Genomic DNA, 61,369 nt, shown 5'->3' with positions numbered 1-61,369 from the left:
TTAATTCATTAAAACAAAACGGCACTAGTTTCTCTGCTGATGAGTAACCCCAATGAAATTGACATCCAAAAATCAACCCACATTTTTTTCTACTCACTGGTTTTCTATGAAGATAAATGCTTTTCACAAAGTGCATTGTTACTCCAGTTATTAACCAACAATGTAGCTCAAAGTTGCAATCTGTGATTGCTACATCAATTTTTGTACTTTTAAATTAATTATATTGTACACCCATTGATAAAATTGACAAGGTATAATTGACTCGACAACCAATATAAAAATCATTGACCTCGATTAACTTAAAACAGGAAATCATTCAAAATGTCAGACCATTTGTGTTGCTATACCACTTGTGGCAATATTTTGTTTTATTCATATTGTATAAGCCAGGTATTTTCTCCTCTCTGCTCATTTTGGACCAACTCGAGTTCAGGAAAAATTGGAAATAAACTCCGTCTTCTTTTTCCCCAGACCCCAACTTCTCCTCTGTTCTCCCCTTTTCCCAGACCAAGAGAATGGAAACCACCCAAAATAAAGGTGGCGTTCCTGCCTGTCAACATCGCAGACCCCTGCTGGAACTCACAATGCTTGGGTAGGTGTTTAACTTATCAGCTACCACTTCATATGACATAGCAATTTGATGCCCGACTACAGTAGTCGGGAAGGAACTTGACTCGACCAATAGATCATAGAGGATGCTGGGAAAACCACAGATGTTAGAATGACCCAGAAATGGCAGAGAGAAAGGGACAGGTGTTAAACAGATAGTTGTTTAGAGGAGTTGGAGGTAAAAGACTTTGCCCCAAGGTAGACCAAGCTAACTGTCCCAGAGGAAAATATTAACCCCAAACTGCCTTGAATAGTGGTGTGTTATGTTCGCCTCAAAGTTTGCTATGTTCCTTGACAGATTGTACTGAACGACATGTTTCCCCATGACGGTGTGCACCATCATTCAACAGCCTTTGACGTGTTTGCACCTGTTCAGGAGTGAAAGTAGATTTAATTTGCCGGTACAGAACATACCAATTTTTGGGGGGAGGGGACCTCAACATGGAGTTTCTACATGTAATTCTAATAATTGAATAGGATATCAGGGCCTAATAGTAAAGATGTGTCGTTTAACTTTTAAAATGGACTGGCATTAACATAACCAGTCATGTTATCATCTGATTGACAATAACTTCAAAAGGCTTGCTCACATTCGTCCACTAAAATAATTCCAGCATCCATACTGTGCTGCTTTCAAGGAGCAGGACTCTAACCCGGAAGCTTATAAGAAATCCCGCTATGCCCTCCGACGAATCATCAAACAGGCAAAGTGTCAATACAGGACTAAGATCGAAAGACCACACCGGCTCCGACGCTCGTTGGATGTGGCAGGGCTTGCCAAACTATTACAGACTACAAAAGGGAAGCACAGCTGCAAGCTGCCCAGGGACACAAGCCTACCAAACAAGCTAAATTACTTCTGTTTGCTTCAAGGCAAGTAACACTGAAACATGCATGAGAGCATCAGCTGTTCCGGGCGACTGATCACTCTCCATAGTCGATGTAAGACCTTTAAAACAGGTCAACATTCACAAGGCCGCAGGGCCAGACGGATTACCAGAACGTATTCTCCGAGCATGAGCTGACCAACTGGCAAGACTCTTCACCGACATTTTCAACCTCTCCTTGTCTGAATCTGTAATACCAACATGTTTCAAGCAGACCACCATAATCCCTGTGGTGCGTAAATGACGACCGACCCGTAGCACTCACGTCTGTAGCCATGAAGTGCTTTGAAAGGCTCGTCATGACCCACAGCACCATTAACCCTAGGCCCACTCCAATTTGCATACCACCCCAACAGATGATGCACTCTCTATTCGAGTTCCAGAGGATGTTGGGGCAAACCTTGCCTAGTCTAAAGTCATTGAATACCTTATTCAGAGGATTGTTTTTTATTAATACATGCCACATTTCAGAAAACGTGGTAACATGTTGAAAACCAACTAAACAGACAAATAGAATGGGGAAATTAATGTGTGCAGAAAAGATTAAAGCAGATCAAGCAGCAATCACTGAAAATGTGTGTACATACACTAGATGCTGTAGTCGTTACCATTTCTAGACAATGTTTTTGATGTTACAATGGTCATAAAGAATCAGTCAAAGCATGTATTCATTCAATAATGTTTATTTCGCAGGTTACCACTGACAAAAACGTCACTTGACACATCTGCCCCGACTACACTGCCAAAAGAAAACCTGTCACACTGCAAATGCAGTAATCTTGTCAATACACAATTATTAAAAACTCAATTAGTCGAAAAACCAGTCACACTCGACAAAAAGAGTAGTCAATAGTGATATAACACTACAAAGTATTCATAGATACGGAAGCTGACAGTTTTCAAGCAGGGAAAGCTGATTAATGTGGTACAAAGGGAGAATAGGGTAGTAGAGGAGCAATGTCAAGTGATGTAACCCAAGATGATGTTTGGAATGAAGACTGGCTGGCTCTGTTACACCAGGTTCCTTTGGCTCAGTAGTCTCTCCTATCCTGGTTCTGGTAGCCCCCTTTGTAGCCCCCCCTGTAGCCTCCCTGGTAGCCCCCACCTCCCTGGTAACCCCCGCCTCCCTGGTAGCCCCCGCCTCCCTGGTAGCCCCCGCCTCCCTGGTAGCCCCCGCCTCCCTGGTAGCCCCCGCCTCCCTGGTAGCCTCCCCTGTTCTGGCCCTGGTAGCCACCACCACCTCCTCTGTTTCCGTCTGTGGAGAGGACCAGAGATGGAGACAAAAAAACAAAACAATTCAGAGATTAAATTAGAAAAATGTGAACAGAACAGTGACACTACAATGTCCAGACAAAATGAGCTGACTAGACATATCACAATATACGTGGGCTAATACTAACAAGTTGTGCGAAGAACAGAAGTGAAAGACTGCGAGAGAGAATGGTGTGTGTGCGCGTGTGTGGGGGGGATAGAGTAGCCAAAAGGCTCAGGCATGGAGGGAGGATGAGAGGGGACTGCAGGTCACAGACTGTGGCTTTAACAAACAAACTAAAGTAAAATTCTGATATTTATAGGATAAAGGTGGCATAAATCCATAAGCACCTCGGTTGTAACCGCCCCTCTGTTGGTAACCGCCTCCATCTGAAACCAACCAGAAATGGTAAACATCAGCCAGGCATGTCCAGTATAACCCACAAATGACTTTTTTTGCATTGGTGCTTATGCAGTGGTTACTTGTTTTTATTTCCATGCAGATTTAAAGGTACTTTTTTACTGGATTCAAATACATGTTCATTCTGTTTCAGAGTTTTAGCTCAAGCGATCCACAAAGAAAATTATTTTTTCCCAAAAGAAAAATAAAGTTAATAGGTTTGAAATACCGGTTTCTTTAGACCTACCTAAACATACCCAATGCATTTTTATATATATCTATTTTACAATGGTATATATTAAATGGAGTTAGTACCTAAAAAAGTAGATTTTTACATTTTTATTCTATAGGCATGAAATCCCATTGGTTCTAGACTACTGTTAATAGTGCCCAAGGCTCGGACATTGCGGAACGGGAGAAAAAGGGGAGAGCAGCTTACTGAAGGTGGCTTTTAGAATAAACAGAAGAAAAATTGATAAGAGAAAATAAAGGTGGTATAAAATGGTTGATAAGCACCTCGGTTGTAACCGCCCCTCTGTTGGTAACCGCCGCCATCTGAAACCAACCAGAAACTGTAAGCACGAGCAAATCCACAATTCAATGTGGCCAATATAATTCACAACTTACTTATGCACTTCTATAACTACAGTTATAATGTCTATACATTTGTGTTCTTTAGGTGTTTGTCACTAGACATTGCATGCGGGCTTAGGTAAAAAATATAATATAATCTCATCATAGCAAGAAGCCGTTATTTGGTTCAAATACATGTTCTTTCGGTTTCATAGTTTTAGCTAGAGCAATCCAAAGCTGAAATGTATTAAACACAAAAAACAATGACACAGTGTGTACATAGTACAATAATGAATACATTGTGTCCTTAGAAATTCTAACTTATAGTATCCCAATGTTTCTGAAGAACTGCCTAAAGACAACCAACGCATATTACTGTGATGGTATACATTACATGGAATTATTACACTTTAAAATGTAGACGTTAAAAAGATAGTTGTTGCTGCCACCTGGGGTCAAATCCAGATGTCTTATCATTCATAGACAGAGGGGACAGCTGCTCACTGATAGTGACTTTAAAAATAGCAGGACACCCCCCCCAAAAAAAGACTTCCATTAGAAAATAGAGGTATAAATTGAGTCATAAGCACCTCTGTTGTAACCTCCCTGCTTCTGTTGGTAGCCGCCTCTCTGACCATCTGAAAACACACAACAGTTTAGACACACAGCTGTGACACGTCTTGGGCATACACACACACAAAGGGGATAAAAAAAACATTTGACTACATACATATACTATTTGTTTCTCACTCACATAAACACTGAAATATGACAAATACAGTCGCTCATAATATTCCGACAATCATGCATTTCAATCAGTTATTTCAAACACCTCGGTTGTAACCGCCTTGCTTCTGTTGGTAACTGCCTCTCTGGTCTGAAACCGTACAGTGAAAACAGTTTAGAAAACACAGCTGTGGCATGCAATGAGCGTGGGAGTAGACAAACACATTTTTAAAAAATCATACAAAATATAAAGTGCCGTCAAAGTATTCAGACCCCTTGACTTTTCCCAGATTGTTACATTACAGCCTTATTTTAAAATAGTTTTAAAAAATCTACACAATATCATAATGACAATGCAAAAACTGAAATATCATATTTAGATAAGTATTCAGACCCTTTACTCAGTACTTTGATGAAGCATCTTTGGCAGTGATTACAACCTCGAGTCTTCTTGGGTATAACGCTACAAGCTTGGCACACCTGTATTTTGGGAGTTTCTCCCATTCTTCTCTGCAGATCTTCTCAAGCTCTTTCAGGTACGATGGGGTTGCTGCTAAGCTATTTTCGGGTCTCTCCAGAGATGGTCGATCAGGTTCAGGTCCAGGCTCAGTGCACTCAAGGACATAGACTTGTCCCGAAGCCACTCCTGCGTTTTCTTGGCTGTGTGCTTCGCCACAGTCTGAGGCCCTGAGCACCCTGGAGCTGGTTTCCATCAAGGATCTCCCAGTCGCTCCCGCTGAAAAACATCCCCACAGCATGATGCTTCCACCACCATGCTTCACCGTAGGGATGGGGCTAGGTTTCCTCTAGACGGGATGCTTGGCATTAAGGCCAAAGAGTTCAATCTTGGTTTCATCAGACCAGAGAATCTCGTTTCTAATGGTCTGAGAGTCTTTAGGTGCCTTTTGGCAAACTCCAAGCGGGCTGTCATGTGCCTTTTACAGAGGAGTGGCTTCCGTCTGTCCACTGTACCATAAAATGCCCAATTGGTTGAGTGCTGCAGAGATGGTTGTCCTTCTGGAAGGTTCTCCCATCTCCACAGAGGAACTCTGGAGCTCTATCAGTGACCATCGGGTTCTTGGTCACCTCCCTGACCAAGGCCCTTCTCCCCTGATTGCTCAGTTTGGCCGGGCAGCCGGCTCTAGGAAGAGTCTTGGTGGTTCCAAACGTCTTCCATTTACGAATGATGGAGGCCACTGTGTTCTTCAATGCTGCAGAAATGTTTTAGTACCCTTCTCCAGATCTGTGACTTGACACAATCCTGTCTTGGAGCTCTATGGACAATTCCTTCGACCTCAACCATGGGACCTTAGACAGGTGTGTGCCTTTCCAAATTTTTATCGTTGTTTATTGAACCTATATTTAACTAGGCAAGTCATTTAAGAACAAATTCTTATTTACAATGACGGCCTACCCCGGCCAAACCTGGACGACGCCGGACCAATTGTGCACCGCCCTATGGGACTCCCAATCACGGCTGGATGTGATACAGCCTGGATCATGTCCAATCTATTGAATTTCGAATAGGATGACTCCAATCAAGATGTAGAAACATCTCAAGGATGATCAATGGAAACAGGACACTGAATTTCACGTCCCATAGCAAAGGGTCTGAATACTTACATAAATATGGTATCGGTTTATTTTTTATACATATGCAAACATTTCTAAAAAAAAATGTTTTTCGCTTGCTCATTATGGGGTAGTGTGTAGATTGACGAGGGAAAAAAATATTGAATCCATTTTAGAATAAGGCTGTAATGTAACAAAATGTGGGAAAAGGGAAGGGGTCTGAATACTTTCCGAATGCGCCGTACATATGTATCGTGTGAGAAATAAAATATGTCTATTGCCTCCAGGCGCACATGCACACCAATATCTTTTTCACACTATCGTGCCAGCCATACTTGTATTGTGCTAGCTTAACATTTTATTTTCACATTCTCTCCAGCACGGTTCCAGGATTTATAGTGGATGTGTATCCAGGCCATCGCAATACAGCTTGGCTGGGCCCAGTACTGTGAAATAGGCAATACACTCAAACGTCTTAACACATTCAATAAATCATGCATCATAATTAACTTCCAATATTGGGGGGGGGGATAACTTAAACATTCAGGACAGCGGCTTCCTGCGATGCATCTACTGTAAGAAACATGCAGGTTGGCTAAGGATAATATTGTGGTCAGTGGTACGAAGAAACACTTACCTCTGTTGTAACCACCCTGCTTCTGCTGGTAGCCACCTTTCTGATCTGTAAGACACACACACATACAGGGCCCAACAAATCACTTACAGTCGGTGTTACTTGTGGTATGAGGTGCCTTATGTGTCGTGTCCCAAGGCACCAAGAGGATTCAGTAAGTGGTATAGTGGCAATTTTCATCTCACTTAACTGGGCATATTTAAACAAAATACTGATACATAATCAGTTTGCTAGTATTTGTGATCGTTGGGACTATGTAGGAGTAAGGCATATCAGTCTACTCCATGCGTCCAAATTAACAAAATCAGGGCTCTCCCTAGGATTTTGTGACAAGGCTGTGCTGATGTAGGCCTGTTGGGTAGAGGGGAGGTCCGAAGTTGGAGCACTTAGCATTTTTGAAAAACCTGTAACTGCCATTTCCTGAAACAGTCCAAAATTATATAAAAACATGAAGCCAACACAGAAGTCCTGTTTGATCCTAAATGAAATTGAGCTCGTCGCAATTATTTTAGGTACAATTTAGGGGTAACGATCATTCTTATTAAATATGTGGATAGTCGTAAACCGTCTTAATTTTGTTTGGGAACAAAACTCAGAAAAATGCATTTGCTGGATACTTACTGTAGGCTCATTGTAATATGAAACAACTAGGCCTATAGTAGCTTTTTTCAGATCTCCATCCCTGACAATCAGTCAAGTTTGGTCTGACTACCAGGCTACCATTCATTCAACATGCCTTGTCGTCATTGGTGAACTGACCAGTTCTAGTTGAGGTAGTTTTTCATACCAGTGTACTTTGGCCTCAAAATGTGTGTATGATAGGCAAAATGCGTGCAGGTTGGCAGGTCTGCATGCATTCTATGGGGCAGCCCCACTAACCTCTGTTGAAGTAGCCACCATACACGCCCTGCTTGAGGTCAAAGATGCGCTCATTGTTCTCCACCAGGCCGCCCAGCTTCTCGGCCAGCTGCAGGGCCATGTTCTGCAGGGAGGTGGGCTCTGTACGGTGCATCACCACAGTCTGGGTGGGCTGGTCCAGGGACGCCTGTGTGAGGGGAGACATGACACACACGGACAGACAGATACACAGGAGAAAGCCATTCAGACACAGACATGAACATATTACACCTTCATATTTATACATCATATCATCTAGCTTAATTAAATCTATGGGGCTGTACGTCTACACACGGCAACGCACAGCCCTTTGAGATCACCGACGCCGTGGGTTTTACCATGAGCTCCTCGTTGATGATCATCTTGCTGATGATGCTGTGCACTGTGGGCAGCTCCAGCTCAAACATCTCATTCAGCGTCTCCATACTGACGCACAAAGAGGGGGGGGGAGAAGAAATGTCTGAATTGTATTTATCCATTCTTTAACCAGGTTAGACAATTATATGAGGAGGCACAGTAGATGTAGCCTGGTCCCAGACCATTTTGTGCTGTATAACCAATGGTCACCTTGGAAACCCAGGCTTCTCACATTAGTTTGAAAGCCTGGGGAAGTAACCTAAGCAAGACTACTCCGCTTGTTTGTTAGACGGTGATGTCAACCATCGTCCTATTGTGATCATGTACCCATAAAACATTGTGATGCACAATGTTAAATCGACCCCATTGCTGCCCCCCCTCAAATTAAAAATGTTTTATACAAAAACTCATCTAAAAACGACAGCTGGGCTATAGCACGAAATCGAACGCAGCGAGACAAATCACGAGGAAAGAATGTTGAAAGCCCGGGCAGAGGCTACATGCAGGCAATGGAAAAAAATATTCTCTGATATTCCTTTCTGGTGGAGGTGCAGAACAGGCGTGTGTGTGGGGCGCGCACACGGAGCAGTGACTGTCTGATGAGGAACGGGCTGTCGTGTGTTAACTCGAAATGACACAACGACAAGGTTCCAGTTTAATAAAGTTTACTATACCGTATGAACACACTACAAGGTAGCCATTACACTCCAGGCTAGGTCCATCGACGACTAGACTCCCAGCGCATGCACACTCTTGACTGAGTGATAGCCCCGTAATAACAGAAATATAGGGATACTTAAAACATGAACTTAACAATCTCCCCCTTTTCTTTAAAGACAAAAAAAACATCAACAACATAATTAAATGTCCAAGTATTATTCAAGATCCCCATTACAAATGGGTTGTGTGACAGTTTTTATTTGTATTACTCAAGCTGCCACTTTCCATTACTGAGAGCCTGTAGGAGCGAGAGCCTGTAGGAGCACAAGGACCGGATGCTCCCTTTTTAGTCAGACAGTCAGCAAGCTGTTCCTTTGTGGTCGACCACAGAATCCGCTGGATTCTCTGTGCTTGAATAAGTTCCTTGATGCTGCTAATCTCAAAGTCTTTTCTCTGTAACAGACTTGGTTGACTTCACAGCATCAACTAATGAGTAGTTGTCAGTGACACAAACTACAGGTAGGAAGTGCTGTTTTGTCCCACCAGTGATAACCTAGCGAAGCATCACTGAAGACAACTAGTTTCAAAGAGTCATCTTTTCCAACATGCTGAAACTTTAAAGTCACTTGTTGTGATTTCAGTTTACGAACAACTTTGTTTGCCTCATGAATGGTTTGTACAGTGGCGTGTTGTGTTAGATGCCAAGTTGCAACCATCAAACCAGGTCTACTCTGTCTCGCAGCCCATAAAAGTTGTCCTATCTTTGACCTCAATTGACCAGCTTCAATTCCACAGAGGGGAATTCCTTTGTACGGCTCTTGAAGAATCCATGTGGATGGGTTGAAGATTCTTGATATAGCTCTCCTGTTGCATCAGTATTTTTCCATCAACTGTAATAAACTCTATGCCAACATAACAAAAATGATCATGCTCCTCACGGTCAACCTAGAAAACAGCTTTGAGGTGTGGAATCACAGTTGAAGCAAAGGTCTGTGAGCCACCCCAGATAAAGTCATCAACATGACAGGCAAGTACTCCAGTCACATTGCAGTCTTGATCAAGCCAATAGAAGACTGCAGGATCCACTTGTGACATTTTTCCACCTGTATTCAGCATTGTTGCCTTGACTTTGTTGTACCAGTAGAGTGATCCATCTGCCAGTCCATACACACACTTTTTTTAGTTTCCACAGTGTTCCTTCACTTTTAGCTTCGGGCGGAGGTCGGATGTGAATGTCCCTTGACAGCTCTGTTCCCTGCAAAAATGCAGATTTGATGTCTATGGAATTAAGTTTCCATTTTTTCTGGCAGATCACTGACATCAGCAATCTGAGTGACTCTGAGGCGCATGTCGGTGAGTCTTTTGGGAGTTCTTTAGCAGCCAGCTCCTCAAAACCTCTAGCCACTAGACGTGCTTTGGGCACTATTCCAGTTAAGGATTCTTTAAGGGTACACACCCACCTTGTTGAGACGCACTTTTGGCCAATGTCTTTGACTTCCTCAAACACTCCATTTTTCCTCCAATTACTGAGCTCATCTAGCTTAGCTGAGTCAAATGGCACGTCCTTTGTTTCAAGTACATCATCATTTTGAATGTCATTCTGTTTTTCTCGATTTTCCATTGATTCAATTCTGATATTATCTACAAGTGGCAGGTCAGCTGACCCTGTTGTACCAGAAAGTGTAGCTGGTTCAGAGTACTGCAAGTTGTACCAGTTCTTGTGTTTTGCTTTTCCTGCTCGTCCAATGACGGTTGCTGTATGTGGAATACCACTTTCTCTGTCCGTGTATTTAACAGGTTGTCCAGTTTTCAGATTGGAACAACCATGTTCTCTTAACACATGTGGCTGTTGTTGAATGTTTTCCTCATTTGAACGCTCAACAGTATTACCTGTGGCATGGTTGAAGGTCTCTGCTCCATTTCCTGTGTCAGTTTCGGTGTCCATATCATTGGATGCGACATCTGGTAGGTTTGTGTCTGTTACTGTGTCCTTTTTGTCATTTTCATTAGGAGACTGATTCTCAGCAACAGCCCCTCTATCTTGTTGATCATTTACTTTCCGCAATCTTGAGTGATGCACCCTGACAATCATGCCTCCGTGCCTCACAAATATCACCACACCATCTTGACCAATGACTACTCCCGGTCCTTCCCACTCTTGACAGTCAACTCGTTTGTAGTACACTTTGTTTCCAGTTTCGTACTTCTCATCATCATCATTCCCTGAACTGCTGAGTAACTTCTGAAGTCTGTCAACTGTATCATGTCCAAACTGATTGTAAAGCTTTAACAATACTTTGTGTTTTTCTTTAGTGCTCATGTTCTCTGTGACTGTCAGAATCTCCATGTGCTCTGTGTCAGTCAGAATCTCATTTTTGCATGGACTCTGTGTGATGTCTTTGTCTAAAATGTTTACACAATAGTGGCCTGAGGTAGTAAGTTCAAGAGTCACTGGTTGTTTAAACATCACTGCCTTGTCATTTTTTATGTCTAGTACAGCCTCTGCCTTCTTGAGGGAAGCTTTGCTTAATAGTAAGGGGATATCTGTAGGGACCACCTCTGTTTCAATGTGACACTTAGTCTGACCAATTTTTGCTGGTATCTTAACTCTTGGTAGAATGGACAATTCTCCCGTCTCCAAATTTGAAAGCTCTGTTGCTTGGTGTGTCAATCATATTTTGTACTTCTTTCATATTTAGTTCACTGACATAGCTATCAAGCCATTTTGCACCACACACTGTCCGTGTACATGCAGTATCAATCACAGCAGATCCTAAGGATTCAACTATAAAAATCTCAGTATCAGAAGCAGATTCATTTGAAAACAGTGTAATGTTACACTGCTCTATCTCTGTGTTTACATTTTCCTCTGTTAGTTTAACTTGTTCATTTTTATGAGGACAGTCTTTAACCCAATGGTAAGTGCTTTGACAAATTGCACATTTCGATCTCCTTCCATATTTGTCCAGTGGATTTGTGCCGGGAAATGGCGCCCTCTTCTGGTTGACTTGAGAACGTGACTTGTTGGCGCCTTTTCTGTGCTGCTCGGTGTAATACGCTGCGTCACTCACTTGCATTCCATCTGTTATTGGCGCGACAGACGTCTTTTCACCAAATATTCTTTTTAGTGCCGACTTCATAGATGCAAAAGTCAGCACAGTACAAGCAGTCAAAGCCAACTGTTTCTCCCTACCATCTAGACAAGCAGTGTCTAGCAACTTGAACCCTAACACTGCATCTGGGAGAACCATGTCTCTACCATCTAGACAGGCAGTGTCTAGCAACTTGAACCCTAACACTGCATCTGGGAGAACCATGTCTCTACCATCTAGACAAGCAGTGTCTAGCAACTTGAACCCTAACACTGCATCTGGGAGAACCATGTCTCTACCATCTAGACAGGCAGTGTCTAGCAACTTGAACCCTAACACTGCATCTGGGAGAACCATGTCTCTACCATCTAGACAGGCAGTGTCTAGCAACTTGAACCCTAACACTGCATCTGGGAGAACCATGTCTCTACCATCTAGACAGGCAGTGTCTAGCAACTTGAACCCTAACACTGCATCTGGGAGAACCATGTCTCTACCATCTAGACAAGCAGTATCTAGCAACTTGAACCCTAACACTGCATCTGGGAGAACCATGTCTCTACCATCTAGACAAGCAGTATCTAGCAACTTGAACCCTAACACTGCATCTGGGAGAACCATGTCTCTACCATCTAGACAAGCAGTATCTAGCAACTTGAACCCTAACACTGCATCTGGGAGAACCATGTCGTACTTGCGCATTCTATTGTACCTCTGTTCGAAATCAATGATGTAGTCCGTCATTGCAACCGACATATCTCTCGTAACACTGTCAAAGTTTGAATATGCCTCGTAGACACGGTCTTTCTCTTCTTTAAGAAATACAGAATCCAGTGCTGTGATCAAAGTTCCCATACCGTCATCCTTGTTCAAATCCTCAACGGATATTTCCAGTGCTGTATCTCTCGCTCTTCTCTCGAGCGATAATACCACCGCAAGTGCTTGCTTTTTCGCGTCCAGATTAGTAACGCGTGTCCAGATTCCCAGTTCATTTTTCCAACTTTCGTACGACCTCTTCTCGTCGAAGCGAGGTGGCACATTGTAGTTAGAAACCATCCTCTGCTACCAATGTTAACTCGAAATGTCACAACGACAAGGTTCCAGTTTAACAAAGTTTACTCTACTATATGAACACACTACAAGGTAGCCATTACACTCAAGGCTAGGTCCATCAACGACAAGACTTCCTGCGCATGCGCACTCTTGACTGAGTGATAGCCCCGTAATAACAGAAATATAGGGATACTTAAAACATGAACTTAACATCGTGGTGAGCTAGATTATAGACCTAAATCACTGTCTGCATAGAAGCAGTCTACCATTTTCAGAATTGTATAATTGCTTTACTTCTCTCTCATAGGGCTGTGATTAAGAGATTTTCTCTCTTGTTCTTTTTGAAAGCCACAACACCCGTGCAGGCTAGATTATTTGGGAACAGTAGCTTATCTGTTCATAACTAAGTTGTCTTAAACCTTTTATGATAGGCCTAGTAAGAGGATAGGCTATTGGCCACTTGGTTTTCAACCTCGCATGGAGGGATTTCCCCGGGAGCATTAATAATTTATTTCTTAATAAGCGTAAACTTGATTAAATTACCCTTCATCGTTTTATGCATGGCGTTCTCCCGATCAAACAATAAAATGTAACAGTTCTATTTCAAAGTTGTGAATAACCTAAAAATAACTTTAAAAAAACGTAAGGTAACCAGAGGACTAATAATGAGGACGGCAGGTAGCCTAGTGGTTAGAGCGTTGGACTAGTAAAGGTTGCTAGATCGAATCCCCGAGCAGACGAGGTAAAAAATCTGTCGTTCTGCCCCTGAACAAGGCAGTTAACCCACTGTTCCTAGGCTGTCATTGAAAATAAGAATTTGTTCTTAACTGACTTGCCTAGTTAAATAAAGGTAAAATAAAATAGCCTATATTGTATATTGTTTGTTCTCTCTCATTATTAGTCCTCTGGTTACCTTAAGTTTTTAGGTTATTCACATAACTGTGAAATAGAACTCAGTTACATTTCCTTGTTTGATCGGGAGAAAGCCATGCATAAAATTATGAAGGGTAGCCTTCAGCCATATTCATTGCCTATCGAATGGAGAGAGAAGGGAATATTGGCTACGCTTCAATTTTTTTTTAGACAAGATGGAGTGTCCGTTATAAAAAATTATGTTTAGGCTATAGGCTAGTGTCATTGCGTCCGACAGACAAGACAAACACAGAGTGAAAGTATTTTCTGACTGGACATTTTGCACTGTTTTGGTGGAATTCTCTGCTCCACCCAGCCCACATTCATCTCCTGCTTTCTGTTCTTTACTGCTCTGTGCCAGTCAAGTTCAAATAGGCTAAACCGGTGGTATTTAACCTTTTTCCAGCAGGGACAATTTTTTCGCCAGAATTTCTGGGGACCCAACCCCAAATCTAATGACGCAACCTTCAAATGAAAATACGGTACATTTCGCATTGGGTGGAGTTCCAAAAAAAGATGTCCGACTTGCAACAAACTAGCACGCATTAGATACAAACGAATGTCACACAGGCTACTAAAACAGAGACACGGACAAAACCAAAGACAACCAAATGCCTTTCCTGAAAGGAAACGTGATTTCTACCTAACGCCAATCAAATGTGAATGCCGAAATTTGGCAAAAACCAAAATGTGAAGTTCGCCTGACTTAAATAGTGAACAAGATGGGATTTTGGAAGGCTGGCTACTTTCGAAACAAGTCTATAGTAATCTCCATGGTCATTGGTGTTGGCTATACAACACAAACAGTCGGGGACCAGGCTACAGTAGTTAAGAATCTCCACTAAATGTGCTTTTTAGTCCAAGACAAGGTGTCTGTAGCTGGGAAACCACCTCTAACAGTCTTAAAAGTCATTACCTGATGGAGTCATAAACGCTGCTGTAGGTGAACAGGTACGTCCTCAGAGACTCCTCCTGGATCTTCCTGCAACCACAAACCATCAGGAAACGTTACAGGAATGCTACCTCTGAAGGACGCACTGTGTTGCCGAAACGTTAGTTCAGTCATGAAATAACCAATTATAGTAATAGTGAAAAAACCAACTTAATTTTTCTAAAGAAAGTTACTAAACGGTAGTGTTTTATTAGCCATTTGACGATCTTGATTGAATTCATTTTATTAAACCATTCCAGGCCGAGATTGGTTGATACTGACTACTGATCAAACTAGGGACAGTTGAACAAGAGGGGTGTTGATGCAGACCTTAATTAGTGTCAATTTCCGAAAAACTCACCGGACGAGCATCTCTCGTACACACTGTGTCTCGGGGAACAGATCCCACACCTTGCTGTTCATCTTCTCGTTGATGATGAACGAGTGGCAGGTGCGCCAGTCGCCCATCTTCATGGACTTGCTGGCCGCCACCACGTGCTCGCGCATGCTCTCTGGGGGTCCTGGAGGATGCACGGAGAGGGACGGATTTGTTTAGGGTTTGTATGTCCATTTTTGTGTCTGTACAGCTAATAGAGACAAGTACCAATACAATCTTAACTTAAGCCGTGTCTATCTCAATATCAAATCATTTCTGGGTAACCAAGTACCTTACTGTGGCCCTGTTTCTATTAAAATGGTCAAAAAGGACGAAGGAGAAAAAAAGCTTAGAAAAATAGCAATTTCTCAAGCAAGAAATTGGTCAGAGAGAGTGGTCTGAGTGGGGAGGGGAACACCTAAACCTCTCTGCCAATAACTAGTTTTCCAACTGTTTCTTACTGCGCAGAAATAAATATAGCTGAGTAGCAGGTGGGATCCTCCTTTTTTCACCTGCGCCACAGGTGAAATCCCGCCCAAACTCTGTAGGCCATGGGCTCTCCAATCATGTTCCTGCAGCTTAAAATGGGGAAACCCAAGTGAAATCTGTTCGGGAACGTCGATAGCAACATGTTTTCACAACAAAACATTTGCTAAAGTGTCGTTAGTGAGTTGGGTACTACCAACGCATGTCCAGAGTGCATAAGAGGAGATTACCGTGACTCAACGGTCATGTGAAATTTGACTGCCTGTGGCGGTAATACGGTCACCACAACATCTCTAAATAATCACTGTGTTGACATCTCAGGATTACTGGATATTTGAGGCCAATCAAAATAAAACAACCTTTTTTGCCCATCTTAAGCCTTGTCTCTTTTTTTAGGCATGAGTAACTTGTGCCCACCCACCCTTTGGTCCTAAACTAGGCAGAGTTCATTATGGCACACAACGGAAAACTTTATAAAACCAAAATTAGTTTCTTTTTGGAAAGTTCCAGGTAGTCCCTCTCCATTTCAGTCTGTTTTCTTCCATTTGGGGCCTAATGAACACAACCCTGCTTTGTCACCAGTCTGCTGTACGTACCGAGAAGGGGCTGCCTCTCGCCCACCCTCAGCTGGTGGTGAAACTGCTTGCTGATCATCCTGCGGCGGGCGTCAAACTCGTGAGCCGCCATGTAGGGGATCTCCAGCAGCATGGCAGACACCAGGTACACGCACTCAAGCAGCTCCAGGTTAATGTGCATGTGGAAGGGCACCTGGAACAAGATGGATAACAATGTCACGTCGAAAACCAACCCCCAGTCAGTGTAGTCAGTGTAATACTGTACAATAGTCAACACAGGCATCATCCTAAACAAACATGAAAATCTTTATTTAATCTTTCCAGACAAAGGCTTTACAGCTCGGAACCTACACGGTCGGGTTTTGCCTAGCCCACATGTTTAGCGTAGCCTACCTGTCTGTCTAGCCAAAATTGGTCTACCAGTTGTCTCTTCTCAATCGTTTCCTGCTCGGCTGGGTGTATCCTTGCCTAGCATTCCTGCGTTGTCTTTTGCTTGATTTGGTTTAGCGTAGCCTACCTGTCAACTGTTCTGCTGAGTTTAGCCTAGCCTACCGCTCGTCTCTTCTGCTCTGTATTTGACTAGCCTAGGCTACCTGTAGTGTATTTTCAATCCTCTACTGTTCTGCTTGCTGGCTTCAACCTATCCTAGCCTTAGTCTACCAGTAGTTTCTTCCGCTGAGTTAAGCTTAGCCAAGCCGTAGCTTACCTGTCGCCTCTTCTCGATCTTCTCCTGTTCTGCATTCCTCTCCTGCATGTTCCTCATGAGCAGGCCCTGGCCCAGCAGTTCCTTGGCGCGGCCACTCGACTGGATGTCCAGCAGGGCATTGTGGGCGTCCTTGATCATGCCCTGGCGGAAGGCACAGATCCCCAGCTGCACCATGGTCCTGTTGTACAGGATCTGGAGGTGGAGACATGGTCACACACACAGAGTTCTATCAGTCTGTGTACACAGTTTATGTGCAGGGCCCCAGAGTGCAATAATTTAGTCGAATTGACTTGAGACTGACTTGGTTGTGCAAGTTCAATGTTTTCTTGGTCACATCGGTACGAGCTGCAAATTTTAGTTGATCACTCTACAAGGCTTTCTGTTTTTGGGGTGGCTACAAGGCTTTCTGTTTTTGGGGTGGCTAAAAGCTTGATTTGGTCAAGCAGGCTTATCCGGATCCCTGCAATAAAAGTGTCTGCCCTGCCCCTGTTTCGCTGGCAGGAGCATCTTTGAGATTCGGATCGGGCAAAGCGCGTATCGGCCATTTCTGATGATTGCATAGGCCTATATAGACATCATTGGGTAGTACATGGCAAAGTTTAGGATATTAAATGTACTGTTAGTTATAATTAATCTAACAAGCAGTTTATTATATTTAGTGATCTAGATAATGAGTTGAATTTCCACTTCCTTAGATGGTGAATAAGCCCCAAATAAAGCAAAGTGTATGTGATATTACTACCCCACTTCTTTGGTTTTAGAAGTGGGGGGGGGACATAATATTATTTTATAAAAACATTTATCCAGTCGGATAAACACTCCAGTCTACACGACCGCTCGGACACATCCGCATGGTCCGAAAGTACATCGCTGCCTCGTTTTGTAGCACATTCCAATGATAAAACTTACTTTAAAAAAAAATACTAATATCCGAAAATATGTAAGTAAATTAATCTCTACTAAAAAAAAAGAAATCAGAAATTCTGGAGCCCAATTAGGAGTGTAAATATAGCAAGACTAATTGTCAACCCAAAATGCATGACAATCACTAGTTTAGGTTGCACATGAAAATATATTGAATTATGCATTCCTGGTTTGGACATGTTAGAATAAAAAGTTTCTTGATTCATACAATCTTAGCACTGTGAATTACGTCACATGACTTTGTAAGATGATTGCAAAGGTTTTCTATTGCGTGACACCACAGCAAACTGTTGTGACCAAATCATGGGCTGCTGCCACTAACTGAAAAGTAGTGGCACCAGAGCCACCAGGGGAAAGAGTAAGTCTGGAGCCCTGTAGCGTGCCGGATGATCAGTGGTGGAAAAAGTACCCATCCTTGAGTAAAATAAAAGATACCTTACATTTTTTTAAGTGAGTCACCCAGTAAAAGTATTTGGTTTTAAATATGCTTAAGTCTCAAAAGTAAATGCAAACGCTAAAATACACTTAATAATTTCAAATTCCTTATATTAAGCCAACCAGACGGCATCATTTCATTTTTTATTTACGAGTAGCCAGGGGCACGCTCCAACACTCAGACATCATTTACAAACTAAAGCATGTGTTAAGTGAGTCTGCCAGATGAGAGGCAGTAGGGATGACCAGGGAGGTAGTCTTGATAAGTGTGTGAATTAGACAGTTTTCCTGTCCTGCTAAGAATTCAAAATGTGTGTCAGTAAAAATGTATGGAGTAAAAAGTACATTTTCTTTAGGAATGCAGTGAGGTAAAAATAAAAAAGTGGTCAAAAATATAAATAGTAAAGTACAGATACCCCCCCCAAAAAACCTAAAGTAGTATTTTACACCCCTGCGGATGTTGCCCAGCAGGGTGCCCCTGCTTGTATGAACAGTTTGACATCCTGAGTGCTGTGTCCCACATTCACGTGTTCATACCTGTACGGGTGGGTCGGCGTGCTGAATATTATCCTGCAGGTGGCTCATGAGCATCAGGTCACGGGCCTGGTACCAACGCGAGTGCAGCGCGTGGTGGTAAATGTGGCACAGGATGGCGCACGTGCGGATGCGGTCCGTGCGGTCCTTGGCGTAGATGAACTTGCACAGGCGGTCCATGATGAAGGCGCTGTCCTCACCCTCGCTCTCCTCCGCATCCTGCTCAGACTAGGGAGGAGATAAAGGTGGAGAGGGATAGAGTGATAACTCAATGGGAGGTGAGTACAAGGTTGGGTTATGACATTAGCTCATGGATAATAATTATTTTGTATCCAACTAACACTTCGTAGTCACGAAACGCATTCCATTGACTATTTAGGGGGCCCTCAGAGGTCAGCCGATTAATTATGGCCGATTTCAAGTTCATACCAAAATCGGTAATATTAAGTATATTTATTTAAACCTGCATAATAAGTTAAGATATTCATGTTAGCAGGCAATATTAACTAGGGAAACTAGGGAAATTGGGTCACTTCTCGTGTTCAGTGCAAGCAGAGTCAGAGTATATGCAGTAGTTAGGGCCGCCTGGCTCGTTGCGATGTCTGTGAGTATAACAGAACTCATCAGGCAGGCAAAAACCTGAGAAAAAAATTTAACCAGGAAGTGTAAAATCTGAGGTTGGTCGATTTTCAACTCAGCTCCTATTGAAGATAGTGGGATATTGGTAATGTTGCACTTCCTAAGTCTTCCACTAGATGTCAACAGTCGTTAGAACCTTGTCTGATGCCTCTACTGTTTAGTGGGGTCGAAGGAGAGAGGAATGAGTCAGGTCTGCCATGAAGTGACCATGCGCGTTCACGTGAGAACGAGCTCTGTTCCATCGCAATTCTGAAGACACATGAATACTCCGGTTGAAACATTATTGAAGAATTATGTTAAAAACATCCTAAAGATTGATTCAATACTTCGTTTGTCATGTTTTTACGGACTGTAATATAACCTTTTAAACTTTTCGTCCGTACTTTCCGCTGGACCTGCCCGCGCGTCGTGAGTTTGGAAAGTGTACTGAACGCTAGAACAACAAGGAGGAATTTGGACATAAATGGACAACAAACATTTATTGTGGAACTGGGATTCCTGGGAGTGCATTCTGATGAAGATTATCAAAGGTAAGTGAATGTTTATAATGATACTTATGACTTCTGTTGACTGCATAATATGGCGGCTATATTTGTGTCTTGATTGGGCTCTGAGCGCCGACTCAGATTATTGCATGGTTTGCTTTTTTCGTAAAGCTTTTGAAATCTGACACAGCGGTTGCATTAAGGAGAAGTGCATCTAAAATTCCATGCATAACAGTTGTATCTTTTAGCAATGTTTATTATGAGTATTCCTGTAAATTGATGTGGCTCTCTGCAAAATCAAAGGATGTTTCGTGACTTCTGAACGTAAGGCGCCAATGTAAACTCAGATTTTTGGATATAAATATGAACTTTATCGAACAAAACATACATTGTGTAACATGAAGTCCTATGAGTGTCATCTGATGAAGATCAAAGGTTAGTGATTCATTTTATCTATATTTCTGTGTTGTTCTGTGAATAGGCACTCGCCTAACATAATCGTTTGGTTTGCTTTCGTCGTAAAGTCTTTTTGAAATCGGACACTGTGGCTGGATTTACAACAAGTGTATCTTTAAAATGGTATAGAATACATGTATGTTTGAGGAATTTTAATTACGGGATTTCTGTTGTTTTGAATTTGGCGCCCTGCACTTTCACTGGCTGTTGAAGAGGTGGGACGCTACCGTCTCACGTACCCTAGAGAGGTTAACTGGGAATATTGAAGACTCATGTTAAAAAGAACCAGCAGCTTTCATATGATCTGAGCAAGGAACTTAAACTTTAGCTTTTTTACATGGCTCATACTTTCACTTTCTTCAACACTTTGTTTTTGCATTATTTAAACCAAATTGAACATGTTTCATTATTTATTTGAGATTAAATTAATTGTATTTATGTATTATATGAAGTTCAAGTGTTCATTGTTCATTCAGTATTGTTGTAATTTTCATTACAAATGTATATAAAAAAAAAAAAATATATATATATATAATAATAAATCAGCTTTTTTTGTCCTCCAATAATTGGTATCGTAATTGGTATCGGCGTTGAAAAATCATATTTGGTCGACCTCTACCCTCAATAGTCTACTGATAAGTTCTGAACAAATTCCTAGTGAGTATCTGCCATATTGCTTATACCTCTCCTATCCAGAAATTTCAAACGAGAAAGAGATGAAGTAATTTTAAACAATTGAGATGCAGCCTTGGGGTCCATAGAAATAGAATTACTAAAACAGACATTACCATTAGAGTACTAGGATGTGTGGACCGGCTGCCATATTTAATGTACCCATGACAAGGATGTCATTCTGTGTCTATGTTGGGGTCTCTGTCCGTTTCCTTACCTTGGTCTCTCCCTGGAGGCCCAGTGCGCGGCGGTGAGCCTTGTAGTCAAACTTATAGTAGGTGTGCATGATGCGGCGTAGGTAGACGCGGCACACCTCCTCCGTGCTGCCCTTGGTCTCCAGGTAGCCCAGCAGGCGGTCTATGATGCCGCATACACGCCCCTCATCCTTCAGGTTGTCCACATACTCTGTGGGAGATGGAGTGAGTGATTCAATGATCATGTACGATTGCAAGGGAGTGTGAAAGATCAGCTCAAACTGCAGTGGTAAGGAAACACACTAATTATGGGTATGGGGTTTTTATAGGTAAAAAAAAGTGACCCCAATAATTTGTGGTGTACAGGTTTTCATATGAATTTTATTGCCGTCTACTCTATCAATAATTCTACTTCATACGTGTCTATAGTGATTGAGTATCAATTTAGTTTGTCCTTGACAAACGCACAAGTGACCTCTATAATGTGAAAAGGGGGGTGTGGATCCAAAATGGGCCTCACCTTGAGAGTGGGGGTCAGTGTTCTGCATGATCTTGGTGAATTCCTCATCCATCCTCTCCACCAAGGTCAGAATGCAGCCGCGCACCCTGAATGGCTGAGGAAGTTAGAAAAACTGACTTTAGTTGGACAATCTACTTCAAAACTGTAGCCTATCACATGAAGTGTATTGTCAGTCTTGCCATGCCTGCCTATTCTTGCCAAAAGGACCAACATGGAAATAAATAAAAGCTTGTTATATTTGAAAGGTTTTTCTAATGTACATACTGCTTGTTCTTGATTGTTTACATATTTATTTATGTTTAAATTATATTAGAGCTTAATTTTCCTGTGAGGGAACTTCTTGTTTGGAGTACCGTAGTTCAAATAAATGTAACCAACCAATCAATAATTCTCTAAGAAATTCAATCAACCTATCATTCACTAAGAGTTTGAGAATTACCTGAGCGTCGGCTATGGCCAGGTTCTCACTGTCCTCTGCGATGTTCTCACCAATAAATATGTTGTTGTTGTTGAAGAGGATGTCCAGCAGCTCGTCAATGCAGTCCAGACACGTCTTCCACATGTCCGCCTGGGAGAGGGGTTGTGCGGAACAGGTAGAGGAGATGAGGAGAAGATTAGCGGGAATTGGGGTCACGCTCAGGGACAAATACAGGAGAATCCGGGCTGTACACGGGAGTTTATGGCCGTCAGCACCATTTTGCCAGAACAAATTCCTTGTTAATGTACTTCGTGAATACAGTGGCTTGTAATGCAACAAAATAGGAAAAATGCCAAGGGGGTTAAATACTTTTGCAAGGCACTGTGAATTGCGATTCTGAGAAGACATTTCTAAAAATGGGCAAAGTACAACTTGAACTTGTCCAATAAGTTCAAGTTGTACCCGTTTAACCCCCAACTACTATTGGGGGAATATTAAAAAGGGATAGAATAGCCATTATTGCAAGATTCTCAGAAAATGTAGTTTTTTCTCTCTCTCCAAATGAGGAATCCTTTCATAGAGGTGGCTGAATTAAGAGGCTCAACCCCATAAGACAACGACGAAAGGTCTTTCTGTCCCGTTAGCATAGCCATACATCCATGGAGGAGGCAGATGGGTGGTACTAAAAACAGGAAGGTTTTAGCATTTGGCAATAAGTCATTTAACAAATGATCATTTAACAGCAGTGCATCTGACCTTCATGAAGGCGGCCAGGTTGGGGTTGTAGTCGTACAGGGAGGCGATGATGTTGAACTTGATCTTGACCAGGATGCCCTCACCCAGGTTGTTCTCGTTGGAGATGTTGGCCAGAGCGTGGAGGAGTTCAATCTGGGCCGCTCTGAACAGAGCAGAAGGTAGACGTGGTGGTAGGAACAGCGTTGGGTTAGTTTTGAGTCTTTTCAGGTGTTGGTGTCATATCTGTTAGGGCTTTTAGTCCATTTTTTTGTCTGGTCGCAAAAGAAACCCCCAAACCCTACGGGATGTCCCCTTGTAGACAAAGTGCTATATCAGTGAAAGGCTAAAACTTTGTCTAGCCTTAAGAAGAACCGATACCATATTGTGTCCATCAGCCTGGATTTTAGATCTACGAAGGGCCAACGAGAAGTGACTAGGGGCTAATTTTGGGACAGAGCATATGTAAATGTGGTCAAATGAGTTGTACCTGTCTGTTCCCTTCTTTCCACGGGCCTGCAGGATCTCATTGAGTTTCTTCACCACAACTGTTGTGTTGATCTCTGTTCCCTTGGCAAACATCTGAAGCTTCTCCTGCCGGGAGAAGCAATTAGCACACAATACACATCCTCTGGCAGGTTTGGGTCTGTATAAAAAAAAAAGAGTCTCAGAGTATGGGTGCTAATCTAGGATCAGGTCCCCTCTGTCTATTCATTACAATCTATAGACTTGATCCTAGATTAGCAGCACTTCTACTCAGAAGCATTATGCCTCTGGGCCCAAGTCTATGGGACCATTGGGTCGTGTTCATTTGGGCACGCAACAGAAAATGCTTTCGAACATTTTGCAATGGAAAATGAAAATTAGCGTTTGTTGGTAAAGTCCAAGTGGTCGCTCTCCATTTTAATCAGTTTTCTTACATTTGGTGCCTAATGAATACAAACCATATATACAGATAAGTGTAGTGAGGATACTCTTTGTATTGTCATGCCACGACTTGATCACCCACCTTGACAAGGGGCACGCCTCCCTTCACCTTCTCCCATTCGCCTTCACCCTCCTCTTGGGCCTCTTCCTCTGCCTCTTCCTCCAGGCGCTCCTTCCGCCTGTGTCTCTTCTTCCTATCCTCCTTTTTCTTCTCGCTGGTGTGTCGCTCTGCCTCACTACCGGGCCTGGCGAGACAGAAAGGGGTGTTGTAAATACATTAGTCAGACAGTGTCTAAAACTATTTAGAGACAAGCGTCTCTAGAGCAGCGGTAGGCAACTAGATCCTGTTGTCGGCTGATTTCTTCCCAGAACAGAAATCCCGGGCCTGAATATGGCCCGCATACCACCTGTTGCTGACCCCTACTCTAGAGCATAGTTTTACATAGAGGGAGAGCTACTGAATGAAAGCAAGAGGCAGGATGTTTGGAATTAGAACAATGTTCAGTTACACAGGCAGTGGATTGAGTCTAACGCGTGAGGTACAAAGGATGTTGTAGTGAAAAGAACAGGGAAAGGGACTGACTTCTTCAGGAAGATTTGGGCCATGGAGGCATTCTTGCCCTCTTCGTCCTCACTACCACTGCCACTTTCCGCGGTGTCCGAGTCCCAGTCCTCGTCATCCTCATCACTGCTGCTGGAAGCCTCCTTGTCCTGTTGAAGACAATGTACACGGTCATTACACACACAAGTTAGATGAAATGGTGGACAATAACAAAGATTGACTGTCGGCGGGAGAGGGCTTGGTAGGGAGAATGCTAGTGCTTTATGTTTTGGCAGCCCCTCAGCCAAAACAGAGAAATGTCACATTTCTGGCTTACCACTCAATTTTGGGGAATTTTCAAGTGAGTGTGCTTGCCAATAACTGCGCACTGCAATAGAGCCACTGCGGGCATCATCCTCTTACCGCCGCTGCCTTCAGGAACTTGCTGGGGTCCGGCGGAGGCGCTGCCACCTCGGCAGCCGGTTTCTTCTTCAGGAAGCTCTTGGCAACTCCCGGCACTTCGTCGCTATCTGACGACGACCCTACAGACACCAAGGTGGTTAGAAAGAAAACTGCAGCTAAAACAGTGGCTAGTCCATAGAATTCATGTATCAATGGTGCACTGCGATTGTAAAGTTGGGGATTTGATCCCTAGTCAAATCATACCACTCTAAAAATGGGCCCAATGTCTCTCTGCTTGTCACTCAGCATTAAGGAAATGATTTGGGGTAAAGTAGTCCGCATGCTTCTCAGCCAAATCAGTTCGGAAGCGTGCATATATTATAACAACATTTTGTGACGTTTGTTTTGGATACCGGTAAGGGTTTAAGTTATTTGGGCACACATTTTCCCTTGAGGCAAGGTGAAGTCGGTAGCCCAAGTGTACGCCCCTTCGTCAGTGATTGGTCAACAGTAGGGAGTCTTCAGTAAAGGCTTTGTCATTCAATGAGAGACGACTCGTTTTAATGCACATTGTTTGCATTGAGAAATACTGCAACAAACATCTTAGTTGGATGTAAAATTGTGCGACTAAGATCTCCTCAGCAAAAACGTCAAAATTAAATGAGATTTCTTGAGTTATCTTTTTTGAGGAAATGTATACTGGCTACAACTTCTCTAAATGGACACAGTACTATGGCAGCTTTTTTCTCGTTTCTCAAGAGAATGTCTTAAGGGAGTATGTAAGCACACTTATTCAGGTCGCCTAGCCGACTCCGGTTAAGGGAGTATGTAAGCACACTTATTCAGGTCGCCTAGCCGACTCCGGTTAAGGGAGTATGTAAGCACACTTATTCAAGTCGCCTAGCCGACTCCGGTTAAGGGAGTATGTAAGCACACTTATTCAAGTCGCCTAGCCGACTCCGGTTAAGGGAGTATGTAAGCACACTTATTCAAGTCGCCTAGCCGACTCCGGTTAAGGGAGTATGTAAGCACACTTATTCAGGTCGCCTAGCCGACTCCGGTTAAGGGAGTATGTAAGCACACTTATTCAGGTCGCCTAGCCGACTCCGGTTAAGGGAGTATGTAAGCACACTTATTCAGGTCGCCTAGCCGACTCCGGCTAGCCGCCAGCTGAAAAGAAGCATGCCGACGCCTTAAGGGCTTGCAATAGATTTGTGTTCTGTCCAGGGGGTGTACTAGTACATCAAGCTGCCTCATTATACCGAAACAGGAGGTAGTCTCATGCCCTACGGTCGGTTCTGGCTCTAACAAAAGCAGACTTGAGTCTTCCATTACTGGTATTTACTGTAGGCATAGCTCGAGGTGTATTGAAAAGGTGTGGTGGGAAACTCACCTGAGTCAGCCTCATATTTCTCCTCCTCCTCCTCCTCCTCATCCGCTGACGCCATTGGGTTCTGAATGAGAGGGAGAAAAGTAAGATTGCCATTATGTCAGTGGGCCATTAGTAGGAACTAAGCGTCTCACCCTGGCTCGGAGTATCTTGGGAAAGGTTCATTATTAAGTTGAAATCACAAGGGGGATGTCGGATTGAATTTATGCGTGCAGGAGGTACTTCAGACTGCGTAGTGTATGCCAGCATAATTGTCATGAAAGGCCATTATAAACTACAGCGCATTAAAGGAAAGTATTCAGGACTTTTCCCACATTTTGTTACATTATGGCCTTATTCTAAAATTAATTAAATAGTTTCCTCATCTACTCTAAGCTAGATGCCCTCAATCTCACACAAATGATCAAAGAGCCTACCAGATACAACCCCAAATCCATAAACATAGGCACCCTCATAGATATCATCCTGACCAACTTGCCCTCTAAATGTTTTCAACCAGGATCTCAGCGATCACTACCTGCGTCCGTTATGGGTCCCGCGGTCAAACGGCCACCCCTCATCATTGTCAAACGCTCCCTCCCTCCCTAAAACACTTCAGCGAGAAGGCCTTTCTAATCGACCTGGCTCGGGGATCCCGGAAGGATATTGACCTCATCCCGTCTGTAGAGGATGCCTGGTTATTCTTTAAAAGTGCTTTCCTCACCATCTGAAATTAGCATCCAACTTTCAAAAAATGTAGGAGAACAGATAAAGCCCTTGGTTCTCTCCAGACTGAATGCCCTTGAGCGGCACAAAAACACCCTGTGGCGGACTGCACTAGCATCAAATAACCCCCGCGATATGCAACTTTTCAGGGAAGTCAGGAACCAATACACACAGTCAGTTAGGAAAGCAAAAGCTAGCTTTTTCAAACAGAAATGTGCATCCAGCAGCACCAATTCCCAAAAGTTTTGGGATACTAAAGTCCATGGAGAATAAGAGTACCTCCTCCCAGCTGCCCACTGCACTGAGACTAGGAAACACTGTCACCACTGATGAATCACAGATAATTTCAATAAGCATTTCTCTACGGCTGGCCATGCTTTCCACCTGGCTACCCCAACCCCGGCCAACAGCTCTGCACCCCCCGCAGCAACTGGCCCAAGCCTCCCCCCCCTGCTTCTTCTTCACCCAAATCCAGACAGCTGATGTTCTGAAAGAGCTGCAAAATCTGGATCCCTACACAATCAACTGGGCCAGACAATCTGTACCCTCTTCCTAAAATTATACGCTGACATTGTTGCAACCCCTATTAATAGTCTGTTCAACCTCTTTCGTATCGTCTGAGATTCCCATAGATTGGAAAGCAGCCGCAGTCATCCCCCTCTTCAAAGGGGAGACTCTAGACCCAAACTGTCACAGACCATCCTGCCCTGCCTTTCTAAAGTCTTTGAAAGCCAAGTGAACAGATCACCGACATTTCGAGTCCCACCGTACCTTCGCTATGCAATCTGGTTTCCGAGCTGGTCACGGATACACCTCAGCCACGCTCAAGGTCCTAAACGATACAACCGCCATCGTTAAGAGACAATACTGTGCAGCCGTATTCATCGACCTGGCCAAGGCTTTCGACTCTGTCAATCACTGTATTCTTATCGGTAGACTCAGCAGCCTTTGTTTCTCAAATGACTGCCTCGCCTGGTTCACTAACTACTTCTCTGATAGAGTTCAGTGTGTCAAATCAGAGGGCCTGTTGTCCGGACCTCTGGCAGTCTCTATGGGGGTGCCACAGCGTTCAATTCTCGGGCCCTCTAAATCTCTGTATATATCAATGATGTCACTTACTGCTGGTGATTATTTGATCCACCTCTACGCAGATGACACCATTCTGTATACATCTGGTCCTTCTTTGGATACTGTTAACAAACCTCCAAAACGAGCTTCAACACTCCTTCCATGGCCTCCAACTGCTCTTAAATGCTAGTAAAACGAAATGTATGCTCTTCAACCGATCGCTGCCTGCACCCGCATCACTACTGTGGACGGTTCTGACTTTGAATATGTGAACAACTATAAATACCTAGGTGTCTGGCTAGACTGTAAACTCTCCATCCAGACTCACATTAAGCATCTCCAATCTAATGTTAAATCTAGAATTGGTTTCCTATTTTGCAACAAAGCCTCCTTACCAAACTTACCCTCGTAAAACTGACTATCCTACAGATCCTTGACTTCGGCGATGTTTACAAACTAGCCTCCAACACTCTACTCAGCAAATTGGATGCAGTCCATCACAGTGCCATCCGTTTGGTCACCAAAGCCACATATACTACCCACCACTGCTTGGCTGGTCCTATCCTATCTCAGCTTACTGGTCACCATAGCAACACCCAGCCGTAGCACACGGCGCAGCAGGTAAATTTCACTGGTCATCCCCAAAGCCAACACCTCTTTGGGCGCCTTTCCTTCCAGTTCTCTGCTGCCAATAACTGGAACGAGACGTATCTCCCTCACTAACTTTAAGCGTCAGCTGTCAGAGCAGCTTACCGATTGCTGCAGCTGTACACAGCCCATCTGTAAATAGCCCATCCATCCAACCAACTACCTCATCCCTATATTTGTTTTTCTGCTCTTTTACACACCAGCACTTCTACATCCTAATCTGCACATATATCACTCCAGTGTAAATTGCTAAATGGTAATTACTTCGCCACTATGGCCTATTTATTGCCTTACTGCCTTACTTCATTTGCACACACTGTATACAGACTTTTCTATTGTGTTATTGACTGTACATTTGTTCATCCCATGTGTAACTCTGTTGTCACGCTTTATCTTGGCCAGGTCGCAGTTGTACATGAGAATTTGTTCTCAACTGTCTAACCTGGTTAAATAAAGGTGAAAAAAAAAAAAAAAAAAAATAGCAGCAGCTAATGGGGATCCATAATAAATACAAATAGAAGGACCGAGGCAAAGATGAACAGAGCAAAGTACAGAGAGATCCTTGATGAAAACCTGCTCCAGAGTACTCAGGACCTTGAGCTGGGGCGTAGGTTCACCTAACAGGACAATCACCCTATGCACACAGCCAAGACAACGCAGGAGTGGCTTCGGGACAAGTCTGAAAGTCCTTGAGTGGGCCTGGCAGAGCCCAGACTTGAACACAATCGAACATCTCTGGAAAGACCTGAAAATAGCTGTGCAGCAATGCTCCCCATCCAACCTGACAGCGCTTGATGGGATCTGCAGAAAGGAATGGGAGAAACTCCCCAAACACATGTGCGGAAACCTTGCAGTGTCTTTGTCTTGCAGACCAAGAAAACCTTAGGCTGTAAACACTGCCAAAAGTGCTTAAACAAAGTAAAGCGTCTGAATACTTCCGTAAATGTGATATTTCAGTCTATTTTTAATACATTTGCAAAAATATTGAAAAACCTGTTTCTGCTTTTCATTATGGGGTATTGTGTGTAGATTTAATCAATTTTAAAACAAGGCTGTAACATAACAAAATGTGGAAAAATACTTTCCGAATGCACTGTATATTCTCTTGAATTCCTCCATTTTCCCAGTCGTGGTCTAGACTAACCATGCATTTTGTTTGAACTGTATCAAATCAGCTGTACGCAACAACGATAAAAAAATCTGAAAAACTGATATAATTCCGAAACACAATCCAGTTTATAAATGTACTAGAATGTTGTTGCATTAATGACTCAAGACATTACCGCTTTTCATTCATTTGAAACATTTTCAAAAAACACAACTGATATTATGGGGTATTGTGTATAGGCCAGTGACAAAACCTCAATTTAATACAATTTTACTTCAGGCTGTAACACAATATGGAAGAGATCAAGTGGTGTGAATAGTTTCTGAAAGCTCAAAAAAAAAGTGCCATAATGAATATCTAGATTCTTCAACGTAGCTTCATATGTGCGTTCCTTATTGGTAAGTGTTATATGCACTGTTTTTATTTAAACAGCTTCTTAAGAATCTACCATCCTGTGTTGTAGTGAAAAGCCTCACCTCCTTATAGCTGGTGATTTCCGTCTCGTAATCCCTGTTGTACTTGCGGATCTTCTGCCGCAGGGTGCTGAGGGCTTTGGCGTTGTTCTTGTTCATCTTCTTCTTGCCTTCTTTGTCCTCCCAAAGCTGTAGGGAAACGAGAAACATCATGTCTTTAGGGATAGTGTTAAGAGTGTGTCTTCATAAATCACAGCGCTCCGGTCATTACTTAATGATCGATAACGTCTGTGCATATTTTTTTCATTTTTCATAGTTTGGATAACCTCACATCAATAGATCAAGACTGTGGGACTACAAGGTTCTCTCTGAAATATTTGTAAAACGTGTTAGTAACATAACTTCTAGTTCCTCCCAAACCCGGATCCGGGAGCACCCCCATCAGTAAAAAAGCTGACTAGCATAGCCTAGCATAGCGTCACAAGTAAATACTAGCATCTAAATATCATTAAATCACAAGTCCAAGACACCAGATGAAAGATACACATCTTGTGAATCCAGCCATCATTTCTGATTTTAAAAATGTTTTACAGGGAAGACACAATATGTAAATCTATTAGCTAACCACGTTAGCAAGACACCACTTTCTTACTCCATCAGTAGCTATCACAAATTTGACCAAATAAAGATATAAATAGCCACTAACCAAGAAACAACTTCATCAGATGACAGTCTGATAACATATTTATTGTATAGCATATGTTTTGTTAGAAAAATGTGCATATTTCAGGTATAAATCATAGTTTACCATTGCAGCCACCATCACAACTCTCACCAAAGCGACTAGAATAACTACAGAGAGCAACGTGTATTACCTAATTACTCATCATAAAACATTTCTTAAAAATACACAGCGTACAGCAATTGAGACACAGATCTTATGAATCCAGACAATATTTCAGATTTTCTAAGTGTTTTACAGCGAAAACACAATATAGCGTTATATTAGCTTACCACAATAGCAAACATCACAACAGCATTGATTCAAGGCAAAAATAGCGATAACGTATAAACCACCAAAATATATTAATTTTTTCACTAACCTTCTCAGAATTCTTCAGATGACAGTCCTATAACATCATATTACACAATGCATATAGAGTTTGTTCGAAAATGTGCATATTTAGCGGCACAAATCGTGGTTATACAATGAGAATAGTGGCCAAAAATTCAAGCAATCTGTCCGGCACCATCTTGGAGAGGCACCTATTCTAATCGAAAACTATTCATAAACTTGACTAAAAAATACAAGTTGGACAGCAAATGAAAGATAAATTAGTTCTTAATGCAATCGCTGAGTTAGATTTTTTAAATTAACGTTACTGCGCAATACAGCGTGCGCTAAAGCGAGACCGCCCCATAATTCATGGCGGAATTATTATTTTACATTTGTCAACATAAGTACGAATTAACAGCATAAAGACTGCTTACTATTAGCTGAGCTTCCATCAGAATCTTGGGCAAGGTGTCCTTTCTCCAGAACAATCGTCTTTGGGTTGAAAGACGTCCTCTTCTCCTGTCGAAATAGCAGCTAACGATAGCCACCAACTGGAGAGGTGTCCAACTCGTGAAAGCGCATGACAAAGAAATCCCAGAAAATCGCAATAAACTGCTATAAGTCGGTTTAAATTAACTACCTTATGATGTCTTTAACACTTATAACGAATAAAAACATGACCGGAGATATAGAACTACTAAAACGAAAGCGTTTGCAGGACGCCATTGTGATGTCTTCTTGCGCCAGGCGCACCGTTGAAAAGGACGGTACTTCCGTTCCACGGTCTTATATAAGGTCCCAGATTGCGCAATCCACTCCATTCAAATTCTCCCCGCTTACTGACATCTAGAGAAAGACGTATGCAGTGCATGTAGCTCATGGCTTACATGGGGACTTATAAACTGACCTCAGAACAGGGACCTCGATTTCTGAAATCTCACTCCCTGACAGGAAATGTGCTACAGAATGAGTTCTGTTTCACTCAGAGAAATAATTCAAACGGTTTTAGAAACTAGAGAGTGTTTTCTATCCAATAGTAATAATAATATGCATATTGTACGAGCAAGAATTGAGTACGAGGCAGTTTAATTTGAGAACGATATTTTACTAAGTTGAAACAGCACCCCCTATATTGACAAGAGGATAATTGATCTTTAGATGGTTTTTCATACAAATACAACATTTGAACTTGGCAACGTAAGGGTCTATGTGCGAACCAATTACAAGCCAGAACAAATACAGATGGACCCCCCCGTGGGTCCACATTTGGTTTGTTCCGACTAGCACTACACATTGGATTCAAATAATCAAATCTTGAGTTGGTTATTTGAATCAGCTGTGCAGTGCTAGAGCAAAAACCAAAATGCGCATCCGTGGTGGGCCACATGAACAAGTTTGGGAGACCGTGATCTAGGCTAGTCCGCAATAATGGCTGGCAAGCAACAACAACAAAAAGTCACGAGTCATGAAGGCAGTCAAATTCCACGTGACCGTTTAGTCGCGGTAATTAGGCTTCTCCAAGCTCTGGCGGAAACGGGTACAAGAGTATCTATATCCACAGTAAAACGAGTCCTATATCGACATAACCTGAAAGGCAACTCAGCAAGGAAGAAGCCACAGCTCCAAAACCGCCATAAAAAAGACAGACTACGGTTTGCAACTGCACATGGGGACAAAGATCGTACTTTTTGGAGAAATGTCCTCTGGTCTGATGAAACAAAAATAGAACTGTTTGGCCATAATGACCGAGCTACCGAGTTATGTTTGGAGGAAAAAGGGGGAGGCTTGCAAGCCAAAGAACACCATCCCAACCATGAAGCACGGGGCTGGCAGCAACATGTGGGGATGCTTTGATGCAGGAGGGACTGTTGCACTTCTCAAAATAGATGGCACCATGAGGAAAGAAAATTGTGTGGATATATTGAAGCAACATCAAGACATCAGTAAGGAAGTTACTGACCTAAAACAGGGAATTTTTACCAGGATTAAATGTCAGGAATTGTGAAACACTGAGTTTAAATGTATTTGGTTAAGGTATATGTAAACTTCAGACTATTTCAACTGTATTTGCTTGACAATCACCGGCTGACAATTTTGTGACCGCCACAGCCCTAGTTGCACCCCTCCCCCCAAAAAACAGATATACAAAATGTCTCAGGATTTTGATACTCTGCACTTTAGGTACCATTAAGGCGAGACCCTTACATGGGTTATGAAAGAAATCCACTACCAAACAATTCTGAGATCTGAAAACTGATGTTCAATATCTCAGAAATATACACTGCTCAAAAAAATAAAGGGAACACTTAAACAACACAATGTAACTCCAAGTCAATCACACTTCTGTGAAATCAAACTGTCCACTTAGGAAGCAACACTGATTGACAATAAATTTCACATGCTGTTGTGCAAATGGAATAGACAAAAGGTGGAAATTATAGGCAATTAGCAAGACACCCCCAAAAAAGGAGTGATTCTGCAGGTGGTGACCACAGACAACTTCTCAGTTCCTATGCTTCCTGGCTGATGTTTTGGTCACTTTTGAATGCTGGCGGTGCTCTCACTCTAGTGGTAGCATGAGACGGAGTCTACAACCCACACAAGTGGCTCAGGTAGTGCAGTTCATCCAGGATGGCACATCAATGCGAGCTGTGGCAAAAAGGTTTGCTGTGTCTGTCAGCGTAGTGTCCAGAGCATGGAGGCGCTACCAGGAGACAGGCCAGTACATCAGGAGACGTGGAGGAGGCCGTAGGAGGGCAACAACCCAGCAGCAGGACCGCTACCTCCGCCTTTGTGCAAGGAGGTGCACTGCCAGAGCCCTGCAAAATGACCTCCAGCAGGCCACAAATGTGCATGTGTCTGCTCAAACGGTCAGAAACAGACTCCATGAGGGTGGTATGAGGGCCCGACGTCCACAGGTGGGGGTTGTGCTTACAGCCCAGCACCGTGCAGGACGTTTGGCATTTGCCAGAGAACACCAAGATTGGCAAATTCGCCACTGGCGCCCTGTGCTCTTCACAGATGAAAGCAGGTTCACACTGAGCACATGAGCACATGTGACAGACGTGACAGAGTCTGGAGACGCCGTGGAGAACGTTCTGCTGCCTGCAACATCCTCCAGCATGACCGGTTTGGCGGTGGGTCAGTCTGGTGTGGGGTGGCATTTCTTTGTGGGGCCGCACAGGCCTCCATGTGCTCGCCAGAGGTAGCTTGACTGCCATTAGGTACCGAGATGAGATCCTCAGACCCTTTGTGAGACCATATGCTGACACATGCACATTTGTGGCCTGCTGGAGGTCATTTTGCAGGGCTCTGGCAGTGCACCTCCTTGCACAAAGGCGGAGGTAGCGGTCCTGCTGCTGGGTTGTTGCCCTCCTACGGCCTCCTCCACGTCTCCTGATGTACTGGCCTGTCTCCTGGTAGCGCCTCCATGCTCTGGACACTACGCTGACAGACACAGCAAACCTTTTTGCCACAGCTCGCATTGATGTGCCATCCTGGATGAACTGCACTACCTGAGCCACTTGTGTGGGTTGTAGACTCCGTCTCATGCTACCACTAGAGTGAGAGCACCGCCAGCATTCAAAAGTGACCAAAACATCAGCCAGGAAGCATAGGAACTGAGAAGTTGTTTGTGGTCACCACCTGCAGAATCACTCCTTTTTTGGGGGTGTCTTGCTAATTGCCTATAATTTCCACCTTTTGTCTATTCCATTTGCACAACAGCATGTGAAATTTATTGTCAATCAGTGTTGCTTCCTAAGTGGACAGTTTGATTTCATAGAAGTGTGATTGACTTGGAGTTACATTGTGTTGTTTAAGTGTTCCCTTTATTTTTTTGAGCAGTGTACTTTTCGCTGGAACCTGATAGTCCCAAGCTGTCACAGGCCGACATTCGAGCAGTTTCACATGCAGAAGAAGAGTGAACTGCGGAGGTTTACCTGATTCAAATAGTCTTCCAGGTCAGCCAGAAGACGGATGTAGAAGGGGGGCACCCCTTCCTTGTCCACTATAGTCTTGCTTTTGAGGAACGCTCGACATAGCTGCTCAAACTCCTCCAGACACTTGGACATGTCTCGGATCTTCATGGCGTTGCGGATCGTCTTGATCAGGTTCGTCAGCTCCTCAAACCTGGGATATAAGAATTGGTTAGATGGCATAGTCCAGGGCAGGCATACTAACACATACTGTCTGAGGCAGTCCAGTCAAGGGACACTAGTCTGGTCCCAGATACAGTACCAGTCAAAAGTTACGACACACCTACTCATTCAAGGGTTTTTATTTTTACTATTTTCTACATTGTAGAATAATAGTAAAGACAGCAAAACAAATGATAGTGGGACTAAGCGCAAACCAGATGGGATATCGCTGCAGAATGCTGTGGTAGCCATGCTAATTAAGTGTGCCTTGAATTCTAAATAAATCAAAGGTCTTGAAATCTTCCGCATTGACTGAGCTTCATGTCTTAAAGTAATGATAGACTGTCGTTTCTCTTTGTTTATTTGAGCTGTTCTTGCCATAATATGGACTCGGGATTATACCAAATAGGGCTATGTTCTGCATACCACCCCTACCATGTCACAACACAACTGATTGGCACAAACACATTAAGAAATGCCACAAATGAACTTAACAAGGCACACCAGTTAATTGAAATGCATTCCAGGTGACTACCTCATGAAGCTGGTTGAGAGAATGCCAAGAGTGTGCAAAGCTGTCATCAAGGCAAAGGGTGGCTACTTTGAAGTATCTCAAATATTAAACATATTTGGGTTTGTTGAACACTTTTTTTGTTACATGATTCCATGCAAGTTATTTCATTATTCTACAATGTAGAAAACGGTAAAAGTAAAGCAAAACCCTGGAATGAGTAGGTGTCCAAACTTTTGACTGGTACTGTATGTTTATGCTGTACAGCCAAGTCCTATGGGTGGTAGCCTGGTCCCAGATCAGTTATGCCAGGGTTGCACATTTGGGGAATATTCAGAGGTGGAAACTTTCCATGGGAATTAACGGGAATATGCAAATTAATATTAATACCATGTAAATGTAGATGTTTTTTGCATTGGATATATTTACCATATATGGAGACAGAAACCGTTTACCTTATATATGTAGACAATTGCAAATTATTAAATCCTTCCATTAGAAATAAAAAAAACAATTCAGTTATGAATTGAACTTTAATTAAATGAGTTGACTCTTCACATGGGATGATTTGACTGAACAACAAAAGGGAATATTGAATGATCCCCAATGATCCATCGCATGTCTCAAAAAACATTTAACATACATCTGTAAAATGATAGTCTAGAAACTAAAGCTTTGGTTGGCTTCCTCTCAGGCTTCCATGACTTCTCATAAATGTCCACCTCGAACATCAGACTGAGGCCTCATTGTCAAGGTCACTTTCCAACCTTGTTGAGGATGGCTCGTTGTCAGGCATAAAAAGCCTCATATTTGACCGGATGGCCACCAATTTTTCAACCCTTGTATTGGTCAGCCTGGGGCGTGCTTTGGAGTGTGTGTTCCCAAACAAGGACCAGTTGCGCTCTGAGGCGGCTGATGTTGGTGGAATTTGGAGGATGATGGCGGCAACAGGGGAACGAGCATCAGATCCACAAAGTTCCTTCCACCATGTGGCTGATGAGGTGTATATATATATATATATACACAACCACTATCCATATTGCATCTCCATCCCAAAGCCCTTGCTTGGAAGTGTACTTCGACTGCCAAGAACCTTGCCCTCATCCAGGCCAAGATGGCGAGACACAGTAGTGATGACACCATATACCTTGTTGATCTCTGCACCAGACAGGATGCTCTTGCCAGCATACTTGGGGTCCAACATGTACACTGCGGCGTGTATGGGCATCAGGCCGAAGTCTTTGATGCATGTCAGAACTGCAGTTTCCTCTGCTGGGAGCAACAGTGAAGTGGGCAGGGCAGTACAGATTTCTTCTCTTACATCAGCAATCAGAGTCTGAACAGACAGACAGAACAGCATTGTCTCCCTCAATCCGTGCAATGGCTACTGCTATAGGTTTTAGGAGTTTCAGGCTGCTTACCACTCTCTCCCAAAATACATCATCCAAGAGGATCCTCTTGATGGGGCTGTCCATATCGGCAGACTGTGATATGGCCATTTCTTGGAGACTCCTTCCCCTCCAGGAGACTGTCAAACATGATGACGACAACACCACCCCAATGGGTGTTGCTGGGTAGCTTCAAATGTGGTGCTCTTATTCTTCTCACTTTGCTTGGTGAGGTAGATTGCTGCTATAACTTGATGACCCTTCAAATACCTAACCATTTCCTTGGTTCTTTTGTAGAGTGTAACCATTGTTTTCAGTGCCATGATGTCCTTGAGGAGCAGATTCAGTGCATGAGCAGCACAGCCAATGGGTGTGACATGAGGGTAGGACTCCTCCATTTTAGACCAAGCAGCCTTCATGTTCGCAGCATTGTCTGTCACCAGTACAAATACCTTCTGTGGTCCAAGGTCATTGACTGCCTTCAGCTCATCTGCAATGTAGAGACCGGTGTCTGTTGTCCCTTGTGTCTGTGCTCTTGTAGAATACTGGTTGAGGGGTGGAGATGTAGTTAATTATTCCTTGCCCACGAACATTCGACCACCCATAATTGATGATTGCAATACAGTCTGCTTTCTCTATGATTTGCTTGACCACTTGAACTCTGCATCCAGCAAATGAGTAGATAAAGCCTCTGGTTGGAGGGGTGTATGCTGGGCGAAGAACATTCAGAAATATCTTCCAATACACATTGCCTGTGAGCATCAGAGGTGAACCAGTTGCATACACAGATCGAGCAAGACATTCATCACCATTTCTCGGACTACGTTCCTCCATTGAGTCAAAAAACCCATCTGATTCCAGTAGGACCATGAGCTGTTGGCTATCGATAAGGTGTCTTGATTCATCATTTTCACCTCGAATAGAAGTAGAGGGACTTTTGTCAGAAGTTGCTTGTGGTGAGCGCTAAGGGAACTTTATGCACTTGGCCAGATGATTCTGCATCTTTGTTACATTCTTCACATATGATTTGGCACAGTATTTGCAAATGTACACAGCTTTTCCTTCTACATTAGCTGCAGTGAAATGTCTCCACACATCAAATCAAATTTTATCAGATAGTGCCCGTGGCATTTTCCTGTAAAGATTAGAAAAATAATTTGCAAAATAAGCCAAATACAATTCCATGTACAGATAAATAGTTACGGAGTTAGATTAAACAACTTCTTTGTAAGATAAACATTTTAAAATGAAACATGTATGGAAACAGGAGAATTAACACTCCTCAGTTAACAGGCTCAAGCAAGCTAAAACCCACATGGTAGCAAAAACTAACTAGCAGAAATTGTTAACAAGTTAGAAATTATTTAAACACTTTGCTGTAGGCTTCCATTTACTAGTTGACAAAAACAATCATGTATGTCATATAAAATATATTCACCCCACCCAGTATTGTAATCAAAACTTACCAGAAAGCATGTGGTCCTTGGCTCAGACAGTGTAGTAGTGTGGGCTCAATAGCATCTCATTAGTGTGCAAGATCTTGAGAATCAGCTGTACATATGATGGAAGATTACACTGCACATCCCAATTTTTTTTTTTTGCACCCCAGTATCTCTTCTTGCACATCATCATCTGCACATCTATCACTCCAGTGTTAATGCTAAATTGTAATTATTTCACACCTATGGCCTATTTATGCCTTACCTCCCTAATCTTACTACATCTGCACACACTGTACATAGATTTTTCCTACTGTGTTATTGATTGTACGTTTGTTTATCCCATGTGTAACTCGGTTTTGTTTTTGTCGCACTGCTTTGCTTTATCTTGGCCAGGTCGCAGTTGTAAATGAGTTCTCAACTGGTCTACCTGGTTAAATAAGGTGAAATAAATACAATGGAAGAAAGCACTGTGCATGCAGAGGGTTGCAGTTCCATTGAATTGGGGATAGTTTAAACAAAATGCGCCACAAGACCTAGAAATGCCTTGTATATCCCACAAAAAAAGGATCACTGTTAGAAGCTAACTTTTTTTGATGAATTTAAACAAAATTCTAAACTTCCCACGGAAAATTTCCAAGAAAGTTTCCGACCCTTTGCAACCCTAGTTATGCCTATGCTGTATTGCCAACTCCTATGATGGTTGATAGCCAAAGGGCATAATAACTACCATAAGAGCTGGCTGTACAGCACAACTAGATCAGGGACAAGGCTAAGATGGTTCTTTGGATCATGAAGTAGAGTAAATGCCTGACCTCTTGTCCTTGGCACTGCGCACCACTCTCTTGGTGTCCTCCTCATCGTCACTAAGTAGCAATGACCTACAGGGACCAAATGTGGAAAAGTGAGAGAGCTGTAGAAACAAAAGTTAGTGTGACTGAGGTTTTGACGAGAGAAAGTAGTACTGACTGCTTGGTGAAAGTAGTTCCAGGTGCTTTAGGGGTGATCTCGTCCGCCGACGAGGAGGATTCAGACTCGCTGTCGGACCCGGTGGCAAAGAAACGTGACATTGCTGAAGGCCACCGTCAATCTGTGGAAGTGGAATCATGATATCTTACAATGAGGTTCAAACATCTGGTGTGAAGGGGCAACATGAAATTACAGATAACATTTTCGTTTTTGCAGTATTCTAGAATCCACTTCCCTGACTACATACTGTATTTATCTGTAGAAACTCCATGTCAGATGTAGGCCTACATGCAACTGGAAAGCTAACACGTACCAGTTGAACCAGAAAAATAAGTGGAAATCCCCCACATCATCATTATTGAAATGATGCAGCTGGCTAGCTAGATTGCTGGCCAGTAGATGTTCAAGTTTGTCTCATGGCACAAGACTAATAGCTAGTTAGCAATTTAGCTAACACTGGCTCCTTTAGAGTGTTATTTAAATGCATCATAATGCTCAGTCTAGACACTCAGTTGTATAGTATTTTCATTAATATTCCCCATGTAATTGGGAGTTGGCCTCTGCCGAGTACCCAACAACCAGATGTTCCATTTCCCATGAAAACCGGAATAAGAGCCTGTGACACGACTTCTGGACGTAAACAAGGCGACACTCCATATTAAAACGCCTCCTCCACATTTACTGGATTGGTTGAACAGTGCAGAAGAGAACCTCTCGACATTTAGTTTCAGGTGTTTCTTTTACGCCTGCTACGTTAGGTTAATGGGGATCTAACATGGCTGCCACACAATGTTGTAGTGTCATGTAAATGCATCAATGCAGAAACCCCCTTGACAACTCTAAATACATAGCTACAGATTGTCTTACAGATCAAGACAGGTGAGTGTCATCATGACATTCTGCACTTTGGAGTGGACCCACCCATCTCAATGAATGAGAGAACGATGAAGAGGCGAAGTGAGAGGTTTTAAGCCGCCCAAAATTTGTCCACAACAATAAGCCCACAAAGAGAATGGAGGTTAATGAGTGTCGAATTTGGCCAACAAGAAATTGAACTGCTAATTGGTTACGAGAGGCTTATGTGATTGAATAGAAGTGTAATAATGGTTAGGTTGTTACGAATGCAATGATATAAGTTGACGCACTTGGCATATCGGAAACTTTGAAAAATGTAACTTTATATAGGAATAATGCTTGTCAGAGATTAGTGTTGCACGGTATACAAAACCGTCAGTACTTTTCAGATACTAGAACACGAAAAATGGTTTGGTACTAGATTTGTGTCTTTCTTTCGGTACTTCTGTCAAATGTGTCAGACGTCATATTCAAATTGGGAGGATTGAGTCTGTCCAGTAATTTGTCTGAATCTTTCTTTAGGGGGCAGTAGCTAGCCAGGCTACTTGTGCATGCAGCTGACAGTGCGAGCTGCGAGTCTCAGATAGAGTTTTGCATAAGGAGAATGTATGTATTCTTCTGATATTTAACATGGTGTTTTATTTTTTGGAAGAAATGTAATATACAGTGAACAAAAATATAAACGCAACATGTAAAGTGTTAGTCCCATGTTTCATGAGCTGAAATAAAATATCCCCAAAATGTTCCATTGCCAGAAAAAGCACATTTCTCTCAAATCTGCTCAAATTTGTTTACATTCCTGTTAGTGAGCATTTCTCCTTTGCCAAGATAATCCATCCACCGGACAGGTGCGGCATATCAAGAAGCTGATTAAACAGCATGATCATTACACAGGTGCACCTTGCGCTGGGGACAATGTAAGGTCACTCTAAATAGTGCATTTTTGTAACAACGCCACAAATGTCTCAAGTTGAGGGTGCGTGCAATCGGCATGTTAACTGCAGAAATGTCCATCAGAGCTTTTGCCAGAGAATTAAATGTTAATTTCTCTACCATAAGCCGCCTCAAACTTCATTTGAGTGAATTTGGCAGTACGTCCAACCAGTCTCACAATCGCAGACGACGTGTATGGGGTCGTGTGGTTTTCTGATGTCAACTTTGTGAACAGAGTGCCCCATGGTGGCTTTAAGGTTATGATATGGGCAGGCATAAGCTACGGACAACAAACACAATTGCATTTTACTGATGGCAATTTGAACGCATAGAGATACCGTGATAAGATCATGAGGGCCATTTTAGTGCCATTCATCCGCCACAATCACCTCATGTTTCAACATGTTAATGCACGGCCCCATGTCACAAGGATCTGTACCCAACTCCTGGAAGCTGAAAATATCCCAGTTCTTCCATGGCCTGCATTCTCACCAGACATGCCATCCATTGGGCATGTTTGGGGATGCTCTGGATCGGCATTTACGACAGCGTGGTCCAGTTCCTGCCAATATCCAGCAACTTCGCACAGCCATTGAAGAGTGGAACATCCCACAGGCAACAATAAACAACCTAATCAACTCTATGCAAAGGAGATGTGTCGCACTGCTTGAGGCAAATGCTGGTCACACTAGATTGTGACTGGTTCTGGTCCACGCCCCTACCCTTTTTAAGGTATCTGTGACCAACATATGCATGTCTGTATTCCCAGTCATGTAAAATCCATAGATTAGGGCCTATTAAATTTATTTTAATTAACCGATTTCCTTTTATTAATCGTAACTCAGTAAAATCTAAAATTGTTGCGTTGATATTTCTGTTCAGTATAGAATTAAGATCATCAAGGACAACAACCACCCGAGCCAATGCCTGTTCACCCCGCTACCATCCAGAAGGTAGGTCAGTACAGGTGCATCAAAGCTGGGGCCGAGAGACTGAAAAACAGCTTCTATCTCAAGGCCATCAGACTGTTAAACAGCCACCACTAACATTTAGTGGCCGCTGCCAACATACTGACTCAACTCCAGCCACTTTAATAATGGGAATTGATGGAAATGTATGTAAAAATGTATCACTAGCCACTTTAAACAATGCCACTTAATATAATGTTTACATACCCTACATTACTCATCTCATATGTATATACTGTACTCTATATCATCTACTGCATCTTCCCATCTTTATGTAATACATGTATCACTAGCCACTTTATGTTTATATACCCTACATTACTCATCTCATATGTATATACTGTACTCTATACCATCTACTGCATCTTGCCTATGCCGTTCTGTACCATCACTCATTCATATATCTTTATGTACATATTCTTTATCCCTTTACACTTGTGTGTATAAGGTAGTAGTTGTGGAATTGTTAGGTTAGATTACTCATTGGTTATTACTGCATTGTCGGAACTAGAAGCACAAGCATTTCGCTACACTCGCATTAACATCTGCTAACCATGTGTATGTGACAAATAAAACTAGTTTTTTTTTAAAAATTTGTTCTACCAGTTATCAACATGTTCAATGTTTTAAAAAATGAAGCCCAGTGGTTATTCTGTGACTTTAGCTAATACGCATATACTTTTTTGCCATGATATAATTTTGTATTGAGTACCGTTTTGGTATCGAGTATCATTATTCTAAACCTGGTATCGAAGTCAAAAATGTGGTATCATGACAACACTAATAGAGAGAGGACTCACAGACATAACCCATTTTAGAATGGACACAGCAATTGGGGCTTCCACCATTTTAAAAGTAGTCAACTGGTTGGGGATTCCTATGAGTCGGTATCAAAACAGCCGATGAAGAAAATTCATTACTTTTAAATTGAGATGGCCTTGATCACACGTATCTGCTTTCTCATTGGCTAGAATGGTCCCACATGAACTCGCCTCCTCCCGTATGCCTTCCATTTTTGAGGACATGCATTTCCATTGTTAGAGCCATCACTCGAATATCTTGTCAATAGAGAATCTTTGGATTATATTTGAAATAGACAATATGGCGGCGTACATATTGTTAGATTACTTCATGGGGAAAAGCATTCGTTTTAATAACGGAGCATTTTCTAAATTCCAACGTATCATCTGCAACTGGACATTTTAGAAAAAATGTTTGGCCGAATCGGGAACTAAGATAGGAGAAAAATACTAGGTTTGTTGAAAAAAAAATATCTGGCGAAGTTTTGGATTGGCAAACTCCCAGCAGTAATGGATACCACATCTTTGGTTAAAAATCACATTATCGGGTGTAAGAATCTGTAGCTGGCTATAAATACATGGCTCTGGGCACGATCATCCATTATTGGCGGAGTAAGGCTGCCCATTAGTTAATTCAGAAACTAGTTAGCAAGTAAACTAACCATTGGTTTCACATATTCCTCGCACTGTGAAATTTTAACGTTAAAAGGGAATACCTAGCGAACAACATCAAATAAACAGTGAACGCTTCCTTTTCAAGGCGGCAACAACGACGACCCGCTAGCTAGTGTGCTGCTGACGCACTACTACTAGGCCCAGACATGCCTAGACAAAACGTTACCAGTAAATGTAAACACAGCTCCAACTAATCATTACAAGGGCCTCACCTATGTCCAGGAAAAATCTTCTGTTGTGTGTCTGATCACTTGGGAATGATTTCTACTCCACCTTTGCAATTTTACAGGTATAGCACTCGAGTGCAAAGCCTCATTCACGCACTGCCTTCAGGAAAGAGGTAGCGTGGTTCAAGGGACGTGACGTCACTTCCTCTTCTTCTTCAGTGGGGTTTATCGGCGGTTGGCATCCAACGTTATGGTGCATTACCGCCACCAACTGTACTGGAGTGTGGGCCAGAGACAGAGAGAACTAAATGTTAACAAAATATTTTAGACTATCTGATCACGTTCTAATCAATAAACGAATTTACTGTTTCCCCTTCTCCCTCATACTAGATCTCAACCTCTCTCGTTCCCTCTGATACTGCCCACACTGAAGCAATACATGCTCCACAGTCTGTTTCCTGGCAATAATCACACTTTCCTGTTGAATGCTTTCCTATCACATTTAACCCTCCTGCTGTGTTCCGGTTGAATTGGACCGATTTACAAGTTTTCTCTCTGAAAAATGTAGTTCATTTAATCTGATTGTCATAATAAGTTTCCATGACTTTGTCCACACATGTCATCTGATTTTCATAAAATGTTGGGTTTTATTGAACTTTTGTACACCTGTGGTGTTCCTGGTCAAAAATGACCGGTCATTAGAAATGAATGGGTGAGACTACAATTAGTGTAGCTTAACTTCCAACAGTATGGCCATCATCTCAGCCGTATATACAGCCAGATGATCTGTAATACGTTTCCTGATTGCCACCCCACATTCCTGCACTTCAAGTACTGACCCAGTGTCCTTGCATTTTTTTATTATCTGTGTAAAAGGCCATAAAATCCTGATACACAGTATCCAGACGTCTCTTATTAAACAAATCAGATGGATCAACACCCTCCCAATCTTTCTTTAGTCTCTCCAACACTTCTAAATCAAATCAAATGTTATTGGTCACATACACATGGTTAGCAGATGTTATTGCGAGTGTAGCGAAGTGGCCAATGATTTCAAGTCTGTATATAGGCAGCAGCCTCTCTGTGTTAGTGATGGCTGTTTAACAGTCTGATGGCCTTGAGATAGAAGCTGTTTTTCTGTCTCTCGGTCCCAGATTTGATGCACCTGTACTGACCTCGCCTTCTGGATGATAGCGGGGTGAACAGGCAATGGCTCGGGTGGTTATTGTCCTTGAGGATCTTTTTGGCCAACCTGTGACATCGAGTGCTGTAGGTGTACTGAGTGCAGGTAGTTTGCCCCCGGTGATGCGTTGGGCAGACCTCACTACCCTCTGGAGAGCCTTGCGGTTGTGGGCGGTGCAGTTGCCGTACCAGGGGGTGATACAGTCCGACAGGATGCTGCTCTCAATTGTGTGTCTGTAAAGGTTTGTGAGAGTTTTAGGTGACAAGCCAAATTTCTTCAGCATCCTGAGGTTGCGCCTTCTTCACCACACTGTCTGTGTGGGTGAACCATTTCATGTTGTCAGTGATGTGTACGCTGAGGAACTTAAAACTTTCCACGTTCTCCACCGCTGTCCTGTCGATGTGGATAGGGGGGTGCTCCCTCTGCTGTTTCCTGAAGTCCACAATCATCTCCTTTGTTTTGTTGACGTTGAGTGAGAGGTTGTTTTCCTGACACCACACTCCGAGTGCCCTCATCTCCTCCCTGTAGGCTGTCTCATCGTTGTTGGTAATCAAGCCTACTACTGTTGTGTCGTCTATTGATTATTGAGTTGGAGGCATGCATGGCCACGCAGTTATGGGTGAACAGGGAGTACAGGAGGGGACTGAGAACGCACCATTATGGGGCCCCAGTGTTGAGGATCAGCGAAGTGGAGATGTTGTTTCCTACCTTCACCACCTGGGGGCGGCCCGCTAGGAAGTCCAGGACCCAACTGCACAGGACGGGGTCGAGACCCAAGGCCTCGAGCTTAATGATGAGCTTGGAGGGTACTATGGTGTTGAATGCTGAGCTATAGTCAATGAACAGCATTCTTACATAGGTATTCCTCTTGTCCAGATGGGATAGGGCAGTGTGCAGTGTGATGGCGATTGCATCGTCTGTGGACCTATTGGGGCGGTAAGCAAATTGAAGGGGGTCTAGGGTGACAGGTAAGGTGGAAGTGATATGATCCTTGACTAGCCTCTCAAAGCACTTCATGATGACAGAAGTGAGTGCTACGGGGCGATAGTCATTTAATTCAGTTGCCTTCGCCTTCTTGGGTACAGGAACAATGGTGGCCATCTTAAAGCATGTGGGGTCAGCAGACTGGGATAGGGAGAGATTGAAGAGATCAACTACTGGAGATGCGAGGAGCCATGGTGGATTCACAGGGATAGCTACCGTTGGACTAAACTCCCTTCCATACAGTCCCATCTCCTTCGCCTGGGTATTACCCACCCACCCAAAGCTCGTGTTCTGTCTTCGCTCATGTTTCCAGTATGCCTATAAAATCCCTTTTGCAGGATGAGACAATGAGACCCCATGTCTCTGTAGGTTGACCCAATAATTAATTGCCAGCTGCGGTCTCCTAATCTGCAATGGCATATCCCCCATCTCCACCTGTAGTACACCCACTGGGGACATCCGAAACGCCCCACTACATATTCTACGAGTCCTTGCCCTTGTATTTTATTTTATTTATTTTTATTTCACCTTTATTTAACCAGGTAGGCAAGTTGAGAACAAGTTCTCATTTACAATTGCGACCTGGCCAAGATAAAGCAAAGCAGTTTGACACATACAACAACACAGAGTTACACATGGAGTAAAACAAACATACAGTCAATAATACAGTAGAAAAATAAGTCTATATACAATGTGAGCAAATGAGGTGAGATAAGGGAGGTAAAGGCAAAAAAAGGCCATGGTGGCGAAGTAAATACAATATAGTAAGTAAAACACTGGAATGGTAGATTTGCAGTGGAAGAATGTGCAAAGTAGAAATAGAAATAATGGGGTGCAAAGGACTAAAATAAATAAATATAGTAGGGGTAGAGGTAGTTGTTTGGGCTAAATTATAGATGGGCTATGTACAGGTGCAGTAATCTGTGAGCTGCTCTGACAGCTGGTGCTTAAAGCTAGTGAGGGAGATAAGTGTTTCCAGATTCAGTGATTTTTGTAGTTCGTTCCATTCATTGGCAGCAGACAACTGGAAGGAGAGGCGGCCAAAGGAGGAATTGGCTTTGGGGGTGACCAGAGAGATATACCTGCTGGAGCGCGTGCTACAGGTGGGTGCTGCTATGGTGACCAGCGAGCTGAGATAAGGGGGGACTTTACCTAGCAAGGTCTTGTAGAGGACCTGGAGCCAGTGGGTTTGGCGACAAGTATGAAGCGAGGGCCAGCCAACGAGAGCGTACAGGTCGCAGTGGTGGGTAGTATATGGGGATCTGGTGACAAAACGGATGGCACTGTGATGGACTGCATCCAATTTATTGAGTAGGGTATTGGAGGCTATTTTATAAATGACATCGCCGAAGTCGAGGATTGGTAGGATGGTCAGTTTTACGAGGGTATGTTTGGCAGCATGAGTGAAGGATGCTTTGTTGCGAAATAGGAAGCCAATTCTAGATTTAACTTTGGATTGGAGATGTTTGATGTGAGTCTGGAAGGAGAGTTTACAGTCTAACCAGACACCTAGGTATTTGTAGTTGTCTACATATTCTAAGTCAGAACCATCCAGAGTAGTGATGCTGGACGGGCGGGCAGGTGCAGGCAGCGATCGGTTGAAGAGCATGCATTTAGTTTTACTTGTATTTAAGAGCAGTTGGAGGCCACGGAAGGAGAGTTGTATGGCATTGAAGCTCATCTGGAGGTTAGTTAACACAGTGTCCAATGAAGGGCCAGAGGTATACAGAATGGTGTCGTCTGCGTAGAGGTGGATCAAAGAATCACCAGCAGCGAGAGCGACATCATCGATGTATACAGAGAAGAGAGTCAGCCCGAGAATTGAACCCTGTTGCACCCCCATAGAGACTGCCAGAGGTCCGGACAACAGGCCCTCCGATTTGACACACTGAACTCTATCTAAGAAGTAGTTGGTGAACCAAGCGAGGCAGTCATTTGAGAAACTAAGGCTGTTGAGTCTGCCAATAAGAATGTTGTGATTGGCAGAGTCGAAAGCCTTAGCCAGGTTGATGAATACGGCTGCACAGTAATGTCTCTTATCGATGGCGGTTATGATATCGTTTAGGACCTTGAGCGTGGCTGAGGTGCACCCATGACCACTCATCACTCTGAAACCAGATTGCATAGCGAAGAAGGTACGGTGAGATTCGAAATGGTCGGTGATCTGTTTGTTAACTTGGCTTTCGAAGACTTTAGAAAGGCAGGGTAGGATAGATATAGGTCTGTAACAGTTTTGTTATCTTGGCTTTCGAAGACTTTAGAAAAGCAGGGTAGAATAGAGATAGGTCTGTAACAGTTCGGGTCTAGAGTGTCTCCCCCTTTGAAGAGGGAGATGACCGCGTCCGCTTTCCAATCTTTAGGGATCTCAGGCTAAACGAAAGAGAGGTTGAACAGGCTAGTAATAGGGGTTGCAACAATTGCGGCGGATCATTTTAGAAAGAGAGGGTCCAGATTGTCTAGCCCAGCTGATTTGTAGTGGTCCAGATTTTGCAGCTCTTTCAGAACATCAGCTATCTGGGTTTGGGTGAAGGAGAAATGGGGGAGGCTTGGGCATGTTGCTGTGGGGGGTGTAGAGCTGTTTACCGGGGTAGGGGTAGGCATGGCCAGCTGTGGAAAAATGCTTATTGAAATTCTCGATTATCGTAGATTTATCAGTGGTGACAGTGTTTCCTAGCCTCAGTGCAGGAGGAGGTGCTCTTATTCTCCATGGACTTTACAGTGTCCCAGAGCTTTTTGGAGTTTGTTCTACAGGATGCAAATTTCTGTTTGAAAAGCTAGCCTTTGCTTTTCTAAATGCCTGTGTATATCGGTTCCGAACTTCACTGAAAAGTTGCATATCGTGGGGGCTATTCGATGCTAATGCAGTACGCCACAGGATGCTTTGTGCTGGTCAAGGGCAGTCAGGTCTGGAGAGAAGCAAGGGCTATATCTGTTCCTGGTTCTACATTTTTTGAATTGGGCATGCTTATTTAAGATGGTGAGGAAAGCACTTTTAAAGAATAACCAGGCATCCTCTACTGACGGAATGAGGTCAATATCCTTCCAGGATACCCGGGCCAGGTCGATTAGAAAGGCCTGCTCGCTGAAGTGTTTTAGGGAGCGTTTGACAGTGATGAGGGGTGGCCGTTTGACCGTGGACCCATTACGGACGCAGGCAATGAGGCAGTGATCGCTGAGATCCTGGTTGAAGACAGCAGAGGTGTATTTAGAGGGCAGGTTGGTCACGATGATATCTATGAGGGTGCCCGTGTTTACGAATTTAGGGTTATTCCTGGTAGGTTCCTTGATAATTTGTGTGAGATTGAAGGCATCTAGCTTAGATTGTAGGACGGCCGGGGTGTTAAGCATATCCCAGTTTAGGTCACCTAACAGTACAATCTGAAGATAAATGGGGGGCAATTAATTCACATATGGTGTCCAGGGCACAGCTGGGGGCTGAGGGGGGTCTATAACAGGCGGCAACAGTGAGATACTTATTTCTGGAAAGGTGGATTTTTAAAAGTTGAAGCTCGAATTGTTTGGGCACAGACCTGGATAGTATGACAACGCTCTGCAGGCTATATCTGCAGTAGATTGCAACTCCACCCGCTTTGGCAGTTCTTTCTTGGCGGAAAATGTAGTTGGGGATGGAAATTTCCAAAGATTTGGTGGCCATCCTAAGCCAGGATTCAGACACGGCTAGGACATCAGGGTTGGCGGAGTGTGCTAAAGCAGCGAATAAAACAAACTTAGGGAGGAGGCTTCTGATATTAACGTGCATGAAACCACGGCTTTTACGGTTACAGAAGTCAACAAAAGATAGCGCCTGGGGAATAGGAGTTGAACTGGGGGCTACAGGGCCTGGCTTAAAATGTAAACCTCTACATCACCAGAGGAACAGAGGAGGAGTAGGATAAGGGTACGGCTAAAGGCTATAAGAACTGGTTATCTAGTGCATGGGGACAGAATAAAAGGAGCAGATTTCTGGGCATGGTAGAATAGATTCAGGGCATAATGTACAGACAATGGTATGGTAGGATGTGAGTACAGTGGAGGTAAACCTGGGCATTGAGTGACGATGAGAGCGGTTTTGTCTCTGGAGGCACCAGTTAAGCCAGGTGAGGTCTCCGCATGTGTGTGGGGTAGGACAAAAAAAGTTATCTAAGGCATTTTGAGCGGGACTGAGGGCTCTACAGTGAAATAAAACATTAAGAACTAGCCAAGACAGCAGTAGACAAGGCATATTGACATTAGAGAGAGGCATAAAGCAAACACAGGTGTTGATCAGGAGAGCTAAGACAACAACGGGTAAATGGCAATGAATGGGCAGAGCGGGTTAGTTAGGACAGGACCTGAGTTCAAGGCTGGGGCCGACAGGTAAACAAAATGAGGTACTGTGTTATTGAAACAGTCCAGGGGGCATCAGATGTGTAGCCGAGTGATCATAGGGTCGAAAGAGCAGCAATAGGTGAGTCAGGGTGCTGTTCGGTACTCACTACTACGCTAGTCGAGCAGGGGACACAGCGTTCAGAAAAGCTAGCGGGCCGGGGCTAGTAGATGGTTCTTCGGCGACATCGTAACAGAATAGCCTGTTGACATGGTCTTCTCACACCAGCACAGTCGTGAAGCAGGCGTCTCTTCAAAATCTGGAGGTTGAAAAGATTTGGCAAGGCCCCTCAGATCCTCAAAATGTTCTACAGCTGCACCATTGAGAGCATTTTGACTGGCTGCATCACCGCAAGGTATGACAACTGCACCGCCCTCAATTGCAAGGCACTACAGAGAGTGGTGCGGATGGCCCAGTACATCACTGGGGCTGAGCTCCCCGCCATCCAGGACCTCTATACCAGGCAGTGTCAGAGGAAGGCCCGGAAAATTTACAAAAGACCTCAGCCACCCAAGCCATAGACTGTTCACTCTACTACCGCACGGCAAGCGGTACCAGAGCGCCAAGTCTGGGACCAAAAGGCACCTGATCAGCTTCTACCCCAAGACACAAGACTGCTAAACAGTTAATCAAATGGCTACCCGGACTATTGCATTGACCCTTTTTTCCACTGACTCTCTTGCACTGACTCTACCCACACACTCACACGCACTTACACTCCAACACACACACAAACATAGACACACACACACACACTAAATACGCACACACATACAAAACATACACACACATGCAGTGCATTCGGAAAGTATTCAGACCCCTTCCCTTTTCCAAATGTTGTTACGTTACAGCCTTATTAAAAAAACAAATAAATACATTTTTTCCCTCATCAATCTACACACAATACACCATAATGACAAAGTGAAAATAGGTATTAAGACATTTTTGTAATTTTAGTAAAAATAAAAAACTGAAATACCTTATTTACATAAGTATTCAGACCCTTTGCTATGAGACTCGAAATTGAGCTCAGGTGCATCCTGTTTCCGTTGATCATCCCTGACATGTTTCTACAACTTGATTGGAGTTCACCTGTGGTAAATTCTATTAATTGAACATGATTTGGAAAGGCACACACCTGTTTATATAAGGTCCCACTGTTGACAGTGCATGTCAGAGCAAAAACCAAGCCATGAGGTCGAAGGAATTGTCCGTAGAGCTCCAAGACAGGATTGTGTCGAGTCACAGATCTGGGGAAGGGTACCAAAAATTATCTGCAGCGTTGAAGGTCCACAAGAACACAGTGGCCTCCATCATTCTTAAATGGAAGAACCACCAAGACTCTTCCTAGAGCTGGCCGCCCGGCCCAACTGAGCAATCGGGGGAGAAGGACCTTGGTCAAGGAGGTGACCAAGAACCCGAAGGTCACTCTAACAGAGTTCCCCTGTGGAGATGGGAGAACCTTCCAGAAAGACAACCATCTCTGCAGCACTCCACCAATCAAGTTTTTATGGTAGAGTGGCCAGACAGAAGCCACTCCTCAGTAAAAGGCACATGACAGCCCGCTTGGAGTTTGCCAAAAGGCACCCAAAGGACTCTCAGACCATGAGAAACAAGATGTTCTGGTCTGATGAAACCAAGATTGAACTCTTTGGCCTGAATGCCAAGCGTCACGTCTGGAGGAAACCTGGCACCATCCCTACGATGAAGCATGGTGGTGACATCATCATGCTGTGGGGATGTCTTTCAGCGACAGAGACTAGTCAGGATCGAGGGAAAGATGAACGGAGCAAAGTACAGAGAGATCCTTGATGAAAACCAGCTCCAGAGCACTCAGGACCTCAGACTGGGGTGAAGGTTCACCTTCCAACATGACAACGACACTAAGCACACAGCCAAGACAACACAGGAGTGGCTTTGGGACAAGTCTCTGAATTTCCTTGAGTGGCCCAGCCAGAGCCTGGACTTGAAACCGATCGAACATCTCTGGAGAGAACTTTAAATAGTTGTGCAGTGACGCGCCCCATCCAACCTGACAGAGCCTGAGAGGATCTTGAGAAGAATGGGAGAATCTCCCCAAATAAAGGTGTGCCAAGATTGTAGTGTCATGCCCAAGAAGAATCGATGCTGTAATTGCTGCCAACGGTGCTTAAACAAAGTGCTGAGTAAATGGTCTGAATACTTATGTAAATGTGCTTTTTTTATTTTTTTATTATTTATTTTTAAACATTTTCTAAAAACCTGTTTTTGCTTTGTCATTATGGGGTATTGTGTCTAGGTTGATGAGGGGGGAAAAAAACAATTTAATGAATTTTAGAATAAGGCTGTAACCTTCAAAATGTGGAAAAAGAGAAGGGCTCTGAATACTTCCGAATGCACTGTACACACACTTTCACACTCTTCATATACACCACCGTTCAAAAGTTTGGGGTCAGTTAGAAATGTCCTTGTTTTTGAAAGAAAAGCCCAAAAATTTCGTCCATTAAAATAACATCAAATTGATCAGAAATACATTGTAGACATTGTTAATGTTGTAAATGACTATTGTAGCTGGAAACGGCTGATTTTTAATGGAATATCTACATAGGCGTACAGAGGCCCATTATCAGCAACCATCACTCCTGTGTTCCAATGGCACGTTGTGTTAGCTAATCCAAGTGTATCATTTTAAAACCCTTTTGCAATTTATCATTAGAAAACCCTTTTGCAATTATGGTAGCACAGCTGAAAACTGTAGTGCTAATTAAAGAAGCAATAAAACTGGCCTTCATTAGACTATTTGAGTATCTGGAGCATCAGCATTTGTGGGTTCGATTACAGGCTCAAAATGGCCAGAAACAAAGACCTTTCTTCTGAAACTAGTCAGTCTATTCTTGTTACGAGAAATGAAGGCTATTCCATGTGATAAATTGCCAAGAAACTGAAGATCTCGTTGAACGCTGTGTACTACTCCCTTCACAGAACAGCGCAAACTGGCTCCAACCAGAATGAAAAGAGGAGTGGGAGGCCCCAGTGCACAACTGAGCAAGAGGACAAGTACATTAGAGTGTCTAGTTTGAGAAACAGACGCCTCACAAGTCCTCAACTGGCAGCTTAATTAAATAGTACCCGCAAAACACCAGTCTCAACGTCAACAGTGAATAGGCGACTCCGGGATGCTGGCCTTCTAGGCAGAGTTCCTCTGTCCAATGTCTGTGTTCTTTTGCCCATCTTAATCTTTTATTTTTATTGGCCAGTCGGAGATATGGCTTTTTCTTTACAACTCTGCCACCTCTACCAAGGTTCCGTTCACGTGGTCCTCTGCCACTGACCGGTCGTTCCGGGACCTCAAACACCGCTTCACCACTGCTCCTATCTTGGTTCATCCTGACCCTTGCCGTCAGTTTGTAGTGGAGGCCGATGCTTTAGATGTCGGAGTCGCCTTTTCTGCCTGCCCTGACCCTGAGCCTGCCTGCCGTCCTGTACCTTTGCCCCACCTATCTGGATTACTGACCCCTGCCTACCTTGACCTGTCTTTTGCCTGCTCCTCTTGGATGAATAAACTGTTCTTAATTCGACGTTGTCTGCATCTGTGTCTTACCTGAAATGTAATATTTGTTTCTATGATAATATTTACCGACATCCAACAGTACATTCCAAATAAATAGGAAGTAGTCATTGAGTCGAGCGGGATGTTCAATGATGTAAGGTCAGTTTTCAGAGTCACAATGAAATGTAATAAGGAATGAAGCAAAGCAACATATTGTTAGGTAAAATAATTTATTCCAAGGCTCCAGTACAAACATTACATCAGTCAGGTGTTACAGACCAAGGAATAATGTTGCATGTTGTGTAAAAACATGACGATGGAAACCATTTCACCTTAAAAAAAAAGCTGTAAAATGGTAGGAAGAGGGAATGGAGGCAGAACTTTCATTGTTTTGAATCTTCTCTCTGAAGCAAGAGCCCAAAGAAAGGCTTGCGTTTATTTTGTCCGTATGGAGGTACCAAACAAGTGGTGTCGCAGAGGGTCGAGTAGAGATGACTTTTGGGAGGTACCAGAAACAACATGGCACTACCCGTGGTGAGGGAGGGGGGTGTAGGGAGGGTTAGGAGAGGGACGCTGATGAGTGTCCATGCTTAATAAGCATGGTTGGCCACGAACAGTGATTCTCCAGCAGCGGCGCTGTCTCCGGAAGAAACATACTTGCCTTGGCAGGCCAGGCTGTTGGCCTGTGGAAGGAAATAAGCACAACATAAACTCGTTTTCAGCGGATATTTTTCGAAGTGTGGAATATACTGTACATTGTGACTTCCTATACATCCATACCATAAACATTCCACTGGGCACACATTGGTTGAATCAACGTTGTTTCCACGTCCTTTCAATGAAATTACGTTGAATCAATGTGAAATAGATGTTGATTTGACGTCTGTGCCCAGTGGGATGTGGCCTCTATACAGCTATAAATAATCACATATGAAATATAAGCAAAATATATGACAATCACATATGAAATGTATTCGTACCAGAGCTCTCTTGATGAACTCCTCCTGGGCAGCCTTGCCGTTACCGGGCTTGCCACCCCATGCCTTAAGGGCGGATGCCTGGAGAGCACGGCCATAGGAGAAAGTAATGGCCCATGGCCTGTGCAGGGGGCACTGGTTCATGACATTCAGGTTGATGGAGGCTTCCTCCTCAGACTGGCCACCGGACAGGAAGGTGATGCCTGTGGGTGAAGCGGATAAGGAGAGGGGTTATTTTGTTGTAAAAAAACGACTGAAAAAAGATACATCAACAAATTGTGTCTACATTTGTATGTGAAATATATAATAACACGCTGTATAGAATAATGTAACTAAACATTATAACATTATAACATTATATTCACCCACTCACAGTATATGAAAGTGCCAGAAATGTATAAGTGCATCGCGCTGTACTGTATATTGGGCTGTATTCAGTGTGTTGTCAGTCACTCACCAGGGACTGCTGGGGGCACGGTACGGCGCAGGGCGGTAATGGTGGCCATGGCGATGTCCTGGTGGGTGTACTTGTGTGAGCAAGAATGTCCAGCAGTGACCATGTTGGGCTTCAGGAGGGTACCCTCCAGGTAGACGTGGTGGTCGGACAGAGCCTTGTACATTGCGGCCAGGACCTTCTCAGTCACATACTGGGTGCGCTTCAGGTCATGGTCACCGTCGGGGAGGATCTCAGGCTCAACAATGGGGACAATGCCGTGCTAGCAGAGGGCAGAGTTAATGACTACTAAAAGACACTTTTAGCCAACAGTGCAGCATGTTATTGATCATGACAGTTAACAGTCAGACTTTAGTGGTGGCTCTTCTATCTTTCTTCTCTATCCCTCTACAGCTATATATTCAATAAAAACAAACGGAGAAAAACTGTGTTTTAAGATTGTGATTTTCCAATGTGTGATTTGTAATATGTGTGTGTTGTTTTACTAGGATTATGGGACCTACATCAGTGAGCAGTCCTGGTTAAACCGATTTCCCTGAACTATGGTTGTGAAGAGATCAGAAATGACTGTTATTTACTTGTCTGATATTTAACTGACATCAGTCAAAAGTTTGGACACACCTACTCATTCAAGGGTTTTTCTTTACTTTTACTATTTTCTACATTGTAGAATAATAGTGAAGACATCAAAACTATGAAATAACACATAGTAGTAGTAACCAAGTAGTAACCAAAAAAAAGTGTTGAACAAATCAAAAAAGTGTTAATAAACAAATCAAAATATATTTTAGTTTTTAGATTCCTCAAAGTAGCCAGCCTTTGCCTTGATGACAGCTTTGCACACTCTTGGCATTCTCTCAACCAGCTTCATGAGGTAGTCACCTGGAATGCATTTCAATTAACAGGTGTGTCTTGATAAAAGTGAATTTGGGGAATTTATTTTCTTCTTAATGCATTTGAGCCAATCAGTTGTGTTGTGACAAGGTATGGGTGGTATACAGAAGATGGCCCTATTTGGAAAAATACAAAGTCCTTATTATGGCAAGAACAGCTCAACTAAGCAAAGGGAAATGACAGTCCATCATTACTTTAAGACAGGAAGGTTATTTCATAGTTTTGAGATGTCTTCACTATTATTGTACAATGTAGAAAATAGTACAAATAAAGAAAAACGCTGGAATGAGTAGGTGTGTCCAAACTTTTGAATTTATCTTAATATCTCACTGACAGCTCTACCCACTGAGCCACCAAGTAAGCCCAGACACATACCAGAAAATCTGCTGTACCCATGACAAAACATACTGTAGCGATCATATCTTTCAAAAAACTAAAGAGAGTTGCTTGGTTCTGGTACTAACTTTATACACTTCTAATAACACTTTTAGGTATGTATTTCTAATATTTGTAATAATTTCTGAAGAATTTATAAGCATTTAATACATTTATAATGGCATATTTCATGAAAGTTAATATAGTGTAACCCACATGTATACAGAGTCAATGATTCAAAGGTAACTTATGGCCCATAGGAGAATTGAATACACAAACTTGCAATTGTTGACACTGTGTTTTTTAACTACTTAAGCTAATGATTTAACAAGACCACTGAGGGCTCGGAATATTTTCGATGTGATTCTTACCATCTGGCAGATGCTGGCATAACGGGCCAGGACATTGCAATTCTCCATGATCGCAAGGCGAGAGGGGGTGGTGGAGGTGATTTTCAGCACACAACGCCACTTGGCGAAGTCGCAACCGTCCTTCTTATACTGGGCGCAACGCTCATACAGGCCATCCAAACCTGAAGGAGAAAAGGATGGAGGCAGGGACAGAAGAAAGAGATGAGTGTGGGAGGGTATTTTGTAAAGGTTTTGTATGTGTGTATTGTATCTAGGTTGCAATACTATTCAGGCATTTTGTGACTTGATAAACAAATGGGATTGATTGTATGTTGCATTGATTGCGTGTATGTTGTTGTACTGTATGCATTTCGATTAATTGTGAATCCCATAGATTTTCTATTCTTCCTCTTTACCCTGGGTGGTGGTCTCTCCGTTGGTTCCGGCGAGGGGGACGACACCTTTGTCAACCTTGATGCCTACAACCCAGCCTCTGGACTTGACGTGCTGGGGGAAGGTCTTGCCGGCATCGGTTTTCTGGTACAGGGTCTCGTGGAAGAAGATGACGCCACCAATGCAAGGACCGGCGCGCTCGTCAGCGGTGAAGAGCAGCTGACGGTACAGCCTCCTGTTCTCCTCGGTGTTCTCAGTGTTGATGCTCTGGAAGCGCTTGGCAACGCTGCCTGTTGGGTGGAAAGTGAGAGAGGGAGTGAGGATTAGATTCACAGAAAGAAATAGAGCAAACATTATGCTATATACATTTTTCAACACGGAAGTCAACACATTACACATAGAAACACATTTCTGTTGGATAAAAATAGTAAAATATTTAAGAAACAAACCAAAAATATTGGCATGTGTATGTCCTAATGTGTCTTCTGTTGCATTAAAAGTTATTATGGCCTTTTAGGTTAAGAATCAGTAAAAGCATGACTGATTGGACTTAATAATTTTTGTGGCTCTGTTGAGAAGGCTTGGAAGCTGTTACATGTTCAGAGCAGAGGGGAGGCCATTTAATTTCTTAGCTGCTTTAAATGAGAAGGCCGATTGTGCAAAAGTAGAGTAGAGAAGGACTTTATGGTTGACGTGTCAAATGCCTTCCGTAGGTCGAGGGAGACCGCCCCTACTAGGCTTCCTGTATCCAGCTTGGCCTTGATCGTCTCTAGGAGATAGACATATGAGTGGTTCACCTTAAACCCAAACTGAATGGGTGAAGGGAGACAGTCCTTGTGTTCAGGTGTGCTGTGAGCTGTTCCAGTACAACTTTTTCAGCAACCTTATAGATGACAGGGAGGATACTGATAGGCCTGTAGTTGCTCACTTCCTGCTGGTCTCCAGATTTATGTACAGGGGTCACGATGGCAGTCTTCCATGCTTTCGGGAATTAACTTTCTTGCACTGAAAAGTTGATTATCTGGGTAAATGATCTTTAGTGGCTAGGCTGCCTCTGTCATTTTTTAAATATGGTATCAAGACCATACACATCCTTTGCTTTAGAGTTTGAAAGTGAGAAGAGGACTTTCGTGACCTTTTCCTCTTTGGTGGACTCCAAAGAAGAAATGGTCCAATAAGACCTCTCCTGTCTCAGCCTCCAGTATTTATGCTGCAGTAGTTTATGTGTCGGGGGGCTAGGGTCAGTCTGTTATATCTGGAATATTTCTCCTGTCTTATCCAGTGTCCTGTGTGAATTAAACTATGCTCTTTCTTTCTCTCGGAGGACCTGAGCCCTAGGACTATGCCTCAGGACTACCTGGCCTGATGACTCCTTGCTGTCCCCAGTCCACCTGGCCGTGCTGCTGCTCCAGTTTTAACTGTTCTGCCTGCGGCTATGGAACCCTGACCGGTTCACCAGACGTGCTACCTGTCCCAGACCTGCTGTTTTCAACTCTCTAGAGACAGCAGGAGTGGTAGAGATACTCTAAATGATTGGCTATGAAAAGCCAACTGACATTTACTCCTGAGGTGCTGACCTGTTGCACCCTCGACAACCACTGTGATTATTCTTATTTGACCCTGCTGGTCATCTATGAACATTTGAACATCTTGGCCATGTTCTGTTATAATCTCCACCCAGTACAGCCAGAAGAGGACTGGCCACCCCTCATAGCCTGGTTCCTCTCTATGGGGTTGTGTTTCGGGGGATGCACGGCTCTTAACCTTCGCTTCTCCCGAGTCCGTACGGGAGTTGCAGCGATGGGACAAGACTGTAACTACCAATTGGATATCATGAAATTGCAGAGAAAAAGGGGGTAAAAAATCCTATATATATATATAAACACAATTTATTGAACACTAGTCACTTTAATAATGTTTACATACTGCTTTACTCATCTCATATGTATATACTGTATTCTATTCTACTGTATTTTAGTCAATGCCACTCCGACATTGCTTGTCCTAATATTTATATATTTTTAAATTCCATTATTTGACTTTTAGATTTGTGCGTATTGTTGTGAATTGTTAGATACCACTGCACTGTTGGAGCTAGGAACACAAGCATTTCACTATTCCCGAAAATATCTGCAAAAAAAAGAAAATGTGTATCTGACCTATTGTCACACCCTGAACAGTTTCACCTGTCCTTGTTATTTTCTCCACCCCCTCCAGGTGTCACTTGTTTTCCCCTGTGTATTTATCCTTGTGTTTCCTGTCTCTCTGTCCCAGCGGTTTTCCCGTTCTCCTGCTTTTTGCATTCTGCTTTTTCTAGTCCTCCCGGTTTTGACCCTTGCCTGTTTCTGGACTTTGTACCCGCCTGCCTGACCATTCTGCCTGCCTTGACCATGAGCCTGTCTGCCACTCTGTACCTCCTGGACTCTGATCTAGTTTTGACCTTTTTGCCTGTCCACGACCATTCTCTTGCCTACCCCTTTGGATTAATAAACATTGTAAGACTCCAACCATCTGCCTCCTGTGTTTGCATTTGGGTCTCGCCTTGTGCCTTGATACCAATCAAATTGTATGTTTTATTTGATCCTCAAGTTACTCCAGGTCTCTGTTTCGGATGCAAGAGATGTTTTTTACATTTTTTACTTTTTGGTTCTAATGGGATGTTTTGGAGAAGTTATAAGGTGAAAAAACAAAGCTCTGTTGCTCTGATTGCGAGTATGTCTTTGCATGTGTGACTTTTCATTCCATAGTGTGCCTGTGTGTGCAACCAACATTTTTGCCACGCTTTGCATACCGGTAGACTCATCAGCGGCGAGGATTCCCTTGCCCTGGGCGACGATCTTGTGAGCAATGTCACTAAGCTCCTTCTTCTGGTCAGGAGTGAGGAAGGGGAATGCGTGAGGCATCTTGACTAAAGGAAGGGAAAAGGCAGGAGACACTGGTTAACATGAGGTGTTCTGAGGAGTGAGAGAGGGCTTGAGATACACTAAAGTAGCAGATATTTGGTTGCCCCCCCCAACTCGCGGGCATTTGACAATTTTATAACAAATGTCTTGCAAGTCTACACATTTTTCCATGGGGTGGAGAGACATCTTTGCAGTTTTAAAGCCAATTTTCTGCAATTATACAAATTTTGCCAAAACCTTTTTGACATGTTAATATGATATCTGAGTGAGAGTGACCAGCAAAATCAATGGGGGTCCCTTGGATATCAGGGCCCCTGGGTATGTGTCCTGCATGCCCGGTCGATATTCGCCCATGTTTACTTCAAGTTTAGATAGCTGGCTAGATTAATTTACCAATAATATTTATTTTTGCTGACATGGCTAATTGAGTGACTGCCAGTGACTGACATAACAAGAGAAAAACTGCTGATGCACAAATTTTTTTGATACTGCACCTTGTGTATTCCACTATTATAACTCTTAACAGTAAGTTGAGACCCCGACTGAGTTCCCAAAAGTAGCAAATAAAGCATATAAACAAAGGTAGACTTAAACAAAGGCATGTGATGTGAAAAGAGTGTAGCCAACTTTCCCCGTAAAAATGCAGTAGGTGGAAACGTTCAAAGAAAAGGGAGGTAAGAGATGTGTAAAGGAAGTGGCAAGTATTTGCGTCTGTCCATTTGGGTCGTCGCTAGTTACCACAGCCAAAAAGTTAGAAGGCCCGCCTACTCGACCAATCAGATGAGGGAGTGTGATGATGCATATTCCGGTTTGCGTGATGATGGCATATCTTGAGTTCAAGTTTGATGACCAAATAACCATGGTGCGAATTACAGGGGAGCCAGGGTGGGCTCAGCTCCCCTAGCTCAGCTGTATGAGATATTAGCTCCCCTAAATACAACAAAAGTCAATCTTCGGGGTGGTCTCTAAATAATGCTAATTTAACCATTCTCGTATTTGTATCAAATGCAGTGGTAAATATGACAATAAAATATTCCAATGAAACAAACACCCCCACCTCTTTGTTATGGTTTAAACCATGTATTTCTATGTAGCAGCACTCTCTCCAGTAGTGTTGAATTTCCGCCATGGCTGAGCTCATTTACGCATCGA

At 43.2% G+C, this 61,369-nt stretch overlaps 2 protein-coding genes across 2 annotated transcripts; both read right to left on the bottom strand.

The window, feature by feature from the left end:
• Positions 1 to 2,159: 2,159 nt before the first annotated feature.
• LOC120060910 (eukaryotic translation initiation factor 3 subunit C) lies at positions 2,160 to 44,002 on the bottom strand. Its single transcript, XM_039010339.1, has 27 exons — positions 43,855 to 44,002; positions 39,412 to 39,532; positions 39,258 to 39,323; positions 34,907 to 35,096; positions 29,972 to 30,097; positions 25,970 to 26,030; positions 24,598 to 24,716; positions 24,217 to 24,344; positions 23,716 to 23,878; positions 23,197 to 23,288; positions 22,731 to 22,872; positions 21,996 to 22,124; positions 21,557 to 21,650; positions 21,060 to 21,247; positions 18,594 to 18,818; positions 16,698 to 16,889; positions 16,013 to 16,184; positions 14,916 to 15,075; positions 14,540 to 14,605; positions 7,888 to 7,975; positions 7,532 to 7,697; positions 6,656 to 6,700; positions 4,311 to 4,358; positions 3,664 to 3,702; positions 3,099 to 3,137; positions 2,692 to 2,751; positions 2,160 to 2,655 (listed from the first exon to the last, which is right to left on the bottom strand). Exons 2-27 carry the CDS (start codon positions 39,510 to 39,512, stop codon positions 2,528 to 2,530), a joined length of 3,027 nt encoding a protein of 1,008 aa, XP_038866267.1. The 5' UTR covers positions 39,513 to 39,532; positions 43,855 to 44,002; the 3' UTR covers positions 2,160 to 2,527.
• Positions 44,003 to 54,090: 10,088 nt separating this feature from the next.
• LOC120060583 (fructose-bisphosphate aldolase A-like) lies at positions 54,091 to 60,919 on the bottom strand. The gene is made up of 7 exons (XM_039009955.1): positions 60,712 to 60,919; positions 60,106 to 60,222; positions 57,338 to 57,604; positions 56,943 to 57,103; positions 55,306 to 55,564; positions 54,852 to 55,051; positions 54,091 to 54,554 (listed from the first exon to the last, which is right to left on the bottom strand). Exons 2-7 carry the CDS (start codon positions 60,215 to 60,217, stop codon positions 54,462 to 54,464), a joined length of 1,092 nt encoding a protein of 363 aa, XP_038865883.1. The 5' UTR covers positions 60,218 to 60,222; positions 60,712 to 60,919; the 3' UTR covers positions 54,091 to 54,461.
• Between the last annotated feature and the right edge of the window lie 450 nt (positions 60,920 to 61,369).

The sequence above is a fragment of the Salvelinus namaycush genome, chromosome 16 (genome assembly GCF_016432855.1).
Source record: "Salvelinus namaycush isolate Seneca chromosome 16, SaNama_1.0, whole genome shotgun sequence".
NCBI classification, from domain to species: domain Eukaryota; kingdom Metazoa; phylum Chordata; class Actinopteri; order Salmoniformes; family Salmonidae; genus Salvelinus; species Salvelinus namaycush.
The sequence above is the reverse complement of the archived record's forward strand: the minus strand, read 5'-3'. Positions and strand labels throughout refer to the sequence as shown.

What these genes read in the sequence shown, in the direction of transcription:
- LOC120060910 (XM_039010339.1), bottom strand. Translation starts at nt 39,512, where the DNA reads ATGTCACGTTTCTTTGCCACCGGGTCCGACAGCGAGTCTGAATCCTCC. An exon ending in GGAAAGAAGGGAACAGACAG is followed by an intron (nt 22,873 to 23,196) that starts GTACAACTCATT and finishes TGCTCTGTTCAG; the next exon opens with AGCGGCCCAGATTGAACTCC. An exon ending in TGGCCATAGCCGACGCTCAG is followed by an intron (nt 21,651 to 21,995) that starts GTAATTCTCAAA and finishes TAACTTCCTCAG; the next exon opens with CCATTCAGGGTGCGCGGCTG.
- LOC120060583 (XM_039009955.1), bottom strand. Translation starts at nt 60,217, where the DNA reads ATGCCTCACGCATTCCCCTTCCTCACTCCTGACCAGAAGAAGGAGCTT. An exon ending in CGCCGCTGATGAGTCTACCG is followed by an intron (nt 57,605 to 60,105) that starts GTATGCAAAGCG and finishes TCCACCCAACAG; the next exon opens with GCAGCGTTGCCAAGCGCTTC. An exon ending in CGTGCCCCCAGCAGTCCCTG is followed by an intron (nt 55,052 to 55,305) that starts GTGAGTGACTGA and finishes CTTCACCCACAG; the next exon opens with GCATCACCTTCCTGTCCGGT.